Here is a 72,089-nt window from a genome sequence, read left to right as displayed (position 1 = left end):
ACAGAGAAGGCCGTTGCCAATTTTGTTCACTGGCATTTATGTTCATCCACTGGCTTCATTACTTTCGCAGTTACTGATCCAGAACAAATATGCAGATCAGGAACATTACACAAGTGAAACAGTTTTCGATACTTATATTTGCAAACTTAGATTATATATGTTTTTGTAATTTTGCATGGCTAAAAATTCCTACAGCATCACCTAAACCTGGATGCAGGTTTATACACACATCATTTTGACACATCACATCAAAGTAGTGTCTTGTGAAGTAATAGTAATGTGCATTGTTTTATAGTATTCAGTGTTGCATACTGCTGTACACTTTTTTGGTATGTTTGTGTCTACACAAGTGATATAAACAGGACATCATCACTCACCATGGCTTTAATTCCTTCAGGAAAGAGGAATCGGTTGTAAAGAGAATCCACCGTATCATTGGGCTCCACATCACATACTCTCTGGAGTAAAATTGGACCAGTGTCTAATCCTTCATCAGCCCAGAATACAGAAAACCCAGCCTTTTTATCTCCATCTATCAAAGTCCTGCAAATAGAACAACATAGTGCACATAAGACACAGCTACTATTGTTGTTCTGAAAAAGCTCTACTTAAAGTAGAACTCCAGGCAAAAATTTGTAATAACCCTTGTAGTGGGTTAACGGCTTATTTTTGTCTAGGTGCTAGAGAGCCGTGACAGGGGAGGGACTGGATTCCCCCCTCCCCGCTCCGATCCTCCAGCGCTAAATGGCGGAACGGACGGGGGAGGGGGCGGGTACAGCAGGCTCTTCCTCTAGATAGGCAGAGCCAGCTGTCACTCACGCAGCGGGGCGGATCCAGACATAATTGTCGGGATCCGTTTCAGTTGTGGCGTCTCAGTAGACCGCGAGCTGTAGCTCGCGTATACTGAGCTTAGGGTGACGGGAGGACGCTAGTTTGTGTCCTCCCGTTACCCTTAGGAGAACTATGGGGAAAAGCCCTAACCTCATAGTTCTCCTTTAAGGATATACAATTGTATCCTCTCTCACTCCCAGCCTTCTCACTAGACAGTCAGGCCTTGTTCACACCAAATGCAGAGCAGATCTGCATGAGTTTCTGCACACGCAGTGCAGTGGGTTGTGCCGCGTTTTTTAAGCGTTCCGGGCCGTTTTTGGTTAAAAAATAAATAAAAATGTTTAGCTTAAAATGGGCTTTCAGTGCGTTCCAGGGTGTTTGCATGCATTTTTGATGCATTTGCATGCGTTCCAGAGCAGATAAAATAGGGCCTGCTGCAGTTTTTTTACCTGCTCTGGAACGGAGTGCTGCGATGTGAACTGGAGCTAAAAATACCATTGGAATACATTGGACGCAGTTTTGCTCCGGTCTGTAACTGCTCTGCTCCTGGAACGCGCTTGGTGTTAACAAGGCTTGAAGAGCAGCTGCAACCTAATAAGGTTATCTGTCTGCCCACACTGCTTATTCTTCCTAGTGTTATGTGAACGATATTGCCTGGGACAAAAAAGAGGTTCTCATTTCACGTCATACTGTATATTGCAGTCAAAATATTCCTGCAATATAAGCACCAGTGACTCAATTCATGTTGTCTATCAAACTCCCATTTACTGTTGTCAAATCACTAAACTAGGTTTCTGATTGGTTGTATGGATTCCTACATAAACAGAGATATATTGCTCTTTGCACTGTTTTTCCAAATATATATGGTTTACACCTCTTGAAACAAATAATATTTTGTTTTTCTTTTCTGGACCTTTGCATTGTAATCTTAGGCCTTGCAGAGTATTAAGTTCTCACAAAGATGGTCTCACCAATTTATAGCAGAGGCTCCTCTGTGACGGGGAAGAATAGAAGGGTGATAGATAATAGATCCATGTTTAGGATGATCAATTACATCCATGGGAATAAACTGTGAGCAAAAAGGAAGAACATTGAGCTCAGCGCCAACAGATTTGTAGGCATCTACTACCTCCGAAAGAGACTTTCCTTTCAGCCGCCATCGAGGAAATTTAAACACTGGGGTACCATCTTTCTCTGCCACCACCGCTGAAAGAGGGAAAAAGAGACTGATGTCAATCAACTGCAAGTGTGGCAAAACAAACAGAAACTCATAGGACTATTACAGGGTCCATGGGCAAAAGCAACTGGTCTGGACCCCCCAGAACCCTCAACTTTTTGAGGTACTGGACTGCAAGGACAGGTAGTACAGAAGTGATTGTATTTCCAGTTCCTAATACATCTGAGTCAGCTGCACAGATCCATATGCCAGAATTTATATTCCAACCTTGCCTGTTCTGGAATAGGTACACAGTTTTTCTAAAACAATACAGACTAATGATTTTAGGACAGTGGTGGAGTGCCAAGGCCCGGTCACAGCTGCAACTTCTGCAATCCTTGTAGTTCTGCCACTGACTCCAAGCTGTAGAGGGACTACAAATCTCAGCAATAGATTATACAGCAATGCAGAATATCACAAGCGATAGAGGAGTACACATCTCAGCAATACATTATACAGCAATGCAGAACAACAACATCAGCTATAGAAGACTACAAATTAAAGGCAATACATTATACAGCAATGCAGAATAATAGTTTATGAATTTGCTACATACTCCGTGCTGCCGCTCTGCTCCAGGGTGCCAGCCTGATGTCTTGGGTGGAGGGTCACAGGAGAGGTGCAGAAGGTCTCAGGAGGAGTGTGGAGGGTCTCAGCAGGGGGAATTGTGCGGGCAGCAGAAGCGCTGTAAGCAGACACCGTGTGGTTCCAAAGAAGTCTGCCCCGAGGTGCCCAGCCAGCATAGGACCTTAGGCAGCTGCTTCAATTTGAAAATTTAAAGCGCTGGTATCGGTTTTAGGTACTGTGGCATTTTCATGAGAATGACTGCTCGTTAAAATGCCCAGTATCAGCACCAATACCAATACTGATATCAGTGCATCCCTACAAGAAATGCATGAACAAAATGGGTACGAAAATGTGAAGACCTCTAACCAGTAAAACAAATATAACACGTATAACATAGTAATTCTTTGGAGTCTGCTTTGTGCACGCCTTACAAACTTACCAAGAGGATCTGCCTTTCCATCCTTGTCTGGTACTGTGAAGACACCCACTATTTTATGTCCCTCTTTTCGCAGGTTGTTATACACTTCTTGACCAAATACGCTCTGACCAATGAGAGCTAGCCTTAGTTTATTCTGATAGTAGACCTGTAAAGAAAGCAACACTATTACCATCACTCCATAAACAGCAAGTTCAGGCAACAAAAAGAGGGCTTTACACATTATGCTCTTAGGCTACATGCACATGGGGCTTTTATGTGCATCTGGGGATTCCTGCAGCAGGAATCCCAGGTGTGCCCACACAGATGCTGTACAGATGCCAGTCTGTCATTCACTTGAATAGACACAGCGGCCACACACTGTATGTTCGTGGCTATCTGCATGTAATCATATCATACATTGAACGATTACCTGGGGATTAGGATAGATGATTGTCTCTGGACACATGCAGATTGCTGCTAGAGACAAGCATGTATCCCAATCCACAGGTAATCGCAGAGCCGAAGCTAGCTCCTTTTGCGGCCGGGGCAAGAACAAAAAAAAAGCCACACCCCAACAGGCATGTGACGTCACCCAGCGCCACACACGCGCGGCGTCATGTGATGTCATGGGCCCTGCCTTCCGGATGTGTTTTTTAATTTTTTAATCTTAATTTTTTTTTTTACTGTTGGGGGGGTTTCGGGGAGATATTAGGGGTCTAAACAGCCCCCTGATTTTTCCCTTCTATAATAGAAAAAGAAATTGAGGACCCAATGTCCTCAATCTCTTTTCCTGCAGCCTCTGTACTAAATGAATGGAAAGTACCGAGGCTTCCCATTCATTCAGAAAATATTTACTATCAATCAGTTTCTGAATGTGGAGAAGCCACTGTACTGAGTGCTACTACCCATTCAGAATCTCATGAACAAACAGGAAGTGATGTAAAGCACTTCCTGCTCATTCATTATTGGGGACACCTATCTTTCCATCTGTGATATTTTAAGAGACCTAGTTGGACTTATACCATGCCTGGATTGATATACACTCTAAATAACGAGGACTCCATATTATTTGGGTGGGACCGCCCCTTATCTTATTTTTGCACATGTTGGACATTTGGTCCAAGAACTTTCACGATACAATATTCACATGTCAACATTGTTTGGTGGCGTGCAACAGGGAGTGTGATATACTCCCCTCCCAGGGTGCACTGCATAGATAAATCTTATCTCACTATATGACACACATCTGTGCCAGTCTTGATATATGTTGGATGAACGTCTGACTATCCATCAACAATTGAATTCCAACAAATCCTGATCCTAGAGGTCTTGGAACTGACTTTTATGTTATTATATCCACATGTGAAGAGTGTTTGGTGACGTGTAACAGGGAGTGTGGTATGTCCCACGCCCTAAGACGCATTACCTGAATCAATATCAACTCATTTTCAATGCTAGTCCTGCTGTTAGGCTGGATGAACCTATGATCAATTATTATCCATTGAGTCCAAACTTATATATATAAATAATTGTAAATGTGTGTGAATTTTCTTTTGAATACAATAAAATACATTTTTATTTTACATAGCCATGAGTTATTCTGAGAAATTAGTGGGCATTGGCATTACCCTTATTTGAGGGGTCTTTACCTACTTTACTGTTTTGTTAAGGGTACCTTCCGCCATGAATTTTCCCAGAATTCTCTTCAAATACTACTTATATAATTTATAGTAAACCTATATCTTTTAGACAGTGTCTTCTGACCACTCGTTGCACCTAGGTGCTCATCTATTAAATTTATATTGAAGCTTACCAATCCGTAGATGTGTGGCTGCTTTCTTTTTCCTCAGGCTAAGTATATTTTTTTGCAAGTACAGAAAAATACCCATTGATCCTGCCAGAAATCCAGTGGTTTTGTATCCAGTGCTAGGACAAGATCCTTTAACTAAAGGGGATTTGGTATCTTCCCCTTGGTAGTGAAGAAGAAGAACTCTGGGAAAGATTTGTATAAACCCTTGCAGTGCGGCTACCCCCACACTGCTAGGATAAACTGCTAATTTTGGTCTAGTGAGGATAATAAACAAGTTATACTCACCTGATCCTTTAAGACAGCCAGCTTTTAGACCGGTCTCTGGAGCCTCTATTTCCTTCCGTTTCAGCAGTCTAAGGTCCCTGAGTCATCATGTTCTATACACGGTGTATAGGAAGTGAGGACGCCAAGGGAAATACCATTGCTGGAGCGTAGGAGGAGAGAGGCAGGAGGTCTTAGGTCCCTGGGTCATCATGTTCTATACACAGTGTATAGTATGTGAAGAAGCAACCACACATCTAAGGGCTGGTAAGCTGCAATATATTAGGATTTTCCAAAGGAGTTGTGAGAATATTCAATTACCAAATCATGTGAAAAGCAAATTCCTAGTTACTTATTTTATCCACATGATTGGAATGAAGTGTGAAATTTACATAATTTATCCTGTGAACATTCTCAACTCCTTTAGTAAATCAGCCCAGAAATAGTTAAGTAAAATCGAGTGGAAAGAGGATGCGGTAGATGGGTGAGGTGAGGAACATGTTACAACTCTTCTCTCTTTTGTCTTCACAAAATATATAAATCAGCTGGACATGTTACTAGATTTTAGCATGACAATTTATACCCAGAGAACTGTAAACCACTTTTACTGGACCCGTCTCTTCATTTTGGAACATCTGGTATTATCCACAGACCTTGAGATAATCAAAAGTTTCCAGAGAAACAGTCAGGTGCCCCATGGATCACAAAAGCAGTTACGTTTATTTGTAATCTATTAAAGATTGGAAAATACAATTATCACAATAGTCTGACAAAATAAGAACACCTGACAGGTTTCATGAGAATTCTTCCTTAGGACTGCAAAACATCATACTTAGGCTCCATTCACACCTGAGCGGCTGTCCGCGCGTATCCGTACAGCCGAATATGCGCAAATACAATGTACTCCAATGTGCATTGTTCAGACCATTGAGCTGGGGGGGCGCTTTACAAAACCGAGCAGCACCCAAAATAGTCCAAGCGCGATAATCCTGCGGATTCCGCACGTTCGTGGCTATTTACAAACGAGTGGCATCCATGCAGATCAAAAATGCTATATGTGAATGCTGCCTAAGGCCTCATGCACAGTACGTAGAAAAACATGGAGTTTAGGTGCATTTGGAGCTCATTTTCACATGCACATGGACTCAACTAATGCTTTTCCAGCAGCGTCTAGGTGCATTCAGTCAAGAAGCGTTTACCAAAAGCAGAAATTCTGAGTTCCAGGTCCAATTAGCCCCCTTTTTGTGCATGTAAACCTGACTAAAGTAGGATATACATGGGTCGAAATATTCTCAGTGTGTCCCCTTGTTGGCAACCTTCCGCTGGCTTCCCTTGTTCAGCTGATCGAAGGAGCTGGTTAGAACATTTTCAGACGAACGAAACTATCAGCCAATCAGCTTGAAGCTTTGTGTGGCCGGCAGCCGCTGTCAGAATGCAATGCAAACAGTGGTGGATTCCTCTATTACCATTCGTAAGTGTTGATGGAGGAATCTGTTCTATTTTTTTCGTCATGCGGGTTGAACAAAAAAAAAATAGAAACGTGTATACCTGGCTTAAGCCCAGCAACACCTAAACACAGGAAAAAGTGATCTTGGAAGCATAAAGTTATTTATACGTACCAGATAAGCAGTTTAAACACAGCTGGCTAGCGTGCATGAGGCCTAATAATGTAGTCATATGAGCTGATCCTCTAGTCTCCAGTAGGGTTGCCACCTGCCCAGGATTCACCCGAACAGTCCGGGTTTTAAATGCTGTGTCCGAGTTTCATGGCAGCTGAAACCCGGACACAAGAGGTCAGGCAGACAGGGGCAACCAAAATTAAGACACGGGCTACTGGCTGAAAATAGTCTCGACTGATATTTACATATACTGTAAATAGGTGGCACTATTTACATATGAATAAGCCGCGACTCAGTCTCCCCAAACAATTTACGTGTGTCGCTAGAGTGTTTGGGTTTCACTGGAAGAAAAGGTGGCAACCCCAGTCTCCAGTGAATTCTGATATTCTGCATATCACACTAGAACAAAATGAGTGAATGCCAAAAATTGATAGTGATATATATCATCCATGTTTAGGGCAAAAACAGACCAAGTCTTCATACACTATGCGCAAAGCTCATTTGTCGGCACACCTTTATTAAATGATAAAAACTCCTCAAGCCTAATGCACCTGCAATTGAAAGTGATGACATCACAGGTCCTTAGACCACCAGAGCCAGAGGGTCAACATAACTTGCCTATAACATTTAGGATCTGTGACAGCAAATTAGGCAAACTGACAGGTTCTCTTGATGAAGCTCACTGATATTTCTGGCATGGTCACCCACAGCTCTGTCTCTACACTGATCAATAAATGGGTATCGTTAAATTCCTTAGTTGGTTTACTATACTGAATGTTACCGAACTGGTTCCTCTTGCTCAGTGCAAGATTCTTATCATGGAACAGGGACAGTGTTCACTTTAATTAAACTGAAAAGTATGTAATGGCTTGTTTGTGTCTCAAAACGTCTAGAAGTATTATATAATACTGTAAGGCGGGTAACATGCTGCTGTGCGATGAGTCTCTTGAATATTTAGGTGCCATATGCCTAATTCATGTATAGATTTAAAGGGTATCCATGGTCAAAAGCTAAAAATAAATATGTATTTCTATATTGAATTCCCACTCCTAATAGCCATATCAATCTAGATGTTTCTAAAACGTACTTATTGAAGATGCCCATAGGATGTACTTCCTCAATGCACTGACACAGTTTTACTCAGCCCTGTGAACACATGCTTTCCTGTGTCACAACTCTCCCAACGCCTGCTGTCTGAACTACAACTCAGTGTCTGAACAATGTAACATTATCATTGCTTGCTGAAAGCAATGCATGATGGAGTATGTAGTCTTAAGAAATCGGGATTACGTCACATCAAGCAACACGGAAAGAGATGCAAAGCACACTGGGAATCCAGGAAGTTGATGAAAGTCAAGGCAGCACTCACTACATAAAAAGGGATTTTTTCAAGTAAGCTTTGATTAAACACCTCTAGTATGTATTCCTATTACAATACTGTTGTTATAACAGGATAGTATATGCTGGGACTTTACAACTCATTTAATATTGTATGCATATAAATTACAATATTGCTGGTACAGAGAAAGGTAGTTATAGCTTTGTTATTTTGTAACTGCATAAATATTTTTGTATGGTTACTGCTTTTTTTTAGTCTGAAAGTATTTTTCATAACTTAAAGTCACTACAATGAAACATAAAACTCAGCCTCCATACACCTCTTTATCTTTTGGTGCAATTAGGGATTCCTGCATGAGGAACCTGCATTTGCCTGCAGCAGGATTCCCTAATCTGGCGTTTAGAAGCGGCAGGTGTCACCCATTCAAGGTAATGATCGGGTGACAGTCGCTGCATTTCAACGTCGACACACTGCATGTAATCGTATGAGATACAATTAAATGCGGTTAGGAATCAATCGCTATCGCTGGACACACGAACGACCGGTGTTCAAATGCAGTGGCTGTCACCCGATCATTAACTTTAATGGGTGACAGTTGCTGCTTGTAAATGACAGAGTTTAAATTCCTGCTGCAGGAAATTGCAAGTTCCTGACGCAGGAATCCCTAAAATATAGGTCTGAATTTTGTCTTGTTCTTCTCAATCTGTAATGAAAACGTCTTTGTTTTTCAGTCTGTATGTGCCTACTGTATGGATACACTATGTTTTTATGAAGTATGAAGGGCTCTTTCACATGTGAGTTGAGAATTTAATGACAGATCAACGCTGCTTAACATGCCTATAGTGTTGACAAGGCATTCAGTAGGCATTTTCAAGGCATTAGGGAGGCGTTACAAATGCTTGTAAAATGCCCTGCAAGTAGGGGAGGGTAAAGTGATGTAGTAAAGGGAAGTGACCAGCAGGAGTCGCAGTAGCTGGGCAAACATGGGTTGTGGCATCTGCAGCTGCTCTGTCCTCTCACTCTCTGATTTCCCAGTGTTTTCTGGGCTTGCAAAACCGCATATACCTCTTGTGAACACCTATGCAACGTTTGACAAATGCCTGAAAACCGCTCTAGGGTGCGTTGACCAAGCGGCTCAATAAATTTCAATGGAGGCGTTATTCCAGCGGACTCTAAAACGCAACATGCAATCTATTTTTTTATGCAACGCTAACACCCAAGTGTGAACTGTACAGGGCGATTCCCATTGTTTTATCCCACACTTGCGTTAATATGAGGCAGAGAGGTGTTAAAAACGCCTGATTAATGCCTGGTTTTGCCGGATGTGGGAGAGTCCTAAAGGTCTCATCTCCTACAATAACAAATGGCTAAATTTGGTCTGGCAGTGCCAGACATGGGCCATTTGGGAGGTATTTCAGAACTGCCATTCGAGATTTTCCTCCCCATGTGGTACGAAACAAGCTTCCAAAAGCGCCAAAATCTTGTCATCTGCCAAGGTTAACATCAAAATAGAAAAATACTTATATTTAAAGTGTGATTCAAAATGCAGAGGAATCTTGACCCTCATATGCATTCCATCAAGAGCCCCTATGCAGTTTAGGGACTGTGTCAGGCCAGGAAGCAACGTGATTTTTCCAAAGTATATGATTTGTCTAACATTGTAAGGTTCAAGGCTTTGCATCCTGTTCTGTGAAAATAGTAAGCCTTATGAGCAGTTTCACCTATAGCAGGAAAACCTCCTCCTCAATCCGATTCCCCTCCTCAGCAGCAGCATAAACTCCTCTAAGTCCAGTATGCCTCTGGTATCCATATTCTCCAACCTTGAGAATCACAAAGACTCCTCACCACACTACAAAAAGGAAGTACCGTAAGCTCAAAAGGTGAACAAGGTTCCATTCTGGATGTTACAATGCATTATGGGATGTTTAGGATGCTCAGGGGTTTCTAAACGCAAAAGCTTCTGAACTGATCTTCTTCTGGCAAAAGACACTGCCAGAAGACATGTGTCTAAATACATACAAATGTGACGCCAGTGTGCTTGAAGCCTAATTCATGAAGCAATATATGCTAACTGCATGCTAAAATCACGTATAACTCTACATTTCCTGTTACCAATAACAGACTGATGTGGAAGTTAGGTTTTATTTAAGCCTAGGGTATCCATACAAGAGATAAAAGAATGCTGTCCCCACACGCCCGGAGCCTGGCTATTATATTTCCAACTTCGTGCGTACTATACCGCGTTGGGGGACCGGGCCACCCTACAACGCTCTCTTTCCTGGTTCAAGTCCCTCTGTTGTCTGGATGACCCGCCTACCCATGTTATCTCTCTCCTCTACTGTCAGCTGCTTCCGATGCGATTCCAGGGACGTTTACCGTTCATATCCAGTTGGTAGAGGGACTTGGGGGTTACCCTTACAGATGAGGAGATTCGAACCACCTGCGTTATTACTCATAAGCTTTCAGTGGCCTGCTCGGCTCAAGAAAAAGGCTATAAAATTTTAACTTGGTGGTACCGTAGCCCAACCCTCCTACATAAAATATTTCCTGATAGGCCCTCACTATGCCTGGCCTCGGAGGGGACCCTCCTGCATATATGGTGGGACTGTTCGCTACTGCTGCCATTCTGGAACAGGGTCTTTCACGTTTATAACCAGGTCATGGGAACAGATCTAGCAGCCTCACCTAAGATAACTCTCCTCTCTATTCTACCTGTCTCCATAGCCTCACTTAAGAGGGATCTACTCCGCTTCTTCTTGGCTGCGGCCTGGAACGTGATACCACGCCACTGGAACACAGTGGTCACCCCGACCTTGCAGGAGTGGATTGCCGAAGTGGGTTTGATCATGTGCTTTGAAGAGCTGATGTCCTCTTAAATTTCCATGCAAAAAATCGTACCGCTTTTGGTACAAAATTCCTGACATAATCATACCGCCAGGGAGGTTAATGTTGTCTGGATAGGTGTGAGAAAATGCGATCATACCACCCAGTCTTAAAAGTCTCCTGACTGAGACACACACAGCTGTTATTGAAATAAGATGCCTACCATACACTGCATGATTCGATCTGTGTATTTCCCGTGGTATTTGAGCTGAATGTACCCATATGCATGCATATATGCCTATGTCTCACGATGGAGTGTATTTACATGATTCTGTACTGCATTGATCTCCATGTTTGCATGTCTTTCATGTTAATTGTCTTATAACCCTTAATAAACATTTATTATTTAAAAAAAAAAAAAAAGAGATAACAGTATGTATGAACACACTTACCGTGAATTCAACATTTATCAGTATCCTTCTAGACACTTATGCAAAATTTCTTAAGACTTGGAAACCCCGTTGACCTATACGCTTCCCTCCCTGAACTCGACTAGTCTTAGTTGTTTTCAATTCGGTGGTCCACTGGGGGTATCAGACACATGGAGGCACAGCCTCATCCCTCTAACCCTGTGATTCTCTTCCCTCTTTCCATCCTACCCCTCCTTGACCATGGTGTTCTGATTTCTCCTTCGCCATCTTCCTTTCTATCTTTCCTTTTCTCTGTTCCACTTGGAGTAGTCTTATCAATGAGGAGACCTGAGCAGTACATGGTTTGACACATAAGTTGTCTATTGTCCAGGCCTTGTACATCTCTTTGATCATACATAAACCTGCAGTGATGTACTCCCCTTTAATTGTTTATTTTGATTATTATCTCATTTAATTTTCATATATGGTGTCCCTGTGAGGATTATTTCTATTGTTATGCCTGTGTTTCTGCACATGCAAATAAAAATATTGCACAGGAAGTTAGGCTTTATTTACTGCTACAGGAATAACACTCATTGGCACATTAAATCTTTTTTCGCATTGTACATCAAATACAGAAGAAGATGCGTAAATCGTGTTATTCTGCATGACCTAGTTACCTGCACCTGATACAATACAGAGATTTTGTAACAGCTAGGAAAAACTTTCCCATAAGGAAATGAACAAGATCACAAGGTAACTTTAAATAGTTATTGACAAAAATACTGATCTGGGAGGGGCTGGCTTTCTGGTTCTGCACCAAAAGCGCCAAGGAGTACATGCATAATACATACAAAACCACTTCAAGTTCATGTTCTGCTTAGATTACTTTAGTTTTTTGGTTCTGCCACACATGTGGCAGTTCAAGTTCAACTTCAAGTTCAACATCAAGTTCTACTTAGATTACTGAAACACACATTTAAAGCGTTTCCCTGGGATACTGAACTACTAGAGTTAGCAGTCGGAAATAGATACCAAACATGTCACGCTTCAAAACTGCGTGCGTTTATGAAATGGCAAAAAAACGACGGTACCCAAAAATTGTCTACAGGCGACAGTTTAAAAGCTTTTACAGGTAATCAGTTTAAGAAAACCATGAATAATGGTCCTGAAATCATTGCTCTCACTCCAAGATACACAGCAATATCCAACATGTGTGGCAGAATCGTAATTTTCGTACTTAGGCGAACCCAAAGCATGTTTGTGTTAGTATGTGCTTGTACGTGTGGGAGGGGAACTTTAGTTTTTTGGTTCTGCCAACCATGTGGCAGTTCAAGTTCTACTTGGATTACTGACATACACATTTAAAGTGTGTCTCTGGGATACTGAACTGCTACAGTTAGCTGTCAGAAATAGCACACACTTCAAGCTTCAAAACTGCATGGGCTTATGAAATGGCAAAAAAAACAATGGTTCCCAAAATTGTCTACAGGCGACACATGAAAAGCTTTTATAGGTAATCAGTTTAAAGAAAAATATGAATAATGACCCTGGAATCATTGCTCTCACTCCAAGTATGTGCGTGTACGTGTGGGAGGGGAACTTTAGTTTCTTGGTTCTGCCACACATGTGGCAGTTCAAGTTCTACTTAGATTACTGAAACACACATTTAAAGTGTTTCTCTGGGATACTGAACTGCTACAGTTAGATGTCGGAAATAGATACCAAACATATCACGCTTCAAAATTGCGTGCGCTTATGAAATGGCAAAAAAACAACGGTACCCATATATATCATAGATGAGAAAACATATAGAAAACTAACATAGACTAGCATTGCACTACTGCGCCATCTACAGCTCAAAAGACATAATTACACAAGTAATACAATCATATACTGTATATCAGCATATGCTGGTGTATTTCCAACAAAAATGACATGTTACAACAACTAATGGATATCTGTTATGACAAATACATGGCTGCATCGCTGTTAACCATTCTTCTGAAAATGCTAATTGCCTGGCTGCCATGCAACTCCAACACCTTTATTAGTTTCTCGGTCACTAACCCACAACAGATAACTGACTTCACTCCATTGACCCAGAGCAAAAGATGCAAACCAGGATTTTTGCCTGAGCTTGCTACCTGTCCTTTGAAGGTCAGTGACTCACAGGGAACTAAACCCAGAAACAGTCGTACAACTAGCATTCTTAGAAGACGTTTTGCAATGGTGGCCACCATACTTTTACTTTCAGTTCAGGTTATCGTAATAAATCCAGAAATATAGGCAGCTAAAGCTATGTTCATACTTCAGCTTTTTTAGGTAAAAGTTAAGCTAGGCACCGCTGATCTAGTTAAACATCCCCAGTTGCTGTGAGGTTGCCATCACATAAGGAGTTAAAGAGAAAAGTGTTGTCCTGGTTTGTAACAGCTTTAGTCTGTTCTAGAAATTGCTATGCATAGGTATGATTGTGTTTTATTCAGTATACCTATCCTACTGCAGTTTACACATAATGCTGCAAGTGCTAAGAAACTAAAATAAATATTGATCATAATATTTTACAAACACAAAAGAGATTGCAAGCACAAAACCCAACACACTCCTTAGATTTGAACTCTATGTAATATAAACCTGCCATTATACTTTGCAGTATAACAAGTTCCTCTTACCTGGGACTGTTCTATGGTGAAGGTTACTTTCTAATATGATGATCAAGGCTCCCCATCATATGGAAGATCATACTTAATTACTGTTTGATCAGAATCATGGAGCTCTCTAGAACAGTCCGTCAGTATTTGACCTTCTGGAGCCTACTGAACATTTCCATTAAGGTCATATTGGAACATACTTCTAACACCTTCTACCCATAAGTGTATCACCTACTTTCTTATTATAATATGAACCTGTTATTATGTATGATTTCTTATGCTGTTGAAAATATAAGCATGCAAGCTGTATAGTTGAAGTATAGGATGTATCTATGAAACAGGAGTGTGATCATTGCCTGTGAGTGTCAGAAAAGGCTGTGTGCATTGGGGGCTTATTACAAGAAAGGGTTTTCAGGTACATCAGTGTACAGTAATAAAGATCTATTGTTCCCTCCAGCAAACACCCTAGAGAAGAGCAGGCAATTAGCTTTCCGCCGATGCAATGTAGATAGCCCTAGAAGGTGACTAGGCAAGACCCAGGCAGCAATGCCATGGTTATCATCTGTGCTCTATTGTATAGCCATCTTGCCACGTTGGATCATAATGAGCCATTCTAATGAGCCTGTGTAGATGGTCTCAGGAGCAGATCAGAACGTCACACACACCCACCTAATACCGATGTATACATGTCAGTACGCAAAATGTACTTCTTCTCACCCAGCTGTCAATTCTACTGCACCATTTGATGATCCGTCTGACAACACCGTGCAGTAATCATTATAGTTGATTTGAAATATTGATGCAATTGAACATTGCATGCGATCCAAGAGGTGATTCAGGCGAGCAGCTGGCTATAATGCAGCCACATGGCAAGAACAGAGGGCATAGAGGATTACTATTAGCCTAGTGACTGAGTGCCAGCCAGTGATCATGCCAGTTCAGTGCCAGGTTACTCACTGTTGCGGTGGAGAACTTCCTGATGAACTGATTGGCAGCCCACAGCATTGTTTTAGTGAGTGGTCAGCAGAACGTCACACAATGACAGGTAAATAGGAGAGAAGGAGCAAACAGCTGCACCAGGGGCTCACTGCGGCGCTTAGCAAACAAGGAGTACTTCCAACTAAGCCACGCCTACAATTTATGCGGCATGCCCACCTGCGATCTATCTATGCGATTGACATGACAAGGACCGGCCCTCCATTTCCCAGATCGGTAGTTTTTTTCCGTTAACCACGCCCCCTCATCTTGTTTTCTAGTGTAGGTTCGGTGGCCACGCCCATGTGCTTTCGAAGGTTCCTATGAGGGAACGGCGGCTGCTTGGATGGGCCCAGCTAAAGGCTGACTGATGCAACCGCTAAGGAGGCGTGTAGAACTATGATTATGGGCATGCTCCATGAGCAAGCCACATACTCTTTCTTCTCTGCTGCTTGTAGTGCACTTCTACTCTTATATACAGGAATGGGAGTCATATATGAAAAAAAATCACTTCTAAACGCTGGCTGAAAGCAGTGGTGGGCAGCTCTGGCCCTCCAGCTGTTGTGCTACTACAAGTCCCATGAGGCATTGAAAGACTGACATACACAGGCGTGACTCCCAGAGGCACAGGCATGCTGGGATTTGTAGTCAAAGCACAGCTGGAGGGACAGAGTTGCCCACCACAGACTCTGCAGCAGACAGAATCTTCAAAGCTTGTTCACACCAATTACAGTGCATTCCCAGAGCAGTTAGCTGATGGAACACAATTTATCGCATACTATACTCCCCTCTGGGGTGGGAGGGGGCGTGACGGTCCATTAAAGTCAATGGCACCGTAGCCACTCCCCCACCCGCAGTGCGATTGCCTGTTCCAGAACGCAAGTGGGAGTTTAGTATGCGATACAGCTAACCGCTCTGGAATGCACTGTAATTGGTGTGAACAAACAGCTGTGCATAGCAACAAATCGGCTTCTTTCTTTCCTTTTTAAAGCTTAACTGAACAAAATGAAGAGAGATGCTGATTGGTTTCCATGGGCAACTGCTCCAGATTCTGTCTGCTCCCATTTTGATAAAGTCCTGTCATTATTTTTTCTATTTTGGATAGAGCAGGGAAGGTTTAGAGCCGGTTCACAGCATAAAAAGTGCGTTCCAGAGCGTTCAGCCTCTAGAACACAACATGGCTGGCTCCCTGCGTTCAGGGGCAGGAGGGGGTGTGGCCGCGCAATGAAGTCAATTGCACCGCAGCCATGCCCCCCGCCCGCAGTGCGATCGCTGGCACTGGAACGCCCACCATGAGGAAAAAATCCAAAAGGAAAGAGGATGCTCTGTGTCACTTGACCAGTCTCATGACATCTGGGAAAAGTAAATAAGGGGGTGATTGGGAACTATTTTTTTAAAATATTTGTGCTTGTACTTTCTCCCTGTCAGACTGAAAGACCCATCTCCTTCATGAGCTCAGTGCTGATAACACACTCTAAATCCATCATATAATAAGGGTGCTGTCAGGATTATATTAAGGGAATCTAAAAGCTTTCATAAAGTAGTATCAAACTCTCATTCTATTTTCAATAATAAATCCAAATCAAACAAATATACTAGAGGTGCGCCGAAATGAAAATTTCAAACCCGAAACGAAACCGAAATAAAAAAAAGTCAGGCCGAAACCGACATTTTTTTTATTTGAACTTTTTCACATTTTTAAAAATATTTTATTTTTATTTATTTTTTATAAACTTTTTAATTTCTTTATATTTATTTGTATTTATTAATTAATTTTTTATTAAATATTTTTATTTTTTACTTCACTTTTAGGGGCTTTGGGGAAATATTAGGGATCTAAACCGACCCCTGCTATTTCCCTTTTAAAATAGAAAAAGAGATTGAGGACACAGAGTCCTCAATCCCTTTTTCTGCAGCCCCCGTTATCAATGAACAGGAAGCATAGTATTGTGAGTGTTCCTGTTCTTTCATAACATGAGGATATAGTGTGATTACTATAACCACAATTATGAATGAACAGGGAGTGATGTAGATCACTTCCCATTCATTCACAATTGAGGATATAGTAAACATACCATATCCTCAATTTATGTACAAACACTCAGCAATCACTGATCTCTGAGTGTGTGTACTCGCTCTCCTTCCTGACATGCTGTCACAGGAGGCTGAACGAGCGGAGCTCAGCCTCCTATGAAAGCGCTGGCTGTCTCCGCCCACACCACCGTTCTCCTGATTTGTGACAGGAGGCTCAGCGGTGTGGGAGGAGAGATGGGGGTAGCCCTAGAGGAAGGAAACATGAGGAGTTTGGACTTAGAGAGGTTCAGTTTGAGGAAAGCGGGTAGTCATCCATTTTGAAATAGAGGATAGGCACTCAGTTACGTGAGCCAACAGATTGGGGGAAAGATCCGGTGAGGAGAGGTAGATCTGAGTATCATCAGCATAGAGGTGGTAATGAAAGCCATATGATAAGGTTACCAAGAGAGGCAATAGAAGAGGACCCAGTAGAGAATTTTGTGGGACTCCAACAGAGAGAGGTACAGAAGAGGAAGTGGAGCCAGAGAAGGAAACGCTGAAGGAACGGCCAGATAGATAGGAAGAGAACCAGTAGAGAGCAGTGTCTTTGATGCCAAGGTTGCGGAGGGTGAGTAGGAGCAGCGGGTGATCAACAGTGTCAAAAGCAGCCAATAGTCAAGAAGAATAAGAAGTGAATAATGTCCTTCAGATTTGGCTGTCACTAGGTCATAAGTCACTTTGGTCAAGGCAGTCTCTGTGGAGTGTTGGGGGCGAAAACCACATTACAGAGGGTCAAGTAGGGAGTTGGATTTCAGGTAGTCTGTGAGTCGGCTATATACCAGTCTTATAAGGAGTTTGGAGGCAAATAGAAGAAGAGTGATGGGGGGATAGTTAGGTAAAGCTTCAGGGTCAAGAGTTTTTTTTAGTACGGGTGTGATGAGGGCGTGTTTGAAGCAAGAGGGAAAGATGCCGGATGTAAGAGAAAAATGTAAGATTTTGGTGACAGAAGGGACAATCATAGAGGAGAAAGGACGGATAAGGTGTGATGGAATGGGATAGAAGAGGAAAGAAAAGAGGTAGGGGAGGAGGAGAAGAGAAGAGCAGAAAACTCTACTTCGGAAACTTGGGAGTAGGCACTGAGTGAAGAGGATGAGGCTGAACAGAGGGTAGGTTGGGTTAGTGAGGGAGTAAGGGAGGCGATTTCATGTCATGGTCCTCCTGCTATTGCTATACCACTCCTGTATTCTGCGGTAATATGGTGGCCAGAAGAAGGAAGCACAGCACTTAGTGGGGGACATTCTGTGTGACATACCTGGAAGTGTTGGACTGAAGTGGGGCTCCAAATTCTTCAGAAAGAAAAGAATAAAACATATTGGGGGGAATTCATATAAACTGGAGCAGAGGGAATCTGGAGCAGTTGCTTATGGCAACCAATCAGCTTCTCTGTTTCATTTTCAAAGCTTAACTGAACAAACTGAAGAGAGAAGCTGTTTGGTTGCCATAAGAAAACGTTATATGTAACAAGTGTAAATAACTGAATATTCCTTGATTTCAGCCTCTTGTAATCCAGGCTGGAAGGGACATGACTCAGGGCTTGTTCACACCAATTACTGTGCGTTCCAGAGCAGTAGCTGCTTGAACGCTCTGCAATCGCACACTAAACTCCCCCATGTGTTCTGGGGCCGGGAGGGGGCATGGTAGTGCCATTCTACCATGCCCCCAGCTCGCAGTGCGATCACCCGCAACAGAACGCGAGGTACAGGAATGCCTTCCATTCTGGTGCAGTGCGATCTGAAAAAATAGTGCATGCGGCACTTTTTTAGATCGCGCTGCACCGGAATGGAGGGCATTCCTGTACCTTGTGCTCCGCTGCGGGCTAACGCACTGCGGGCGGGGGCCGTGCCTGAGGTGCCATTGACATGAATGGCACTGCCACGCCCTCAACCGCCTCAGAACGCAGAGGGGAGTTTAGTGTGCGATTACAGTGCATTCCAGCAGCTACTCCTCTGGAACGCACTGTAATTTGTGTGATCAAGCCGTCAGGGCCAATACATACAAATCTGTGAAGAGAGAGAGCAGAAACGACCTCATCAGTTGGTTGCTGTTCATCCACTGTCCCAATAACTAGCTGAGGGGCAGGGACCAAGCTTTGTTGCTTAACTGCAGCAGAGGAAAGTCAGGTCACCAAGCTGAGAAAATAATAGGTTAAATAGCTTCTATATGTGCATTTGAACTGTATATTTGATGTTGCATTACAATCATTACTTAATATCACGATGACACACACATGCAAACGAGCATCTTGCTCCATCGCTTCCAGATGTGCCCACAGTTACAATGGCCGCTGGGGCTCTGTCCCCACCTCCTCTGGTTAGGGGCGTACTCCAGCAGGAAGTCACGTGGTCCCGGGTGTCACGGGGAAAGGAGGCGGGCGGGGTTGGTGGTCATCCCTGGACAGGACGGTGATGGCGGCGACTACCGAGACCCTGTCTCCGGACTGGGAGTTTGATCGCTTTGATGACGGTTCGCAGAGTAAGCCGGGGTTTGTTCTAGAGGGAGGGGGCTACTGCCATTCCTTGTATACACACAGGACTGGACCTCATCTGGAGGGCAGCTGATTCTTAATGGGTACTAATCATGGTGCCAGCTTCATGTTACTGGCTGATGCCCATCTCATGGCAGTGGACAGAGGAGAGCTTTTTGCACTTGGTGATAACTATCCCATGTCAGAGGTCACAGATTGCTGCTGGTCTCATGACAGCAAATGACAGCAGCTATTACCTCCTACTTCCCGCTAGTCACTAATACTGCACACATGACAGGGGCCACTGCATGTCACCGTCTAATGCATGCTTCTTGTCTTTGGTCAGTGTTACATGCATGCCACTATGTTTGTATTGTGTACAATGGGTATTGCCAATCTAATGCTTGTCTGTTGTCACTGGCCCATGTAAGCCACTGCTTTAATAATTATGTGTTGTCATTGACTAATGCCAACTGCATTCATCATATCACTGCCTGCAAGGATCTAATGATATGCCTAACTGTTTGACACTATGCCATTCTTATCTTATGTACAACTGCCACTGTCCACTGCATGCCAATATCTAACTCTTGTCTAATGTCAATGGCGTATGTCCACTGCACGCCCCATGTCAATGGCGTATGCCCACTGCACGCCCCATGTCAATGGCGTATGCCCACTGCACGCCCCATGTCAATGGCGTATGCCCACTGCACGCCAATATCATATGCTTGCCCCATGTCAATGGCGTATGTCCACTGCAAGTCACTGTTTAATTACTCTTACCATTGACTTGTGCTGCAACAACTAATCGATTTAACCGATGATGAGAGATAAAACATTTTTTTTAATATAACCAATCGATTAATTTAAAAAATGATCAGGCAACTAATCTATTATGAAAATAATCATTAGCTGCAGCCCTACCATTGACTAAAGCCACTTGTACTCATCCGATAGGAATCTAGTTACTAGGAGGAGAAGACACAAACCGCACAATATAAATATGCATTATGAATATTGTTCAGATGCCCCCCATTGAAGTCCATGGGGCCAAAAATGTATGATGTTGCCCAAACAAAAAGCTGATGTACTTTTTTAGCTTTAAAACTTCAACACCAGGGAGATCAAAAGTTTTCCCTTTTTTAGTGCTGCCTCTGCACTGCAAGGGTTAACTGCTTGTTTATTCCTAAAGGACAGCCATCAGCCACTTGCACTGCATGCCTCTGCCCTAGGGCTTGTTCACATCACGTGTGTGCACTATTCACATGGTTCTGTGCAACTTACCTAGCATGCATTAACAGTGTGGGAGGTGCGTTGCCATTCATTTGAATGGCACCCCAAGTGCACCTCCTGCACACAATGCATTTGATCATTCTGCACCACAATACCGTGCTTTGTGTTGTGGCGGCGTTGAAAAAAAAAGGTGCATGCATGATTTGTGAATGGCAACGCAATGCACCTCTCACTCGATTGTGTTGCATGGTAGCATGCGTTAATTGAACAGAACCAGGCGACTAAGGCATGCATGTGCTGTACGCTAGCAATTACTCTTAATTCTTGCCCTACATATTTAGGGTATTGTGCTAATGACGGAGGAGTCACTTTAGTTATATGCATCTTCAAGCTGGTCGTGTCCTCTGCATGTCATGACGTTTTGTTATCATTATGAAAAGTGACCATCCAAATCAAGAAGGTTATTTTTGTCTTTGTTACTATTAATGTATCACCTGCCTCTTATTGTATGTGTACAAAGCATATTTTCTATATATTTACATATTGATGTGCAATGATGGCTAGATTGTATATCATTTGTTTTACAGTTGGCATTCTTCTGTGATAATTCCTCTCCCTCATTTGTGTTTTATATTCCTGTTGAAGTAAACAACATACATTTCGATAATACAGCCAAAAAACAACTTTTTTGTTGTTGTGCTGTTTAATTTTAACCGAGTTTCCTGAAAAACATCAACAAGAACAGGGACAAATGTGATTGTGGAAGAGGCTTTGTGCTTTCCCATACTTCCATTCGGGCAGCTGTTCTCTCCTATGAATAGAAGTCACACTGAATAAATTTAGATGCTCGATGCCTCTTAGACGAACTTGAGTTGAATTAATGAATGGGCACGGCAGCAATCTGTACGCCTTTCAAAGAAACTTCTGTGTGCCATTCTGGTCCCTATTAAGGATAGTCTTCTTCATCCCTCATTCCTTTATGTTTTATATTCTTTATAACCCCAGCGGAAGAATACAGAAACATGAAGGCATTATTACTGAAGCTGAGGGTCACGAAGAGGCATGAACATGGATGACTTGGCTCACGGGAATAAGTCTTTCTTGCTGGTTAAAACAGACGTTACATTTAAAGTAACTGCTTTCTGTCAGGTTGCAGTTTTTTATTTTGACCACGTTATTTGCATTTTTGTCATTGTTTGTGCTTTGTATAATACTTCAAAAAACCTGTATAACAGAAGCAGTGTTTAGTAGTGATGAGTAGTGATGGGCTCGAGCGTATTCGCAGCTCCACGTGCCGAGCCCGCCAGGAAGCTGACAGCGCCGCAGCGCCAATCACAGGCACAGAGACATTTCCTGATCTCTGCAGCTGCGGACCAGGATAATGTCTCAGTACCTGAGCCCAGGCTCATCACTAGTGTTCAGCAGTTTAACATGTTTCCATTTGTCTAAGATTACAATCCCACATATGTGTTTAGGTTACTGGATTTGTTTTTATAAATGGTTTAAAGTCTTGGTTCTCAACTGGTGGGTCGTGACCCCACGTTCAGTGGGTCACCGCATGCCTTCCACTTTTCTAGGTGAGAGGCTCCTCAGCCTCCCCCTACGCAGCACTGTCAGTTCTCACGCCAAACAGCCATTCAAAATATGCTGTCCAGTGCCAAGTGTTAGCTTGAGGTGGGATGGGACTATGGCCACGGGGGAGCTCCATCCATACAGCTTACAGCTCCCTCATGTGTCCTGTAGGGATGCCTGGACCGGAGTGACATCACATTCTGCTTCCTGCCACCTCCTACAGGTAAGCTGTACAAGCAATTCACATATGGATGGAGGTCTGTCACAGCACAGCAGCCCACACTGGACCCAGGCTGAGGATCCACTCCTTTGAGAGCAAGTTCACACTAGTACAGTGCGATAATCGCACAGTCCCTGTACCACGCAAAATCGCACCTACCACAAATTCTGGTGAGGGAGGTGTGTTGCATTGCCATTTGTTTGAATAGCACCCCAAATGCACCTCTCACTCACAGTTCGATCGCCTGCACTGGAACGCGCTGTACCGCAATGTCGCGTGACTTGGGTCATGACTTAATGGCCAAGGACAAATGTGGATCCTGAGGTTACACAGGTTGAGAACCACTGGTTTAAAGGATAATTTTATTTAAACTAGTTATTTCTCTTACATCCCAGAAATATGTGGCAGCTTATCATAAAATCTCATATGTCTGCATTTTCTTCCTCATGCCCAGGCTTGTGTAAACATTGCTTTATTTACATTTAGCTTGTCTGTATCTGCATTATAACCTCTGACAAAGAGACAGCATCTTCTTCACGCGTCTGATTTTAAATATCATTAATAGCAGGGTCTATAGTTGACTATGTCTGTGCGGCAATGCATTTATGCAGTCGTTGGAGATCAAAATCTGCTAGAAACAGGCAACATTTAAAGTGTTTAGTTTAAAGTAAAAGTTTGGACAATTTTCACAATATGTAGTGGTTGGCTGGCTGTTTATACTGTTTGACGAATGACTGATTTAAAAAAAAAAAAAAAAACCCTTAAAATGTAGTCCAAGTAAAAAGCATATTGTTTTCTATGTAACGTTTTGATGGAGCTCTATCTCTCCCTCCCTATAAATAAATGTAGAGAATTTCTAGGTGATTAGAGAACCAGTAAAGCAAAGATCACTCTGTAGTTAGCACAGCTTGTACATATAGTAAGCAATTGTGGCTGCCCTTTGAACACATAACTGTAAACCACTTATTCTTTGTGTTTCTGTGAATGAAGCAAACCAGTTAATACGAAAACGGTTGTGCTTTTAGAATGCTGGGGGTCTTTTGTATGAATGCTGTATGTTTTCACTGAAGTGCTACTGTATTCAGTGAAGTCATCTACTCAAATGTCTTGGATTTGATCTAGGATGTTACCAAGGTGCTTTCAAGGCTATGCAGCTCTTTGAAAGTGGGGAGCGCAGCCAAATCCCCCAGAATAGAGTCTGGCTGAATGTTTGTTTGTGAAAACAGCTTTTTGCTTAATTACTTAGGCTGGTCAACTTTTTTTAGTTTGCATAGTAGCTGGTTTATGGTATTTGTTCATCGTATTACTTTCTGCAATACCTATGATATATTTGCATGCATTGTTGATAGAAAACACACTGCTATTTACCGAGTCTCCGTTATGGAGGCCGTTGTTTAAGGGCCCCTTCATACCATGTCCGGATCAGATCCAGACCAGAATGTTTTCTGCCTGGTCCAAAAATGCATCCCCATGTACTCCTATGGTATTTCTGAGCTTAGTTAAAGGTGAACTATGGGGTTAGGGCTTTTCCCCATAGTTCTCCTAAGGGTAACGGGTGGACACAAACTAGCGTCCTCCCGTCACCCAAAGCTCCGTATACGGCGAGCTACAGCTCGCGGTATACTGAGACCCCCGCAGCCGGTACAGATCCCGACAATTATGTCTGAATCCGCCCAGCTGGATGAGTGACAGCTGGCTCTGCCTATCTAGAGGCAGAGCCAGCTGTACCCGCCCCGTCCGTTCCGCCAGTCAGCGCTGGAGGATGGGAGCGGGGAGGGGGGAATCCCGCCCCTCCCCCGTCACGGCTCTCTGCAGTGACAGGATCGAGAGGTGAGGGAACCCGGTATGTGTTCGCTCACTTCCCGATCTACTGAGCCGACCTGTGACAGTTTCATTGTCACAGGTCGGCTAGAACTATGAGGATGAGTGAAAATCACTCACCTCATAGTTCTCCTTTAACACCATTGCGGTCCATAGAAATACTGCAGGTCACATTTGTTTGGTCTGGAACTTCCAAAAACATGTAAACGCACTGGAATGCACCTGAAAGCCCATTGACATAAAAACGTACCGGAACACATCCAAAATGCTGCAAGAAAGACATGGAGTGAAGGGGCACTTTCAGCAAACCTTTTGCTTTATCCATTCAGGGCAAAATAACAAGCTTGCTTTACCCCGCATTCACACCTGCATGTTCCGTAAACGCGAATCACGTTGCGCACGCTCGTGTGTGTTTGTGTGCATTTAGTTACCATGCATCCCCATTGAGTTCAAAGGGACCTGCAAACGCGGCGAAAAAGCACATGCAGGTTTTGAGGTTTTTCTTGCCTACAAACGCGGAAAAATGCACATCTTCCTGACCACTTGAACGTATGAAACCGTGCTTGGCCCGCATTCATGGAACGCACAGGTTTCACTGCAGGCTTAATGCCCCCCACCAACAGCACATACTTGGCTTTCCTATACCCCTCCAAGACTAAGAAACTGGAACCATGTAAAAGATCTCAGCTTACACAAGCCTGAGGACTTTCTCCCTGCCCATATGTCATGGCACAGGGCCATTCACGAAGACCCAGCACTGTCACGTGATAGGAAGGTGAATTTGTCACATGCTCCTCTGTAGCAGAACATGGAGCACCAAGTATTTTCTTTGCTGCCCGTGGCTGAACAGACTGGAGGGGAATCAGTATTCATAGTACACACTTACTTTTCTTCTAACAGCTTTTTAGAATTAACATTAAGCATTTGCATTAGGATCTTTGTTTTATCATCCCCAAACTGGAGGTAAAGGATGCTTTGAAAGCTTCAAGAAATCCGCTTAAAGCTTGCTGAATGCTTACCAAATGCTTTGTAAAAGCCTGCTGTGCACACTGCTGTTATACATTCTGAAGTCTGTGTGTACCATGGCCTTGAAGTCATGCTGCAGGTGTCGAGTGATGAACAGTGGAAACTTTCCTCTTTGTGCAGCTGCTCCCCCAAAGCCTCTTGACTTTGCTGCCCAACCGGTTGCAGTTCTCTGATGTCATCCTGTACAACCTGCAGTCCTGCATTGTAAGGGAGGATGCCAAGGGCCCGTTCACATTCCAGTGGAGGAGAGCACCCAATACCGCCATAGAGTAAGCAGTTAAAGGGGGACACTTGAAGGCACTCACTCAACGTGTACTTGTATTAATCTCTGACAATCAGCCTAACAGCCAGGCAAAAAGCATTTTTACAAGGAGGCCAACAGTGACACCCCCACCTCTTATTTCTTTAGGAGAAAACTGGTGTGCCATGGTCCTAATTGTTTGTCCTGAAGAGCTTTGAAGAAAAAGCTTTCCACTCCTCTTTCTGCCAGTGATCTAGAAAGGCAGCATAGGACTCGATCTGAAATAAGATATCATGTCTGCTGCTGGAGCTGGGATTTTGGAGTCATTTTTATCTGTTATTGGTAATGAGTGATGCTCATTGACTATGCAGTAATAATTAGGAAACTAAATCAAGCTTTAAAAACCGCTTCATGCTGAGTTTACTGTGGAGCTGACTGATAAACTGGAAATGCTGATTCATTTTCAGGAAAAGGCAGTTGAAATCAAGTGCTTTCAGTTTTGTAAATGAATCCGCTTCTCTCTTTTTTCTGTAGAAATCTAAGTTTCCAAATAAAGCAAGGCTCTTTTTTTTTTTTTAAATCAGGCTTGCTAAGTAATGTATAACACCAACAGGCATTTCTTCTCCTGACAATGCCTCTTTGCTTCCTTTTATTTTTCCAGAAGGTTCCTTGTCCCATCTTTTAGCCATCATACTGGCTTTTGCGATAATAATGCTGGTCCCAGGATGACACAGACATGGAAATCTTGGTGTCTGCACAGTAGCCTTTATTTTCCTGGCTGTTTGTAGAAAGCTTGTCTTTCATATCCTACACTCCTGCTGCCTCTCACCCTGTGGCATCCTGTGTAAACATGGCAGTGTAAATATCCATCACACTCCCAAAGCTCAGTCCCTCAGTTACCTCTTACCCTGTGACATGGCAGTGTAAAAATCCATCACACCCCTAAAGCTCAGTCCCTCAGTTACCTCTTACCCTGTGACACGGCAGTGTAAATATCCATCACACTCCCAAAGCTCAGACCCTCAGTTACCTCTTACCCTGTGACACGGCAGTGTAAATATCCATCACACTCCCAAAGCTCAGACCCTCAGTTACCTCTTACCCTGTGACACGGCAGTGTAAATATCCATCACACTCCCAAAGCTCAGTCCCTCAGTTACCTCTTACCCTGTGACATGGCAGTGTAAAAATTCATCACGGCTTATCACAGCCCATCTTTCTTACTGCTTCCTACCTGTGACGTGCAGAACAGAGTGGTAAGTGGGGGAGGAAGGGAAGACTGAAGATAGGCAACTTTCTGCCTGTAAGAGACTTGTATTGTTCCCCCTGTGCTCCCTTCAGGCAGACTTTGAGAGACTTTGCCTAGGCCCATCTATTTGAGTGGTGCTCAGTGATTGACACCATAATGTTTTGTTTTAATTGGGGTACACCAGGAGGAAAGTATTGGTGGGATGGGGGCGAGACACAGTAAAATGAAAATCGTCTGTTTTGCCTGTCTGTATAAACGGACACCCCTCATATTCGCAAAGTAAGCATCCAATTCAATGCTGTATTGTGTTTGCATTAGTTGCTCTTATAAACAAGTATGAAAAATCACGGTATCATTTTCCTTTCTAAACAACACACATTTTGACTTCTCGTGCATGAAGCTCCTTTTTTATAACACAGATGGATATTTTAATGCCACTCAATGTGTTTTTCTTTGCAGAAATCCATGCTGAGGTCCAGTTAAAAAACTATGGGAAATTTCTGGAGGAGTATACATCTCAGCTTCGCAGGATTGAAAATGCCCTGGATGACTCCATTGGAGATGTGTGGGACTTCAGTCTGGATCCAGTAACCCTGAAGGTAAATGTCTTCTTGTAGAGAGACACATTCCATCTGCAACCTTATGATGTACGGAAACTGGGTCAGCGCACCAATCTGACAAATAATAGAATGAGAGGTCAGCTTAAGGAATGCTTGCCCTTAGATCTAAATGGATGCAGTTGTAGTTTTCACCGAAAAATAGCTTTATCTTTGCTTCCATTTTTGCTTCCATTTCCTGAATAGATTGCTTTCCTTGTTCAGGACAATGTGTTATTTGTTATGCACTGAATGCTTGAATCATTCCATTTCCTTTTTCTGCCTCATGATATCAGGAAGGCACTCTTTGCACTCATGGAGAGAATTTAAATGATTTTGCAATTACATTCATTTAGATGGTGTATGTATGGATGTGTTAGCAGCCTCGGCAGACTTAGCTGTCACTAAAGTGTCATGCTATAGTATTCCCCTTCTCTCCTTTCCCAGCAGCTACATAAAAGGTTATTTAGGGAGGTGAAAGGAGGGGTGGAGGAGCTGGGCCAGCATGAAGATTAATTAGACCAGGGGTAGGCAACCCTGGCACCACAGCTATGGGGAAACTACAAATCCCACCATGCTTCTGCCTGTCATACCTGTGGCTGTCAGTCTTTCAGTGCCTCATGGGATTTGTAGTTCGACAACAGCTGAAGTGCCAAAGTTGTCTACGCCTGAATTGGACACTACCAGAATAGGAGAGGGCTATGGCAAACAAGAAGGGATGGGGCTGTGCTAGGGAATTGACCCTTTGTGAAATAGCCACATTTCAAAGGCACGTTGTAAGTGAATAAAAATAATTTATGTAATGAAAAACGCTGCAAGCAAGCATTTAAAGTTCTTCCTTTATCTGTGCTTTTACCTGCATTTTTTTTTTTATAGGATGGTAACCGGGTCTCTTTTAAATCAGGTTTACAGCAGAAATAGTGACTGGTTTGTCTTTTATTTTAGCTTGTGCCGTATGAGCAGTCTTCTCTCCTGGAACTCATCAGAACAGAAAACAAGGTATAGTGGCTTTTTCATGAGTCCCATTACAGGAAACATGTACTATAGAAGTATGGAAGTTTATTGTTCAAGTATCCAGTGGCAGTCAGGCAACCAGCATTTTTAAAGGAAGGCCAGCAATGGCAGTCTCCATATTACTTTCAGTACAAGTTTTCTTTAGAAATGATGCTTCTATAAATAATATAAAGAGACGTGCTTCTGGTTTACCTATGGCAATGTATGTTTTGGTCCTTCCCATGGCTGTATCACTATACTTGTAATTAAAGGGAGCCTGTGAGCTTAGACATAGTGAGCTCCTATTGACATATTTTTAAAGCTGTGGGTTGCAGGGTTGTTCTAATACTGGCTTTGTTACCAAGAGAGTCTCTGACCTGGAACAAGCATGCAGTTAGGGAAGTCTGAAAAGTCTTAAAGGAGAATTATGAGCAATGATGTGGAGCTGTGTATGTGGTTTGAAAAGGCTGGAGGAGCTTGGCAGCACTGAGATGGGGGAAAAAAAAGAAAAGCCATAACAATTGTTCATGATACACAGAGCTTTTAGTAAAATAAAGGTCATCCAGTTCAGGTTCAAATCTACTTTAATGTCTGTAAAAATATTTAGATAACTACTTTTTTTTGGTAGCTTTTGTCTTCTTTTGCTTAACATAATATCTCTTGTGTTATGCTTGTTCCCTTTTCTAGGTTTTAAATAAAGTTATAACCGTATATGCTTCTTTGTGCTGCGAGATTAAGAAATTAAAGTACGAGGTAAGTTCTTTTCACAGGAGTTTGAGCTTGTTTGTAAGTTGGCAGTTTGTTGCAAGAAAGCTGATTGACCAGCTAGGTCATCTACAACCACATCATTCATGATTGTAGAGGACCTACAAGCAGCGCTGGGTGTACTGTGTTTTTAGACAGCGGGACCATTGTTACTTTAAAATAACATGTAAAAATGTCAAAACTCTTATTGACTTATCAGAACTGGAAAACAGGAAAATTAGAACGATAGTGGTACTGTTGCCAATAGCAATCAGCCAGACGTTGGCTTTCATTTTTTCAAACCATTAAAAAATAATTATGATTGGTTACTAAGGGCGATAAATGTACGTTCGTTCTCTTTCCAAATTGATGAAAACATATTTGTCTTGCAGTAGTGGGTCAGCCATATGTGTTAATGGCAATACAAATGGCAATGATTTTGTGACCCAAGACAACACAAAGAGGTCTCTCTATAACTAATTCACAGAGCCATTTGTCCTACAAATCTACCTGAGCATTTGTTTTCTGTGTGATTTAGATGCAAAAACAAACTTTTTTAGATATAGTTTCTTTTCAGGATGATTGTAATGTAATACTTAATTTTGGCCACCAGATGGAGCATAGGAAATAAGTATTTTCATTGCTCCTCATTTAGTGGCCATAATGCAGTATTGCATTACATACATTTGACCTGGAAAGAAAAGATATAAATGTTCATTTTTGCATCTATTCGCACAAAATGAACAATCAGAAGGATTCATGGGACAAATGACTCTGCAAATTAGTTTTAAATAGACCCCAAAATAATGTGGACTTGCTCTCTAGCCTTTTTTTTTTTCTTTTCTTTTTTTTTCTCTTAAGGACCTATATACCTAGCTAATCTGTTTTTGCGGCCTGACATCCAAATTGTCAGATCTGTACCATCTGGCACTTCATGGGCTTCCTAATTTGACACAGATGTGATCTTGGGGAAAAGCCAGGTTTTAATGTGTCTCATCAGCTTTACTGTAAATGTCATGCAGCAGAGTTATTAATATAGTATAGTTGGTTAGTTTATCCTGCCTCCTGGATGTGGCAACTGCTTCTCTTCTTCCATAAATGATATATTTTCTACTGGGAAACAAGAACTGTTGAATTCTTGCTCCTGTTGTATACCCAAACTGCATATGTTATGGCGGTTTGTGTTCTAACTTGCTGTTGTCTTTTGCTATACAGGCAGAAGCAAAGTTCTATAATGGTCTATTATTCTATGGAGAAGGAGGTAAGTCTAGTTACTCTCGGTGTATTCCTAGATCCAACTGCTAAAATAAATGTTCCCCAGAACACCTGACTATTTTTGTAGCACAGTCTTGTCTGGCATGCCAACAGCGAGAAACGTTTTAGAGTGAAAGTTAAATTTAAAAGAGAACTATGGGGTAAGTGTTTTTCCCCATAGTTCTCCTGAGGGTCACGGGAGGACATAAACTAGCGTCTTCCCGTGACCCAAAGCTCAGTATCTACAGCTCGCGATATACTGAGACCGCCACAGCCGGGACGGATCCCACCATTACTGTTGAGATCCACCCAGCTGCGTAAGTGACAGCTGGCTCTGCCTTTCTAGAGGCAGAGCCAGCTGTGCCGGGCCCCCTCCCTCGTCCGTTCCTCCAGTCAGCGTTGGAGGATCGGAGCGGGGTAATCCCTGCAGTGCGCCGTATGGGACAGTCACGGCTCTCTGCAGTGAGATGATCGAGAAGTGAGCGAACGACGGTATGCGTTCGCTCAATTCCCGATCTATTGAGCCAAGGTGTGACAGTTTCATTGTCGCACGTCGGCTCAAAATTTTCACTCACCTCATAGTTCCCCTTTAAGAAGGATGACTTGCGTTATTTTATTTTACCTTTTGATTAAATTTTTCAGATCAGCTGTATGTATATAAAGGTTTCATTTAAAATGTGCATAGAACAAAAAGGAGGTGGGGTGATTTAAAAAAAAAAACCTTTTCTACAAAGAACAGTATATTATGGCCACTAGATGGAGCTGAGAAGCATATGACATCCCTATTCTCCTCTGCTTCATATGGTGGCCATATTGCGCTGTGAATCCATCCACAGAGCTGTTCCCTGTGAGTACAGTTTATAAAGCAACCCCAAAATGTACAGACCCTTGTCCTGGAGTTTAGGACAAAACAATAAAACTGTATTTGGGACCTCTTTATGAAAGGTGGAGCAGAGGAATGCCAATAAGTGGTGCCTTGTTTAATTTAACCCAGTGCTGACAAAGGTACCTGAAAACATGAGATTTAATGCACAATCCAGACAATTTTCACCCAAGTTGGCTGATGATCCTCGCGTTTCTTTTGGAGAACAAAGACAAACTGTGTATTTATCCTGGTGACTATTGTTGCTGGGACAGAATGATGCAAGGGTGTGGAAATTAAAGAAAGAAAAAAAAACGACTTGTCCATGGATAAGCGAGGGCACAATTTCCTTCCCCTCATGACAATGCACGTGTGATACAATTGTTTCTCATTGCGAGTGCTTGCAACATGTGAGCGAAATTCAAAATCCATAGCGCAAGGCTAGTATCGATAGTACACCCATACCAGCAGAGGGAAAGAAGGACTGGTAATTCCATTTTCCCAAATTATTTGGGAAAGTGAACTTACCCTCTAATGCGCATTATCCGTGTTAGAGAGTGCTGCTGCTCGGCTACCATACTATGGCACGCAGTGGAATGGGGGGCAGCACTTGTGCACAATGCCCTTTTTATTTATTAGATTTTTTACAATTTAATTTTTTTTTCTTTTTACCTTTTTTATAACTATATTTTTTGTGTTTTTTTTTTTGTTTTCACTTAACGTTATTGCTATCACACAGGGGCTAGCAGGCTGCTACAAGTGAAAACGAGTGCCCCCACTCTACATTTTAGCTGCATGTTCTGGGTGTCGAGCAGTAGGAATCCTGCACCCTTGTGCTGGGAAATCCAACATTTCAAAATTCATGAGGTGAAAACAAATTTCCTCAGGGGTACAAAGACAGGGAAAGAAGACCTGACAAGGGTATTAACCATTTCCTACACTATCCAAAGCAAAAAAAACAAACCTTTTAGATATACTTTTATACAGAAATGAAAAAATATAACAGGATTTATTGACACGAATGATGTTTATGTTGAGTTTGATTTTATTTTTAGCTCTAGAATCCAGTATTGTGGAGGGAGATTCCCAGATTCAGATGGGAAGGTTTGTTTCATTCTTGCAGGTAAATTTTCCTCTTAGAAGGAAATTTCTCTTCTTACGATATTTTAACTTCTTTTATTTGTCGTTATCATGATGATGTTTTGTGACATCCTAGGGCAATATTTTTTTACCAACTGGAGCAAAATAAGCTTAGGTTAATTTTTGTGGCTTTAATTAGTCAAATGCTTGTAGTCATTTACTCTCTCTTAGGTTTTTTCACAATTGTTATATACTCTTAGGTTTTTTCACAATTGTTACTTTTAAATAGATGCTAATATTGTGCATTTTTGTGATGAAGGTTAGTTAGGTTTGGGTTTAGAGCTTGGAGGTTGTATTCAATTGTTTTAGAGGTAGGTTCATGGAGTATGTTAAAGGTTAGGCTTAGATTAAACCTCTTTCCTTTGGCTTTAAATGAAAGCCTGTTTTCATCCTTTCAATGTGTTGACATGCTTTGCATGAAGTGGATGGAGTTCAGGCCACAAGGGAAAGGGGGTACTTGGCAATGAATGACTGGGAGGATTTAGAAGAGGAAGGGCACACCATGTATGCATGATGTATTACAAGAAATGTACAGGTATGTAAATCATCTATGTACTCTGTTCCTGTGGTCCAGAATTTTCAGAAATATTGGCCTTATTTCTGTTAGACACTTTTTCCTGTGTAATCACCCCTGCCTTTCTTCTTATGATCAGCGTGACGGCTACCCTCACTGCCATTTGTTATGCTTTCAGACTAGCCTAAAATTATCATGTGAATGCTGCCTGTGGAAGGCAGATACCAGGAGTAGGTGGTGGCTAAGTCTACACAGCATCTCCACACCTAGCCCCACTGCACACTACATTTTTGTTTATTGTCATGTGACAGTTTATCTAAAACAATACCGACTAATGATTTCAGGACAGTGGTGGAGCACCAGATCTAGGTCCCAGCTGCAACCACTGCAACCCCGGTAGATTCTCATGAAAATGCCAAGTATCGGCACTGGTACTCGAAAAGTATCATTGCATCCCTTCTTTTTACAATCATGTATGAGTGTCACATATTTAGTATGCAACAGATGATATGATTGCTTAAAACTGGTTGAAGCTTTCAGTAGCAAGGAGTAATTTTCTGTGCAGCTCAAGGCAAAAGATAGTCGTATTGCTTTAATGTTGTTCTTTCTGTTATATAATATTTTACTGTTTTTTTTTTTTCAGGAGCTTTCATGCTTTGTTACAAGATGTTACGAGGTAGTAATAAATGTTGTCCATCAGTTAGCAGCCTTGTATACAAGCAGCAGGTAATTTTTGTGATAAAAGTAGAGTATGTGATATCTGTGTCATATCTGCTACCCAGTTCCTAAAATAGTGGAACAGATTTAGAAATAAGCAAAAACTTTAGCATGTGGTTTTTGATAATAAAGTTATTTGAAGTGTTTGGTTGCCGATGCCAGGGGTACTGTAATAACTGCAAAGTAACCAGCCACATAACTATTTCTGGTTCAGGGTATGTTCACATCATGTCTGGAGCAGGTCTGCAAACGCAATGCGTTTTTGCCACATTATGGTGGTTTTTTTTTCTTTTTCAGCTTAAAATTGGCTTTCAAGTGCGTTTGTATGCATTTTTGATGCATTTCCATGCGTTCCAGTGCATTCCAGACCAGAGAAAATGAGACCAGCAGTATTTTTTTTTTTGGTCTGGATCGGAACGGACTGTGCTGGTATGAACAGAGCCCAGAAATACCATAGGGATACACTGGGATGCTTTTTTTTTTGGTCTGGGAACAAACTGTTGTGGTCTGGACATGGTCCAGACATAGTGTGAACAAGCCCTAAGTGAGATTACTGCATTCTACTCCAAACCTGTAACTTTGGGTTCCGCATTTGGGCTCCAGCAGGAGATCAGGACCATGCTGTCAATGTCCTTCTATAAAAAATTCAGTATAAATAAAAAAATTATTTATTTATACTGAAGTTCTGCTCTGACTACTTTTTCTGTCCTCTTTGCCACAGCCAAAGTCATTACTGGGTGTGTATGTGGCATTTGTAATAAAATACTAACTTTTGCTGTGTAGCTTAAATAATCAAGCTCTACAGGCGAGGACATTGCTGGGTATGGGTACTTTTGGTAGGCTTTGCATTTTTAGGTTATCGGGTTATCATGAAAATTTTAGTCAAAACGTTTAATGAAATGTAACTTGCTTTTTGCAGGAATGAATCAAAGATAATTGAAACTTCAGGAGTGCATTTTCTGGTAAGGATTTTCAATGACGTTAATACTTTTAGTGGAAAAATATAAATATATATTTTAAATTTTAACAGAATAAATGGTCATGGTTATAATTTAGGCTGGGAGTTTTAGAACACAACACATACATTTACCTAATGAGTCCATATACATATTTTGGGTAAAATTGGCATTAAGTATTCTGTATTGCCTCTTGCCATGATGTATGCATCATTTAATTTTTTTGTAGACTATGTATGAACACTTAGGAGAACTGCTGACTGTTCTGCTTACTCTTGATGAAATAATTGAAAACCATGCCACATTGAAGGATCACTGGACAATGTATAAAAGGTATGACAGCCATTTTATTCTAACCCTTGTTCATCAATTAATCTGCTCTTCAATACAGTTGTATTCTGCTTGGGTTTTTTTCATGAAGATAAGTCACACAGGGTTAGTCACAAAAAGGTGAAGAGTTTGGAGAAGGCAGGAGAAGTGAACAATCTAGGACAAAATAGCTGATTTAGAAAAAATTTCCAGTTCAGCTATGTTGTCCCAGATTGTTCTCTTCTCCTGCCTTCTCCAAACTCTTCACCCTTTTGTAAATACCGTATTTTGCGGTCCATAAGACGCACCGGACCATGGGAAGCAGGGAGGTCCGGCGCGCCTTATGGAGCACTCGACAGACTGTAGCTTCTGTCACAGCTTCTATGACAGAAGCTGTGACAGAAGCTGCAGTTAGTGACCGCTGAGACAGGTGGCGCTGTGATTACAGCGCCACGGTCTCGGTGATCATACAGAGCAGACGAAGAACGTCCGTTCTTCGTCTGCTCTATGGTGATCTCGATCGTCGCCGCTGCTCGTTTTTAATACGAGTGATCTCATTAGATCACTCGTATTGAAAGAGCAGTGGCTCCTACTGCTGAACTCGATCGCAGCTGCCGCTGCTCGGCTTTAATATGAGTGATCTCGTTAGATCACTCGTATTAAACGAGCAGTGGCTCCTACTACTCGCCCGGCGCCCGAAACTGCATGTCTCGGGCGTCGTAATTCGCTCAATAAGACGCAGGCACATTTTCCCCCTCCTTTTGGGGGGAAAAAAGTGCGTCTTATGGAGCGAAAAATACGGTAACCGTATTTACAGTATTAATGAGCATTACATTAGATGTTCACAAAAGCAGAAAATTTCAGAGTTAAAATAGTAACTTTTCTTACACTAAATTTCTTCATCTAGCATGATGCTGTGATATCTGGTGATTACAGTGTGAGCATTTTAACGGTTTTGAGTTTCTGTTCCATGTAGTTTGGTATTAGTGTATAGGATTTCAATGTCCATTAAATAATTTTTTAAAATCTGCAAGTACAACCCTTCTTTGCCCATTATACATTATAATGCTCTAGAACAGGGGTGCCCACAATTTCTGTGTTAAGATCTACTTTTCAAATGACGAGCTACATGAGATCTACCAACGAAAAAAAAAACCCTCTGTTCCTGGCTGTCTCTCCTTGCCCTCCTGGCTGTCTCTCCTTGCCCTCCTGGCTGTCTCTCCTTGTTCATCATCCTGGCTGTCTTTCCTCGCTCTCTCTCTCCTGGCTGTCATTCGTCGTTTTCTCTCCTGGCTGTCATTCGTCGTTTTCTCTCCTGGCTGTCATTCGTCGTTTTCTCTCTTGGCTGTCTCTCCTCTCTCTCTTTCCTGGCTGTCTCTCCTCTCTCTCTCTCTCTCCTGGCTCACCATGCTGTTTTTTTGCAAACAGTGTAGTGAAACAGGCTGTGTAAACTAATATTCTTTGATGTAATGCATAGCACTTCAACCACCAGAATCCACCAGAAAGGTGTCAGGGAGCTTGGCTCAGCTGACTCAGGCTAATAGGTAATCATGTGTGCACAGCTAAATAAATATACCGAAATAGAATAAAGGGGCCACCATTCACACTCTTCATGATCTACCAGCATCAGCTTTGAGAGCTACTGGTAGATCACAATCTACCTAATGGGCACCCCTGCTCTATAAGATGTATGTTGTGAGTTGAATAAAAAAACTACAGAAAAGCTAGTCACAGACATTACATTCTGATTGTACAGTTTATTTACGATCCACTTTAGAATTGCCAAAAACTGTACTGTTTTTTTATTCAGCCAGGTAGGCTCTCTCACTGCACAGTTGTTGGTACATCTAAAAGGAGATTGCACAATCAGAGTGTAAGACAGTGCCCATAATAAATGGTATGGTAATAAAGGGCATTTTTTGAAGCGTAGCTACAACTGCACCTTATTGTTCCTAGACCTCCTCTGCTCTGTCCTTTTGTCTCTACTACATGTATGATTGCATACATTCAGGCGCCTGATTGCCCAAATTTATACAGAGCCCATAACCAAGCTTTATATAGTGATATATAGACTATCTGTGCATATGAAGTTCCTGGGTACCTAAAGTGTGAGTATAGGCTCTTTTCAGTCCTACTAGCAAGCAGTAGATACTGTATATGCAAAAACATAAGAAAAAGAAACACTCGAGATGGGACAGGCGCATGCACAGTAGAGATCTTCGGCGGGTAGAAGAGGAGAGAAACAGTGTAAGTGAATGCACACAGCCGGGAGCTTGAATGTCGGACAGACCCTGTGGGACAGGAAGACATAGCAGTCAGCGCTGGAGCAGAGACTGGCACTAGTGCTGGAGGGATTGCAAAATACAAGTGGAAGGAAGATGATGATCAGATCAAGAAGCCTAATTTAAGGTAAGTCCTCAAAGCAGCCTGGGGAGGGGGGACTTCTGACTTTAATGTCACTTTAATACATGGCTGCAGAATTCAGGTTTCTGTAAATTGGGCTTCTTTGAGAGCCTCCCTGTAGACTTACAACTACATTCTGTCTTTGCCTGCCTAATGCTATGTTTGTTCTTGGCTTACAGGTTATTAAAATCGGTACATCATAACCCAACAAAATTTGGAATTCAGGAGGATAAACTGAAGCCTTTTGAGAAGCTACTATTAAAACTAGAAAGTCAGTTGCTCGATGGCACGCTGTTGCAGGTAATAAGACATATCAGGACACAGATTAGAAATTTTGTACTGGAGACTTTTGTTTTCATAATGCTGGTAGTGAAATTGTGTTAAAAGTAAGCTACAGGCATCACAAAATCACTCAATACATTTGCTGTTATAAAAAGTTGCTTCACTGTGTATGCATTGTTTGGGAAGAAAGTCAACTTGTTATCTATAATCCCAAATGTTTGCTTGTGATGCAAGAATGTCTTGTGCATAGGACACCAGCCATTGCAGATTGTGTGATCTAAGCCAAAAGTAGACTCGTCTAAACTCAGCAGAGATGCTCAAAGCTAGTGCTGTAAGCTGGAGGTGCTGCAGTTTTTAACCTCAAAACAGGGACTTATAGACATTAAATTACAAACAAATACAAAGTAGACATAACTCTGTATACTATATAATATACAGTATGTTGACTCGTGATTGTTTTGTTTTCCTCTTGTCTTCACTGCATGTATACCCATAAGCACAGTGGAAGTTTCTTGGGGCATTTTTTTAATGGTATACTGTACTGTTTGCATTTCTCAAAAATTTTGAGTAAGGCTTAGTTGAGTTGCTACTCCCAATTTTGCCAGGCACTGGGTATATTTTGCTTGTGGGGCATCTGATCAAACTATTTCTACTTAGTGGGCATTGTAGCAAAGCAATCTCAATCTGCTGAAAAACGTAATATTTTAAATCTAAGGTGTTTTTGTAGAGCTTGCCCAGGGTGAACCTGAAACAGTCACCTGAAACACCCTAAATTCTGCATTATGGGAAGAGTAGGCACGCAACCTCCTCCTTCCCACAATGCCAGCATGGACATGGAGGGGTGCCTAAGCCTGTGGAAATACTGACTTTTAGAGAGCTTGCATTTGCATGGGATAGATGGGGGAAGAGGGAGGGGGTACTGGGTTTTAAAGAGTTTTGCAGAAATGCTGGAGGTAAGCTTTTGCCCCATCTGCTTAGCATAAAAATGTGTATTAGATACAGCTGTACTTTAAAGATGAGTATCTAATATGGTACTCATTTATGTCTCACAGGGATGCGTCGAGCAACAGTTTGACTCCTCCAACGGGGGAGTTTCTGTCTCAAAGAATGGAACCTTTGCTGAAGAGTTTGCACATAACATTCGTACAATATTTTCTAATGTGGAAGTTAAACTAGGTAAGTCCTGTTCAGCTTGGAGATCTACATGTTTTTGTAGTGTGACCTGTGATGTCAGCTAGTTTTCTTTTCTAATACTGTGCAGGAGAAGCCTCTGAAATTGATCAGCGGGAACGATACGTGGGACTCTGTGGCCTGTTTGTACTTCACTTCTATATTTTTCGCAGCGTAGACAAAAAACTTTACAAGTCTCTCCTGGATGTGTGTAAGAAGGTACAGTATGTTGCATTTAATAATCCTCAACCAGTTGCTCACATTAGGTAGTAGCTTGTACACATCTTTCTGCCACTTCCCACCTCCAACTTGCTGGGTTTCGTTGTGTAAATACAGCATCTGTAGAAACTACTGCTGTCAATGGACCTTCTGACACCGTGTGTATAAAAGCTGTTGAGAAGTGAAATAGAGAGATACAAAGTAACATTGTTAGTTTGTATTTACTCTGTTTCATTTATCTGCAGTTCAAAGGGTGGGATATGTATTGTATTATATGTCAGTTAAAGCAACCTGACAAGTAAATGGCTTTTTTTTTTTTTATAAATTAAAATGTGTTCATATTGAACTCCTTATTAACCCTTATTTTACCCTAATCACCCCTAATTAAATGTTCCCCTTCTCCCAAATAACTAATATTTTCCTGGGTAATTTTTATTTTATTTTCTAACCTTTACTATCACTATGTAGTCCTATGTAGTCCTGAGGAAGGCTCAGAAATGTCGCCTTCTTGACTCACTTTAAGTTGAGTGATGGTGGCTTTTCTTCAGTTGAGGATATTGTGTAATGCTGTTTCGCAATATTTTCTGACTCTTCTACTTCGAAAACAGTGGCATATCTGTAAAGACAATACAATGAGCATACCACGTGTAAAAATGGAGCAGGCTCATACCATAGTGCATAAGAATATTTATAACAAATGCTGCAAAACTGAATGTATACTTGTTTCAGAGAACCATTACTTCTGTCTTGTGAATAGTTTGATTTAACATGGATTCCCGGAAGTGGAAAAATATGTGCATCTAATTTGCACATTTTCTTTAAATTATGTAACTATAAACATCTCAGGTTTTGCTATCTACATTTTTCAGTACAAAATTGAACTTTTTATCTGTATTGTAGGTCCCATCAATCACTCTAACAGCCAACGTTATTTGGTATGCTGATAGCTTCCTAATCCAGAAGGTACCAGCTGCAGCCAAACTGATGGATCGGAAGAGCCTGCTTGCCATTAAGTCTCAGAGGGAAACTTACCTACAATCTAAGGCCCAGTCTCTTACCAAGTAGGTCCTTTAAAACGATTTTTTAAAAAATCCAAATGTATGTGTGATCATTATAATTGCAAAGGTTAGTTGGTAACTTTTGGGGCAACTATATTTTGTTTATTATGCAAGTGTTAGGAAAAGCCACACCATTTTCTTTTAATTAGGCACACTTTAATTGCAAGGTTACATTGCTGCAGTTAAAACTGGGTGAGATAGTTTGCTAAGAAGATTTAAAAAAAACCACAGGGGTTTTAGTCTGCATCACTTTTGTGCTCAAAAAATCTACCTTGCGGGGAGTTACTGTACATCATTTTCCATTACTTGACCTATACTAAAGTAATTTCTCAACTGGTCGTAAACATTTTAAAAGATTGAATGTATTGTCTATGCATGTCTGTTAATTTTGTCACAATCTGAAAATTTTTATATTGTTGGGTGTGTGGTCAAATATTGTTTCAAATGATGAGTTGTTAAAATGACAAAATATGAACCTTTGACTTGCTGTGAATCAGCAACTCATTCATAGTACATGGTACAAGGAAGAATTATGTCTGTGCCCACCCCTCTACTGTATCATGCTAATTGAGGCTTGCTCTGCTGTGATATGCCGCGGATAAGAGTGGCCCTCTCTCAGACACTATTGACCCTATTTTTTTAAATCTTCTACACGTTGCCTTAAAACATTTGGGTATGATGGGCTGTCTGAGTTGTACCTGTGATTACTTCAAAGTAACTAAACCTTAGGAACCTATTTGTGTTTTTGGAGCCCTGAAGCCTAGGGAGCTCCAATATGCTCACAGCAATGTTATTCACTTAAAGGAGAACTATGGGGTTAAGGCTTTTCCCCATAGTTCTCCTTAGGGTAACGGGAGGATACAAACTAGCGTCCTCCCGTCACCCTAAGCTCAGTATACCGCGAGCTACAGCTCACGTTATACTGAGACGCCACAGTATACCGCGAGCTACTGCGACGCAGCTGAAGTGGATCCCGACAATTATGTCTGGATCTGCCCAGCTGCGTGAGTGACAGCTGGCTCTGCCTATCTAGAGGCAGAGCCAGCTGTACCCACCCCCTCCACCGTCCGATCCGCCAGTCAGCGCTGGTGGATCGGAGGGGGGAATCCAGCCCCTACCCTGTTACGGCAGAGAGCTTTTACACGATCGAGAGGTGAGCGAACGACGGTATGTGTTTGCTCACTTCCCGATCTACTGAGCCGACCTGTGACAGTCTCATTGTCACAGGTCGGCTAGAGCTATGAGGTGAGTGAAAAGCACTCACCTCATAGTTCTCCTTTAAGTAGTGTATGGCCCTTGTTCATCTCGCTGTTGGTCCCTTGCTAAGACAGAAAGCTTCAGTAACCAGTACTTTGGGATGGGGCCAAGTGCAGCTGCAGGAATGGAGGCTTCTATTTGCATATTGGGACTAAAAGTGTTTCAGAGCTTTTGGGGAGCTCGGCAACGTATATGAATATCCATGCAGGCCTCTTTGCTTTGTGTCTGTGTAAGATTTTTAGAAACTAAAGTGAACAGAGGTTACATTTAGATGTATGAGTTACAGCTGAGTTCTTTTTTTTCTTTTATTTCCAGTCAGCATATAGTCATGTAATTTTCTGCACTAGAAACACATTTTTATATGTCAGCACCGTTATTCTGTCCTATACCTTTATGCTGATTTCCTTGTTCTCTAGAGATGTCCAGTCCTACTATGTGTTTGTAACCTCTTGGATGATGAAAATGGAATCCATTTTGTCAAAAGAACAGAGAGCAGAAAAATTTGCAGAAGACCTTACTAGCAGATGTAATATATTTGTACAGGTATGCTTTTCAAAGTCAGAATTTGTACCTTGTAGTTAATTTGACTGATGAAAATGTCTATTTAGATTTTCTTTCCTGCAAATTTTGTGATCAAAAGACTCCTTTTTAATGTTAATACTGAATGAAATAGGCACTGTTTTTTAAGGGTATTTCCAGGCATTTTTTAAATTTACCCCCAAACCTCCCTCTCTCCTTCAAGATCATATTCCACCATTATTTTATTTTTTATTTTACATTCTTACTGTTCTTCAAAAGTGTTTTATTACTCCCTTTTACATCATCACCAGGTTTCTAAATTCTTGCAGTGGCAACTTCTAGGAACCCCCCCACTCCCCAGAGCTACATCTCCCAAGAGCCGTTCCCCTACGAAGGGTGTGTGAGAAAGGCTGCTGGGAGTCAAGGCAGCAGTTTTGTTCTGCTGGGATCAAAATCAGTGTGTGCATGTAGAGGGGGTTTGTTGGAAGGCGCAGGGCTGATATTGCCGGTTGGGCTTTTAGTGCAGCAGGGGCACTGTTTCATTAGCACAAACAGAATCACTTGTTCAATATGATAGATTGATGCAAATCTGGACACTGGTTCATACAAATAGAGCATAGGCATATGTGGTAAGATTGGGGTGCCTGAACTTAAATCTAAGACGTGTTTGGCTAAACATGAGAGCGCTGGTTGTTTAGTACTGGAGCTGTTTCTTCTAGCCTGGGGATGAATAGAAGAGATTACACAATGATTTGATATATGGGGTGATGCAGTCATCCTTTGACCACATCTACATTCTTGGCTGTTTACCCTAAACAGTGTATATTTGCGTCGCTATATATATAAAATCGGAATATTGGCAAAACTTTATGTAGCATGGCCAATAATTGGCTCATCTATGGGCCCTTTTGAATATTTTCTTATTTCCTGCTTGTGGAGCTTCTCAAGGTACTGTTTTCATTGGTGTGGAATAAAACATACCTGGACATCAATAGGTAGCTTGAAAGGGGAGTTAATTCCAAGTAGAGAGGAGTGTATTGCTATAACATCCAGTCCTCTTGAATATGTGTGTATGCTTACTGGGGTCTGGATACATTATTTGCTTATTTCTACAGATCAGGCAAAAATGTACTTGAGTAATCTGGAGAATTGTAACTTGCTGGGATCAGATTCTCTAATTTTTCCTTCTCACTAATCCTAAGATCACAACTAAATATCAATACATATTCTGTCTATCTTTACTAATTGCTTGTAGCTTGATAAATACAGTCATAACTATAGCTGCATGAGTCACATGTTTTGGTCATTTTTAAATGAAGCCAAAATCAAAGGAATGCCATACTGCCTGCTTTTGCATGTGAACTCTGGTATGACTTATTCCTATCCTATATAAAAGTGAAAAGTATCAACATTTTGGTGCAGATCGTCTTCGTGTTCTCTCTCTCTCTCTCTCTCTCTCTCTCTCTCTCTCTCTCTCTCTCATATTTTTATATATATATATATACTTGGATTTATAAAATAGAAAACAAAAGGGCCATACAGTGGCAAAAAATCTATATTGTATATACATGTTTTATTCTAATGTACCTATATTTTTCCTACCCCCCCCAGGCAATTGAGCACACCTTCCACAGAAGGAGCATGGTTGTGGCAGATTCCGTATCGCATATCACTCAGTATCTGCAATATCAAGCACTAAATGCCATTGCAGTTGCAAAGGTAACATTCTTCTATAGATATTGTGATGTTTGGTATCTGGAGATTGTTTGATAGTGCAGGGGACATAGTAACAGGATGACTATAGCCTTACTGTCCTTATCATTTGTGTTTGCCTGTTTCAGACAGCTTCAGTAGACTGTAATGGCAAATAGCACATCCATTATAACTTGGTGCATTGAGTCATAAAACTGTACTGTTTTTGTTTTGAATTTAGAAGCGGGTTATTTCAGACAAGAAGTACAGCGAGCAGCGGTTGGATGTCCTTTCTGCTCTGGTACTGGCAGAGAATACACTAAATGGACCAAGCACAAGACAGCGAAGGCTTGTGATATCATTGGCATTGAGCGTGGGGACACAGATGGTAAGTGCTGATTGTGTGTGTCCTTACACACTTATATTTAAACAGACTTTTTACTTTATCACTTATCACACATTTTTAGTCTTTGTATGTGTGTGCAAACTCAGCCTGTAGTTACAGTTCTGTTCATTGGTAATCGGGAACACAGTTTGTAATTTGGTACAAGCCTAGTCTAGTTTATATATACTCGTAGTTATTCAATGTAGTTATTTATTACTGAAATATGCTCATCTTGCCTTGACATTTGAGGGTGTAAAAGCAATGGCAAAGCTGTGTTATTATCACTCAAATATTAAATTAAACCTTGCGTGAAAGAAACATGGAGGCTACTATTGCTGATTTCTTCTTCTGGTATTGCTAGTTCCCTGGCTGCCATTCTAATTTTCCCATTTCAGCACCCAGCACATATTTATGCAAATAAGGACTTCAAACTTTTTAATTTGCATACTTATTCTGGATTATTGTCTCAGAAATGATTGTCAGTGAGTCAGCATGGATTATGGTAAAGGAGGAGGAGGTGTGCTGGACCATTATGTTTGCTTGCGTTAGTGGTAAATATTTGATAATCTGTGTGGATCTGTAGGCAGCAATCTAGTCCTAAGGAGCCCTCAAGTCTCTTTTGATAAAGCTAAACTGGTGTTGGGGATGATTAGGTTCATAAAAACAGCCAATGAGTTTGGTTGCTGAACTTGAGCTAGAACAGACATTATACCAGTTGGTTCAAATGTTTTCATATATTACACAGGCCTATCATTTCAGTCCAAACTTCATCCATTCCACTTTATTTTAGGACTAATGAAGCCCCCAAAGCGCGTTGGATGTTATACGGAACTTAAATAAAAATGTTTTCTAGATACATATAAGTGAAGAGGTGCTTTCACCCCCCTCCCTTCTTTCTTCTGAGTAAGTCAGCATGACAGCCTGGGAACTGGCATTTTCAGGAGGAAAGGTCAGCAATAGCAGCCCCCATATTTCTATCATCACAAGTTTTATTTTAACTGCTGCCAGACATAACATAACTAATCCATTTTATCCTGCTTAATGGGGAAACCTACTTTTGGAAATAAGGTTATACAGTCAAATGTTTTCTGCAGTTTTTTAATTTGCAAAGTAGCCTTCCCCTTTAAATTTCTTTGCAGTTAAAACATTAAGACTTTTAATCATGGCAGACAATTGAACTAGCTTTTGTAATATTTTGCAGAAAACCTTTAAGGACGAGGAGCTTTTGCCTCTGCAGCTTGTTATGAAGAAACTGGACCTTATAAGTGAATTACGGGAAAGGTAAAGAGTACGGACTATTATTCTTGGTAGAGGTGGAAACCTAAATACAGTCTTTAGGCTAAATTCACAAAGCTGTAACACAAGGATTAGGGACTTTATTCTAGCCATGTGACTGGTAATATTCAAATCTCATTGGACTCAGCTGAAAATAACTGTCACATTTTTATCATTAGTATCCTCCGGTCCTGTGTCGATCTTTGTTTGTTCGCTTCAGAACTGCATCTCTCCCTTTTACAAGTAGTAGACAAATGCAAAACAAGTTGAAGGTGATAAAATGCAGGTTTACAACACCTGCAGTGAATTCTGAATGATCTTAGAAGCATCTCAAACTTAGCTGTATTTGCATATCGAAGCCTGTCAACACCAGCTCTTATTTTGGTGTGTTAGCTGTTAGAATTGAGCCTAATTTTTGTTAGACTAGTATGGTTGATAAGCAAAGCTGCATTTTCCTGACATGATTAGGTCATGTTTTCTGGTTGTAATAAACCTTGTTGATTTAGTGCTACAGACCAATTTTTTGTAAACATTTTTTACCATGTTTGGCCATATTGTTTTAATCAACAGAGTGCGGGCTCAGTGTGACTGCTGTTTCCTGTACTGGCATCGGGCAGTTTTTCCCATCTACCTGGATGACGTGTACGAAAATGCAGTTGATGCCTCTAGATTACATGTGAGTTAAGTCTTATTAACTGAAGTAAAATCCTAGTTTTCATGTGAGTTTCCACTGAAAGAGATGAATGCAGTACATTTGATGCAATTTCAGCAATATTATATTATTGGGCTGTTATTGTCCAGCTTCCCATGTAGAGTTTCTTGAACAGCTCTAGTCCTAACAAAGACTTCCATGGAGTTTCTAATAGGGATGCACCGATATATCGGCCGCTGAAACATACCGGCTGAAAATGGCACTTTTGGCTAAATGCCGAAAGTGCAATTTTTCTGCCGATACAGCGGCACATCCCTGCTTTTTTTCCCTTCCCGCTGGTCGCTGCTTTGTGTCCCATCGGGGAGGAGAGAAACTGTGACAGCCTGCCGAGCGCTGCAGGAGGAGAGAGCGCTGTGAGCGGCCGTTGTCTCTCCTCCCACACTGCTCAGCCTCCTGTCACACAGCAGTATGTGGGAGGGGACAGCCCGTGCTGTCACAGGAGGCTGAGCTCTCCTCCCGCTCTACTCACTCAGCCTCCTGTGACAGCTGTCAGAAAGGAGAGTGAGGTACAAACACTCGGTGATCAGTGATCACTGAGTGTTTGTACATAATTGAGGACAGAGTATGGTTACTATAGCCTCAATTATGAATGAATCGGAAGTGATGTACATCACCTCCTGTACATTCATGATTGTGGATATGGTAAACATACTATCTCCAAGTTATGGATGAACAGGAACACTCAGTATAGAGGATTCCTGTTCATTTATAACTGGGGCTGCAGAAAAAGAAATTGAGGACTCTGTCCTCAATCTCTTCTATTTTAAAAGGGAAATATCAGTGGTTTAGACCCCTAATATTTCCCCATAGCCCCTAAAAGTAAAGTAAAATATACAAATATTTAATAGAAAATGATAAATAAAAATAAATGTAAAAAATTAAAAAGTTTATAAAAAATAAAATATTAAAAAAGGAAAATGACAATTAAAAAAACATTTTTGGTTTCAGCCTGACCTTTTTTTTTAATTTCGGTTTTGAAATTTCCATTTGGGTGCACCTCTAGTTTTCTAATTATAGCCTATTATCAATAATATTTGTGTAATTGCCTGATCTCCTATAACAGACACCCAGAATTATGTGCTGTCTTTGTCCATCCTGCTTAGAGATAATTTGAGGGTCAGGGTGACATACCCTATATGCACCTGCTGCCTCCATAAACTGAAGTTGCATGACAAGGATGAGTTGCCATGCTTAGTTCCTGATTTTTTAAATATATTTTACTGTTAAAGACATGGAAATCCATTAACCTCCTTGGCGGTAATTCCGAGTGTGGCTCGGATTTAATTTTCAGTACCATAAGCGGTAACCACCAGTTACACTCTGGATTACAGCGTAGCGTTACTTACCTTGTCCCTTGAGCTGTGCTGTGTCCTCCGGCCGATGCCGGCATCTGTCTTCCGGGTTCCGTCCCTTGCGAGCGTCCGCGTCGCAGGGGGGGCGGAACCGGCAAAAAATGTAAAAGTAAACATGACGAAAAAAAAAAAATAGAACAAGAAAAGGAAAAAATCAGACCGCCAGGGAGGTTAAGCAGTAAGTGCATGATGTATGAAAACGGTGCCAAAAATAGTGTTTTGTTGCCCATCGCAACCTCTTGACATAATACCTAGACGGGAAAAAGTCTGGTAGAAGCTATTTAGCAATGACAGGCAATAAGAAATTTACCTTGGATCATAGTTCTCTAGGCCTGCACACCTGCCATTGCTGTGGTTAGTGGGTTCCACCAATGCTATTGATATATTTTATATTACGAAGAATGTTAACTGCTAGAAAGATGCCAAACTGACCAGGGACTCCAAAAAGTGATCAGTAGCAGAGCTATTAAGTACCACAGCAATGTTTGCCTTTGGTGTGCACAAAATACATCAGGAACCAGTAGGACATTCAGCCTGTTCAAACGGTGCCTTCGGATGGAGATGCCCTTTATATCTTATTCTTTAATTTATTTATTTTTATTCCATTTAGTATATGTTCAGTGCATTGTGGAGCTGTGTCCCTGCAATGATGCATGCCAGACACTTGGAATCCCATGAGGTGTTGCTGAAGAGCTATGAGAAGGAAATAATGGATGTTCTAACTGAGGTAAGGGGAACATATCTCAGAAGGGTTGTCCTACTTTGGCTAGACCTTTTATTTTTAAAGAGGAATTAATGTCAGAAATTGACTTTAGGTCTGCTGTTCTCCCTTCGTTGCTGCCAACTATCTGTTTATTATGTCTGTATATTTTGGCATGTGTTGTATTTTTTTTTTTTTTTTTTTTTTTTTTTATACATTTGAAGTGGTAATTTTGATGAGCGTTAAATCTGTTAATTGTCTGGTCGTAAGACCTGCACCAGTATATTACTATCACTACTTTTCATCTCATCACTTCTAATACATGAAGTCTATTACTCATCTTCACTTGGGATAGAATTGTTTTTGATTTTTTTAAAATTGTATTTGTATGATTAACACCGGCCTTACTTTTTCTCCTTTTGCACACTTTAGCATTTATTAGACAAACTGTGTAAAGAAATAGAAAAGGATCTACGTTTGTCAGTCCACACTCACCTCCAGCTAGATGAAAGGAATCCATTTAAAACTGGGATGAAGGACTTGGCCCATTTCTTCTCCTTGAATCCAGTTCGTTTCTTTGACAGGTTCATTGACATCAAAGGTAAAGCTGTGAGAAACACAACACTAGGCATTAATCACTTGAAGCAATTGCATGATCTTGTCGTTTGTATACTCTTTTAGCAGTAATTAGAGTTTTTTTAAGAAACATTTTTGTCAAGATGTACTATTCTCATTAAGGAACAAACAACACTAACGTAGAAGTCCAGTAGAGGGCCACTTCATTTTGTTGTATGCATAACAGGTGTTCCTAGAACATTGAAAGCTGACTTCAAAGACCCAGCATATACAGTATGCTGACATCTTGCCAATGCTACATTTTTGGCACTGTGCTGTCAACATGATGAACATGTGTAAATCCTACAGGTCACATAAATGTCCCTAACACTAAAGCACCTAATCCCTAATCAGATCTGTAAAGTAAGCAGTAACACATAAATCTCCACTAAACACTTATTGCTTGACCTTATAACCTAACCACCACCATTAATCAGGCCATAACCCTCCTGCCTGCAACATTTAACCTTCCACTTAACACATACATTCCCCACTAAAGCATGACCCTTGCCTTAATTGTAAACACAAACTAAACCCCCTTGTCCCTTAAAATAACCTAACATTACCACTAAAATGAGCCCTGATGTTAAACTAACACCTTACTATTATTCATAGTACTCATCCTGTGCTGGGGCAGTCTGTAGAATCTTCATAGAGCTGTTGTAGAAGATACCAGTGCCATGCTGTGAGCATTAACTACTGATATGCACTATATCTTCTAGCGACTGGCTAATATTTGATTCTAGTATATGCAGTGAAAGCTCCTCTGTTCATGTTGAGAATGTACAATGTTATTATTTATTTATTTTCAAACAAACTTTATTCAGTTTTTCGGCCACCCCCACATGGGGTATAACCTTTTTAACAAATGAAATGGAATAAAATAAAGTACAGTAAAATACAGGTTTTACATCTTGGGGTCGCTCATCGCAACCCCCATAAGTGCATCTTAACTTCTTCTCACAATGTTATTTTAGGTGCACAGGGCAAATTCACCACATCTTAGAAGGAGCTCCTAAAAAAAAAACTTACAAAAAAGAAAGTATACAATATGTGATAGGGTGACAAGGAAGAGAAAATGTTGTCATAAGTTATAAAAGGTCAGATCTTCTGAAAGTGTTTGATAAAGTTTCAGTACATTTATTTTGCCTGAGTAAACTTTTTTCATTTCTTTTGTTTTTTAGCTTATGTTACACATTATTTGGATAAAACCTTCTATAACCTGACAACTGTAGCACTGCACGACTGGGCCACTTATAGTGAGATGAGAAACTTGGCGACACAGCGCTATGGTTTAACGATGACTGAGCCTCATTTGCCAAGCCAGACATTAGAGCAGGTATTCTTTATGAAAACCTTGGTTACCTGTTGAGCTGTTAGTATTGACCCTGTTATACATACAGTGTGTTCAGTGGAGGAAGGCTCTGGTGCCACACTTGGCACAGAAATAATTTTGGCCTGGGCCGCAGGCTCAAATTAGGGGCTTTTTAGGTACAACCCGTAGCCTTCTATTTGTAATAAAAACAATAACTTTATTAACATAGAGAGAGCCTGCGGCTCAGGTATCTTGTTTTATTATTGACTGTTTTGTCACTGCAGTGTGTTTTATACTTATGTGTGCACACCCACTCTCCTTAGGAGCAATGAAAGCTATGTGATTTATTTTGGAGGTGTACTGTCAGAAGAAGACAAACGCCAAATTATACATTTTGGTTTAGTAGAAAAAAGAATAATACAAGTTGGGAAGATGGTCACACTGTGAAAGCTCTTGGGTGACTTTGCAAATCAATTTATTTCACAGTAGCAGCACCCATTGTCATTATTATTACATGCAATTCAGTTTCTGATGGGTGATCCTGATACAGTATATAGCCAGAAGTTTGTGGACACCTGCCCATCATACCTTTTTGAGCTTTTTGGACATCAAATTCCGAATCCATGAGCATTACTATGGACTTATAGTCCCTCCTTTGCAGCTAACAACCTCCACTTTCCACAAGCTTTTGTAGTGTATCTGTGGGAATCTTGCCCATTCCATTCCAGTTTATTGTTCAGTAGTTCTGTGCAAGTCACTTGAGTTGTTCTACACCAGGGTGGGCAAACTCTGGCCTTCCAGCTGTGGTGAAACTACAAATCTGCCTCTGGGAGTCATGCCTGCGGCTGTGAGAATCCTGCAATGCCTAATGGGATTTGTTGTTCCACCACAGTTGGAGGTCCAGAGTTTGCCCATCCATGTTCTACACCAAACTCATCAAACCATGTCTTTATGGACCTTGGTTTGTGCACAGGGACACTAGAAACACCTGAAATTTTAAAGTGTACTGTATGTATAGCCATTTGTTTTTGTTTTGGATAGAGAACCCCTGACAGGTTTTACTTATTTTGGGGCGTATAGGTAGGTGTGATGGCCAGGTGTCTACAAACGTTTGACCATAACAGTGTGTCCGCGAGTGTCCTGTTTTCATGTTTAGGAATTCCATCATAGAATTTTGTGCAATTTCTTTTAGGTTTACCTACAGTTGTGTAGTGGGAGGCCAACCTAAACAATTCATTCAGTCTGTATCCATTCAGGTAGAACTTTCCACTGCATAGTTGTTGGCAAATTGAAAAGTTATTCTGCTATCATAATGTGTGTGGTCACCAACACACACTTCCTGCTCTTTCCTTCCATTTATAAAACGGTATGACCTTTATAACTGTTATGCAAATATCATTAAAATTAAAAAAAAAAATGTACCAAAAAAGGCTACCGGCAATGTTTTTTTTTCTAGAAGTGTTAAAAATTAATACATCTCTAACTTGCAGCTATGGCAAGAGTACTCTATACTACTGTTAAGTGACACTGAAACTTCTTTGTTGGAACAGACTAAGTACTGATCCGCTGAGTGTAGTGTAGGCAGACACTCCCACTCATCATTCCGTTTTATAAAGAGCAACTGCATGGTATAACTGCTCTGCAATAGTCAGAATAGCTGTTACGTTTTATTCACAGCAGCTTCCCTGACTGCCAGACAGTTTTCTAAAATCTTTATCTATGCAGATACAGCAGCGGGTACTATTACTGACGAGTTCTGCTTTTCATTTTAGGGCCTAGACGTTCTGGAAATCATGAGGAACATTCATGTCTTTGTATCTCGCTATTTGTACAACCTCAACAACCAGGTGTGTATTGATTTATAATATGTTTTTATTGTGAGAAATTTCAGGTAATATTTACATGAATGTTTTTTTTCTCTCTCATCCATTGAGAGACATAGACCGTCACCATGCTGCTGTTTTTTCTTTTCTTTTGGAACAAGTGTCATTGCCGCAGTACCTGTTACAGAATGGTTGCAGGGTTCTACTACAATCTGTTCACAAGCCTAAAAGGGGCATCTGCCCCATCTCAGATCTCAAATTCCCAAGTGTTTTCATTCAGCCCAAAAATCCACAAGGTCTGTCATAGCCTATCTTCATCAGGGAGGCTTTCGTGCCTCTGTGGACATCAAAGACACATAACACATCTTTTCAGGGCTTTTCACTTTGGTTCTTTACTTTCATTTTTAGGTTGTGTTATTTTGCCTCTCCTGTCATCAGTTCAGTCCTTGGACAGACCGATTTGTCTGTCACTGAATACCAGGTTGTCCCTGAATTTATGGCTCAGGAATCCAGCTTTGGAGTCAGGCAAATCCTTTCTTCCTCTATTCTGGAAGATCCTTAAAGAATGGCAGCCTATCGGCCTGTGGAGGAGTGCTGGACACCTTGTCATCCAGGGGATTATTATGTCAGATTAGTCTTGTCTCCCAAACATTCAGGCAATTTGGTGGTCCCTGTAATGCTGGAAGTTCCAGGTCATCCAATGTGAATCCATTGAGACGATGCCACGGCAAGAGAGGTAGAGCAGATCCGGTCCTGGGCAGAGCCTTGTCCCCCATTAAAAATTGGAAGGCAGGCAGACTTCCCTAGTAGCAATGCCTGGACCCAAGGTGTGGTCCCTACACTCTGAGATGTTCTGTGTAACAGGTCCCTACACTCTCAGATGTTCTGTGTCACAGGTCAGGGGCACAGGATGTGGACCTGCAGGTTCCTGACCTGCAGGTTCAACAACAAACTGAACAGGTTTGTCTCTAGGTACAAAGGATGCACTGGTGGCTCTATGAAATTGCAACACACTGATCTATGCCTTTCTTCCCCTCAAAACTCCATTCTCATTTGCTTCACTGAATCGAGATGGAGGTCTTTTTGGTTATCCTGATGGCTCCCAATTGGCCCTAGCAGATGTGCAACTCCAACCTTGTTAGACAGGTTCTGGCAGATGCTCTGTAGGCTTTTCCAGATTGTCCAGATCTTCTGTCCCAAAGATCAATTTACAATTATGCTTCATGGTCAATTGCTTTAATGGTATACCTGTCGGCTATCAGGTATATTCCACGTTGCACTCACAAGGTTGCATTTCTGTCAAAAGGCAAGTGTTTTAACTGGCGGACTTATCCTGTAAAGAACACTTTCTGATGTTGGACAAGGTGGTGTTGAAGCCCAGAAATTCCTCCCTATTTAAAATGGATTTGGCCTTTCATCTCAAGCAGGACATCATTCCTCCCTCTTTGAGGCCCCAGTTCATCAGATTCTTCCACCATTTTTTAGTGGGACCATCATTCAAGCCTCTTGGGGTCTTCAGCATCAGGCTACTGTTTCTCAGATTTCAAGGCTGCCACACATTCTCCATGTTTTTCCAAGTGCATGTGCAGGCCTCATCTGATGCCAGCCTCTGGTGTATGGACCTTCAGTCCATGAACTGCAGTTAGTCCATATTTTTGTTTTTTAACGGGCCTGTTAGTGTTTGTTTGCTGTTGCCCACCCCTCTGTTGAACTGCTTTTGGATATCTCAGTTTATGACTTCCTTTTGTCCCTCAGTGGACAGCAAAGGAAATAGGATTTTTGTACTCACTGTAAAATCCTTTTCTTGGAGCCCATTAAGGGACAAAGTAGGTAAGTAGGAGAGGTTCCCCTGGGTTGGCTTAAAATTTTGTTTGCCAGTGTCCAAACCTCTAGGCAGCAGCATGGCTTGATAGTATATGACTTCCTTTGTCCCTCAATGGACTTCGGGAAAGGGATTTTATGGCGAGTACAAAAATCATATTTGTGTTTGTACATTATTTCTACATAATTTAATTGTATAATAGAGGTAACTTCTGCCATAAATAGGATTCCTTTCTTAATAAACTAGTGTGAAAAGATAGCAGTGTTGTGCTTCTGGAAGGTCCTTCTTTTTTTCTGTTCATTATAAATTTTAATAGGTGTCTTGTATGTGAGGAGAAAAATATCTGTACTAGATCTTAGCTGTAGGGTTTGCTTCAGAATAAAGCTTATCTAATAATAAAAATATATTGTAGCTTTTTTTAGGCTCCTTTTTCCTTTTATTTTAACCGGATAATACTGTGAATAACAGTTTCTGTCCTGGGGTAGCCACATTCATTCCTCCATTGCATCTATGGAGAAAGTCATTGTTTCTGTCTTTGTTTGACTCCTTTACAGTAAGGCTGATGAGGTGTGTAGTTTAGAAAGAAATAGGTTGTTTGTACATTTTGTTAATCTCACATGAATTGACAAGGGCATTCCATTCCTGACAAGATCAACAGGTATTTCTATACTTGCTGAACATGTTCTTACCCTGAAAAATGAAACCTAATGTAACAAACACATCTAAGAACTGGTAAGCTGCAATATATTATGTTTTTTCGATTTTGGGTTTAGTTCACCTTCAAATCTACTATTGTATCCCCAATTACCAGAAGTGAAATATATGGAAATAGCCCCACTCCAAGGTGCTACAGTGAATCACCTTCCCATTAAATTGGAAAACTTGATAAATATAATGACCTAATGTTCTTCTTCTCCCTCTGCAGATCTTTGTTGAGAGGACCAGCAACAACAAACACCTGAACACCATCAATATCCGGCACATTGCAAACTCGATTCGAACACATGGCACGGGAATCATGAGTACAACGGTAGGTATTAGCTATTCAGTAGTAACAGATATTGCTGGGCAGATTCAATAAAATTATCCTAATCATTTTCATTTGTCCTTTAGTTGCCTACAGTACTTAGTCAATGAGTACTGATAATTACAGTGTTGTTTAAGCAGACATAACACTGCTCCAAGTACTATTATTTGACTGTCTTTATTTTAATTAAGCCTTGCTTGCCTTCTACCTTAACGTAATGCAGTGTAGCAATCAGACTATTACATATGTCTGGTGTACAAGAAATTGGATGGGCGTTTATAAATGGTCTTTCCCGCTCCGGCGCTCCTACCCTTATGTGTGCAAAGTTTGACAAATTACAGCCTTTAAAATATAAGCCTTCCTACGTGTGGGCCCGGGACCGGCACGGCAGGTCTTTCTGGATCAGAGGGGAGAACAGCACATTCCACCGGCTAATCTCCCCTCCGATATCTGAATGCGGAAGTGATGTGAATTACTTCACCTCCGCTTTCAGCCCGTCATCTCTCCAACTGTTGTAGCTGGAGAAAAAGCTAATAAAGCAGACCTCTGCTTCATCAGCTTCTTTGGGGTCCCTAAGTGACATTAGGGGTCTAATAGACCCCTGGTGTCTCCATAAAGAGGATCTGTCACTGTGTCTGCTATTACATAGGGGGCTTATTAGCGTTGTATGACTGAATAAATGTCTGTCAAAGTACCGCAGCTCTGAATACTGAAAAATGGCCTGGACAGGAAGGGGGTTTAACAACGCGGTCCTCAAGTGGTTAAACATATCTTTGTGTTATTTTGTTCCTCATATAAGGCACCCCTGTCCCTGTGCACAATAATAAACTTGAATTAAATGGAAAAACATTGAAGTAGTAATCATAGGTTTATTGAAGGAACACTTAATGTGAAACACGTCAATGCATTGATTGATACTTGTTGCATTTTGCACCTTCACCTTCAACAAACCCTTTGATTACTGCAGAGGGCTTCACAAAACCATTGCTGGATTCAACAGAAGATGGTGGCTTTTAACAAAGTCTAAATACCAGAGGGTGATCCTTAGACCTGTACTTCCCAGACATATTCTTAATTGTGCTAAATTAAAACTTATTAAGGGGAAAATTGAATCATGAAATTGTTACCTTGACTTGAGATCCCAGTGCCCCTGCTGGCAGCTGAATGCATGACTAGGTATTTAGCACCTGGTCTATACTAAAGGAGAGTATCAATTTTCAAGCAGAACTGCTGAATTTTTGGCTGTATTGAAATGGCAAACCTTTTCTACAGCAATCATGTGAACGGATGTGAGATGTAGCTTGGGCCACTGATTTCTTTAGGAAAGGTGTTTTACCATTTGCTTTCCATTTTATAAGTTGCAGCACAATTATGAGGGACATTGATAGTTAATGCTTCACAAACACAAAACAGGCTTACCTGTGATTTTATTCATATTTATTTTTACAGCATTTGATAAAATGAAGTGGAAAATTTTAGTTTTTTTTTTTTTGTAAGCTGAATTAATAATGTACACTTTGTAGTAAGGCCATTTGTTTTTTATTTCATGCCTTCACTTTTATTCAGGCTTACTAATGCTTTAACTGACACATTATCTTCTTAGGTGAATTTTACATACCAGTTTCTGAGGAAGAAGTTTTATATATTTAGCCAGTTCATGTATGATGAGCACATCAAATCCAGGCTGATCAAGGATATTCGATATTTCAGAGAAGTGAAGGACCAAAATGATCAAAAGGTACTTTTAAAATGTCTATTTATGGATTCTACTAATTCATTTATAAAGATGCTACCGACATATTTTACTGGTCTGCATCTTGTGACATCGTAATGCAGAGGTTCCTGAACTGTGACTCCTGGCTATGTTGGGTATTGCTCATGGCAGCCTCTCGGTAGATTCCTGGTGCCTATATGTGGAATTGATCAATACTGGAGCAGTTGCCCATAGTATCAGCCTCCCTTTTTGGTGTATCTTAGAAAATGAAATATAGAAGCTGATTGGTTGCCATGAACAGCTGCTTCAGATTTTCTCTTCTCTAATTTTGATAAATTCCCCTGTGTGTGTGCTGTACTGTACACTTCTCATAAGTTTGAAGTTAGTCCTAGTCAGACTGCTAATTAGGGATGCACCGATACAGAATATTTGGGTGAGTACTGGTACTAGCCCAAATGCTCCCCATGCTGGAACTTCCAGTATCAGGAAGCCAGGTGGCAAGTCATTACACACCGCCCGACTTCCTGATTGGCCTTGTGACCAGGGAGCGTGGAGCTGGCTTCTCAGCCAAACAGGAAGCCGGGGGGCTGTGTAATGACTCACCGCGTTGGGTGCGCCTACGTGCGAAAACGATTGTGCCGCACATGTTACATATAAACGCGAACGACTGAGTGTGAGCAATAATTTTAGGGCCATTAATTACTGATGACACTAAACTGATGACCAGTAAAACCGTTTTAAGCGTCGCCCATGGCCAATTTTCAGTGTGATAGTTTTTTGCAATTTTGCAGGAGCACGCAATTTTAAGGCTTGACATGTTTGGTGTCTATTTACCCGACGTGACCCCGACTTTTATGGTTTACCAAAAATATGGTTATGAATAGATGTTTTATAACATAACGTAAGGAGAAAAAAAAAATTTCTTCGAAATTTACTGTACTTTTTTCTTTATATAGTAAAAAATTACCCCCCCCCCAGTGGTGATTATATACCTCCAAAAGACCAAAAGAAAGCTATCTGTCCCCAAAAAAATGTTAACATAAATTGCAAGGCTATGGTCCGGTCATGCTGACTGGTGACATTTTTGACTGACTGGTGAGACACACTAAAATGTTTCAAGCCCTGTATATATGTATAAATAAAATATGCACTGCTTTCACTATCCATTTTATCCTGACATATGGTTGTCCAGTAAATATAGCCGGTTTTGAGGCTGAGGTTTCATATTCACACAGAATGCTCTACGTTTAATTCCATTGGATTAAACTAAGTGCTGCATTGTCTGAAGAGATAAAAGAAAAATGCTGACATCCATGATTGTGATCTGTACCCAGCTGTTTTCTTTACTAGTTATATGCATATTTCTCTCCCGTTCATTGAAGGACACAGGGAACAGATCGGAGATCATGTACTGTAGGGTAATATCGCCACCTGCAGGAGAAGGACGCTAGGCACAAAAAACTAAAGACCAATTACAGCCTAGGGGCGGCCCCTGCTGGTGGCCAAACCCCCCACCTGCTGACAAGTCTCCAGTTTTTTGCCTAGCGTCAGGAGTAAGGAGTTAAGAATTTGGTACTGCTCTGTGACGTCCCTACAGTACATGATCTCCGATCTGTTCCCTGTGTCCTTCAATGAACGGGAGAGAAAATAGGATTTTGGTACTCACCGTAAAATCCTTTTCTCTCCGTTCATTGAAGGACACAGGGCCCGCCCCTCTATGCGGGTGTGTACTCCTTTACTGCTTGTTGCTAAACTGGAGACTTGTCAGCAGGTGGGGGGTTTGGCCACCAGCAGGGGCCGCCCCTAGGCTGTAATTGGTCTTTAGTTTTTTGTGCCTAGCGTCCTTCTCCTGCAGGTGGCGATATTACCCTACAGTACATGATCTCCGATCTGTTCCCTGTGTCCTTCAATGAACGGAGAGAAAAGGATTTTACGGTGAGTACCAAAATCCTATTTTTTGGGCTGTTTTGTTTGCTTAGCTGGAACAAGTAACACTGGAAGATGTTACATTGTGACGCTAATGTGTTCCTTTATTTTCTGATAGTATCCTTTTGAACGAGCAGAAAAATTCAACCGTGGAATTCGGAAGCTTGGGCTCACCCCAGAAGGACAGAGCTATCTTGATCAGTTCAGACAGCTTATTAGTCAGATAGGTAAGCGACAATTTAATAAATGCTTTGTCACAAAGTTCTACTAGCAACTGAAGATATCTTGGTATATTAGAATACAGTGGTACTTATTTTAAAGGCAGCTGAACACCAAGCCCTGTGTACTGCTGCTTTCTTTGTAGACCATGTTTTTAAGTATGACGGAGAAATTCTGATCACTTCAGCACATGCTAGATGTTTTTTTGTCTCCTCTGGAGTTTTTCTGTCTGCAGACTGTGCATACACCAAGCTACTTTATTGAGAAAGTACAGTTTACAGATCCAATCCAAGATTGAAAAATAACCCTTTGCAGTTAGAAACATTGCTATGGATTGATGACGTTTCTCAAGTCTTTTACTGCAATAAAGTTAATAAAGGACTGTTTTCACACAAGGTCTAACAAAGAAGCTCTCATCCCCAGCTTCTTTGTAAGACCTTGTATTTATTCATGGTTAAATTGTATTTAATAATGATCAGTGTAGCAAGCTGTTCCTCAAAGGAAGAGCTGCTCTCAGTGGTTCTTTACACAGATTGGGATCTCAGCTGTCAGACTGACAGTGCAGGAGCATGTACAGTGGGGAAAGGAGGGATATATGTTAATCTTCGGAGGTTTTACTAAGGTACTTAAAGGTGAACTATGGGGTTAAGGCTTTTCCCCATAGTTCTCCTTTGGGTAACGGGAGGACACAAACTAGTGTCCTTCCGTCACCCTAGGCTACAGCTCACGGTATACTGAGACGCCGCTGCTGCTGAGGCTGCTGCTCGCGGTATACTGAGACGCTGAAGCGGATCCCGACAATTGTGCCGGGATCCGCCCAGCTGCGTGAGTGACAGCTGGCTCTGCCTATCTAGATGCAGAGCCAGCTGTACCCGCCCCCTCCCCCGTCCGTTCCGCCAGTCAGCGCTGGCGGATCGGAGGGGGGAATCCAGCCCCTCCCCTGTCACGGCAGAGAGCCGTGACAGGATCAATAGGTGAGCGAACGCCGATATGTGTTCGCTCACCTCCCGATCTACTGAGCCGACCTGAGACAGTCTCATTGTCACAGGTCGGCTAGACTCTCCTCAAGCACTCACCTCATAGTTCTCCTTTTAAAGGAGAGTTATGGGGTTAGTGAAAAACTCTCATCCCCAGCTTCTTTGTCACAGGTTGATTGATTGGGAAGTCACACCGCCAATCGTTGACTTCCCGATACTCTCCCTGCAGAGAACAGTGACTGCCAGTCACTGCTCCCTGCAGGGATTTCCCCTGTGTCCTCTCCGTTTCTACAGCGCTGACTGGAGGAACGGACGGAATAGGGGGCTGGCACAGCTGGCTCTGCCTTTAGAGAGGCAGGGCCAGTAGTCAATTAGCCAGCCAGGTGGATCTCGACAGTATCCATCCCTGCTGTGGCGCGCAGTATATGTCCTCCCATGTCCCTGAGGAGAACTATAAGCAAAAAGGTTGACCCATAGTTCTCCATTAAGCAGGAGATTTATCCCTTTAGAGCTAATTTTGGTGTTCTTTAACACAGATTCCAGTTACATTTTTTCTCTTTTTAAACAAGTGCATAAAAAAATATATATATTTAGTACATGCATGTGACATTTAGTTTTTATTTGCCATTGCAGGAAATGCCATGGGCTATGTGAGGATGATTCGGTCTGGTGGACTCCACTGCTGCAGCAATGCAATAAGGTATTGAGTGAGAATTTAATAAATTGATTTGCATCATTATTTAAGCAGTAAATCTTTATATAGCTCTGATAACTATATGGCATTCCGTTTTATTCACCTTGCATAATAGTGATCTGCAATTTTTGTACAAATTTGAGCATTGATGTAGGCACATAGGTCATGTTGTTTTAAGGGCCCATTCACACTATTCGGGTGCGTTCATTTGAATGGCCTGCAGAATGAAACAAACAAGTGCTTGTAGCATTTCTGGCAGGGCACCTTTGTTGGGGAACGTGCACTAATGTGCCATGAATGAAAAAAAACACATTGCACCAATGCATGTAACATGCATTGCAATAATGTTTGAATGGGATCTTAGGGTTTTAGTATACAGAAGTAGAGGGTTCAGTACCCCAGTCTAGCTTTTAGGGTAAATGCTAAATAGATCATTGCCTTCTTGTGATGCAGGAAATATGCCTGTGTACATGACATCTTTTTCCTTTAGCTGGTCAGACCTCTCATCTCTCTGACATTGATGCCTTGGTAAATTCTAAGGTAACATCAGACTATGTTGTTGGCACCTCCACCTTCGAACGATTTGCAAATTTTTAAGCAAATGACAATAAGGTTTTTATTGAAGTGGGTGGTACACTTCATTATGGGTGCCAAAGCCTTATTTGATATTCTGTATAAACATAATGTTCTTGTGTCAGAATGTACCGTTTACTGTACTGTATACAGATATAGTTTACAGGAAGTGCCATATGCTCTTCACAGTGGGAGTATACGATAGCCATGTTGCAGTATTATCAAACAGTTACCCTGCTAAAAGATACTGGGATCTTTATAGAGCTCACCATCAACCTTTTGACTTATCAGGTTTGTTCCAGACTTAGAAGACATAGTCAATTTTGAGGAGCTCGTAAAAGAGGAAGGCCTGTCAGAGGAAACACAGAAGGCTGCAAGGTAAGATTGTTCTCTGTTGAATGTCATCCATATATCAATGATTGTCAAATATTATTTAAAACTCGCAATCAATGTTTCAACCGAGTAAAATGCAAATGTACTATGTATATTATTATTGTTTTTTTAGGCAACTGGACTCTGTTCTGAGTGATCTCACGCGTAATTCAGCAGAAGGTACAGAATATTTCAAAATGCTTGTGGACGTGTTTGCTCCTGAATTTCGCAGTGCAAAGAATATCCATCTCCGAAACTTCTACAGCATTGTTCCCCCTATGGTTTGTATTTGCTATTCCTTCTGCTTTTCATTTATATTGTTAGGGGGAAGAGAGAGAGAGTAGTGTGAGGGCGATTTCTAGCTTGCGATTTCATTGAATTTAGCATTAGGTTTTGTCTAAACAGTAAGTGATGGTCAGTACATCTCCCTGTAAATTCGATTATTAAATGCAGCTTGTGTATTGTACTCCTAGAAACCTAAAACTGTTTTCACCTTTGTTAGTGTCCCATGGATTTCTGTCTTGGATGTCAAATGTCATGGTTGTTCCCATGTAACTAGTGTCCCAATTAGATTAATCAGCCAGTAACATATTAAAAACAGGATGCTGGACTGATTTCGGTTTCCAAGGGAATACAGTATGTGCTATGTATTATGTCTATGCCTTCAAGTGCTTCCAAACTCTTCTCTATTAATGTGCTTGTAAATATGCATTATGTCACCTTCCATTCTTTTGTCATGGGAAGGTGGTATTCAGTACTTGGACCTGGTAGATTACAGCAATGTCACCTCAAGGCTACCCCACACACTTCTATTTTCTTCCAACCCCTAAACCCCAACTTTATCACAATTCCTAATCTAACCCCTTCAAGTCCATACATATTTTACATGGCACCTTAAAATTAACTGACCACTTGGACACAGGGAGAGGAAACTGTTGGTACCAACCCCAGTAGTGTCATGATGCCAGTGCCAAAAGCAAATCATTTGCGTTTTTAATGTTTTTTCTGACAGGGTAATTTATATGCCTTTTTCCCTTTTTTTTTTATTTCATTTTTTTTTTCTTAATTTACTTTTTCAGACCCTCAACTTTGTTGAACATTCTATAAACTGCAAGGAGAAACTCAACAAGAAGAACAAAGTTGGTGCTGCCTTTACTGATGATGGATTTGCAATGGGTAAGTCACACTCCTTTGCCAGAGTGGATCTGCTAGACCAGAGATGTCCAAACTGCGGCCCTCCAGCTGTGGTGGAACTATGAATCCCATGAGGCTTTGCAGGATTCTCACAGCCACAGACATGACTCCTGGAGAGGGATGCTTCTTGGGATTCGTAGTTCCACCACAGCTGGAGGGCTGCAGTTTGGACATCCCTGTGCTAGACTATACCTAAACAGATTTTTGGTAAGGACATGCTATTAGATGTATACTTGGTAGGTTCTGGGTCCTTATCTCAGTACGCTGATATTCCATGCTTATATGTGTGTTGCATGCAGGTGTTGCATACATCCTAAAGCTACTGGATCAGTACCAGGAGTTTGACTCATTGCACTGGTTCCAGTCTGTGCGAGAAAAGTACACGAAGGAGAAAAGAGCTGTTTCCAAACAGCAGAATGTACAGTCTAATAATCAGGATGAAAAACTGCTCCAGACAATGAACTTAACACAGAAGAGGCTGGACATCTATCTCCAGGTATATAATTTGTTTATATAGTCTTCATTCAAATGACATAATTATTAAAATGCAAGGGCCCATTCTATTAGCTGTTTATTGCACCCATTCGGGGAGATAAATGCAACAGTGGTTGTGAACAACTGATGCTTCCTGGTGCCTCTGATCCCCTTTAGAGCTCCCTGGGACTTGATATCTAAGGTGACACAAAATACAAATAGTTATCACAAATATCAATTAGCCCACCTGGTCAGAAGATCTTGGCCTGCCAATGCACTTTGCTACTGGGTAGTCACTGTGATAGGCAGCCTTGCTAACCAATAGTAAGGACATAAGGTAACAGGCTAGAGCAGACCATGAAAGCTGGTTGCTATTTTTTGCCAATGTCCTGAGTTTCAGGGGTAATGCAGCTATTGATATTACTGGTATCAGTGGCGGCAGGCAGGCGTCTGGAGGTGTAGTCACACTAAGTGGCAGTGTGCAAACTTTTCCCCTCAGGTTTGCTTTAACACATGTGGATTTTAATATGTTCATAATTGTAGAGCTAATTCTGTGTTTGTTTATTTTCTTAGGAGTTTGAACTACTTTACTTCTCACTGAGTAGTGCAAGAATTTTCTTTAGAGCTGATAAAACAGCAGCTGAAGAGAACCTGGAGAAGAAAGAGAAGGAAGGTGAGTGAAAAATGTGCTGCTCTAAAGTTTTTTCCCGCATGTTGTGTAAGTTCACCGAGCAGGCCTTCTGGAATGACTAGCTCACAGTGCACTGCTTCTGAGTGTATTTCTTTTCCAGGGCTTGTAGGAGGTTTTGTGTGATTGATTGGACATTTAATGTTTTATAGTCATAAGCAGGATATAATGCTTGTTTTGTCTAGGGAGGGTCTAATAGAGAGAAATACATGCCTTAATCCACGGTCCCTCAGGTTTCCTCCTCACTGGTTCCAGTAGTTAGTTGGTCCACCAAAGCTGCTCTTCTCCGGTTATGTCTCCTCTCGCTGATGTTATTAGGTACAGTGCAAGACTACCGACCAACACTTGTCCTGCTTTGTATGTGATGGTGCAAGCGTCTGACCTTATTCTGGGACAGGAATGAAGGAGACTGGAGCACAAGCTGCTGCAGAACTAGGGTAATATTCTGGAAACTTCACTCTTAGAGCCAAACTGGCCACAGGAATCATTATCATCCAACACTTCCTGGTGTGTTTGATGCCTCCCACTAGCACTTTGGTTTCACCTGCCTGCTGTTGTGTCACTGGTGCGTTCCTTCAGAGCTGCAGGAACATACTAGTAACATAGCGACAGCATGCAACCATCAGAGCTGGTGTAGCTCTGCAAGAGCGTTAAGATTCCATTCTCATGGAGTCAAGACTGGTATTATTATTGTTCTTTTACAGGCTAGCTTTTTTTTTTCGGTCGGGTGATTTGGGGACGCCTGATTTTGAAGACTTTCATTGGGTTTGGCTGCAATCATTGATTAATACACTCCTATGGCCTTTGGAAGGTGCACTGTGATTTTAGCTCCCACTAAATTTTAGCTCTGTAAACCGAATGACTCTGACTCTAGAGTAGGGGTTACTCATGGCAACCAGTAAAATGTGAAAATGGAAGGTCTAGCCAGAAAGTAACAGCAAAGGCATAAACAAGGGAGAAAAATATTATTGAGAATAGGAAGAAAGAATGTCACATAGGTCACAGGTAGAGTGTTTCATGAAGGTGAACAGTGGATTTAAACCAACTGCCTGAGTAACACAACCTGACCATCTTTTGTTTGTTTTGTAGAGTCTTCTAAAGCAAATGACAACATTCCAAATAATTCCTCTGCCTCAGACTCCGTTATGAAGTGAGGGTGCTTCAAAGCTTACCTCAGATCTGCAGAATATCTCATCTCAGTTTGGATGTGTTTATATATGCAAGAGACTGGAAACAGACATTGCACTTCACTGAGCTCTGATCACTGTGACTCCCAGGAACGTAACAAAGTGTGTGCATGGTTATCCAACGCATACTGTGAAAGCTGTTAGGCAGTGCTAACAATTGGACTCCAGATGTTTTGTGTACTTACAAATTTTAAAGTAAACATCTCAGAATGCAGGGATCCTAAGACTGGAACAGCCACAGACCGATGCAAGAGTGTTTCTCCATATTGTAAATTCACTTGAATGAAGTTGCAGACATATATCTGAGAGAAGGCTACCAATTTGTATATGTGTACATGTGCACTTTTTGTACATCAATTAAGTATTGTAAATGTCGTATCTTCATATGTACAAATGTATAAAATATATACATTATTTCAACCTGTTTAAAAGTGTGCTCTTCTCAATGTGTCTCCTAGGGTTGAAGCTCCAACTGGAGCAACTTTGACCTTTCACAGAGCTGATTGCCTTCACTGTGACTGAGCTGCAGAGGGGTGAAGGAAAGGCCTTTGGTCAGTGTGAATGAGGGGAAGCATTAAAGAAACAACCTGAAATACCTTAGGATCTTACATATACTGAACTTTGTTTGCTCTACTAAACTATACACTTGAAAAAAGAAAACCTTTTCCAGTCTGGACTCTAAGGGATACCTGACCATGAGAGAAGCATAGGCTGCCATTGCTGACTCCTGCATCTGTTTGTTGCCGTGCTTATCCTCTTTCTTCAAGAAATTCAATCACTGACCTGGAACTAAAATGCAGACAAGGACTTCTAAAGTTCCTAATTTGCGTACTTGTTCTGGGTCAGTAACTTAGTAAGTATTGAAGTCACAGATTACCAGCAAGGCAAGTAGCATTGTCAGAAGGTAGTTTGTACTAATATAGTTGTACATTTTTAGAACTATATCTGTTGCAACCATCCTCCATTTCCTGGCAACTAGTCACAGGTCCAGCATATGAGACAAGTTGATAGAAGATAACGGGTTCAATATGCGTATTCTAATTATTATTGATTTGACTTGGCATATACCCTCTTCCCACTTGCTGGACACATGAACGTATGTGTATTAATGTAGTATCCCTTCCTATTGTAAACATTCTGCACCTGCAGACAATCCTAAAATTAGGGCTTAAAGTTGCCTGCAGCAAAGCACTTCCTATAATGGAGACCAGTCATCCCAACTGGTTGCTTATCTTCCACCAATGACCTTAATGCCATCTAGTAGTTCTGTGCAGTAGGCATTCCTTACTGCAAAATAGGCAGATTGTTGTCTGAATCTCACTGCCCTACTCCCCTCAGAGTCCTGTAACTTTTAGGTGCCATGAAACTCAAAATGCAACCAGTGGTTTGTGGAGACTGCAGTGAAGCGAGGTAATTGAGCCTTCACTCCCTGCAGATTCATTTGCTGCTGCTATGCTTCGTGGCTTCTTAGGGTGCCGGAGCCTTACGGACAACAGAGGAGTTGTGCATTTCCCTGTCACTGCCCACACTCTGGGCAAGTAAACTTGGACACAGAGAGAGGAGTCTTGGATGATGTAGTGTTATAACTGTGCCTACATGTAAAGAAACTCTCCCCCTAGAAAGGCAGAAAATGACATCTAGGATCTTGCGATATTTACAGAGATTTTGTAAGGTAAAAATCTTGGATTTTACTGCTATTACGTACATAGAGCACCACGATCAGCACATGCAGCGTTCAGCTTTCATGTACACATTTCTTTATTCAGTTCTCTGAAACAATTACTGATATGTGTTTCATAGTATGACAAATAAAAATAGGCAAGACCTTCCACATTTTATTTTATTAGTGCAAAAGGACAGTGGGCTTAGATTTCCACAATGTAATGTTCATCATTCCCTAGATTAGTAACTCTATATATAACGGATAAGTCTTCTGCATTGTTTTCTCATTTCACAATAGACATACCGGAGGCTGTAGAAATAAATGACTGAACAGGACAGATTTAAATGATTAGCAGGTTTATGAAAAACTCCAGTAAGGTATAAAAATAGATTACATTTGACTGTTACTGGTCATTATTTACAAATTTCAATGCATATTATAGTGCAGAGATGGCCACATGTATTCCCAACAGGTCTAGAATACCTACTCCTGATATGCACATGAGACATGCACTTTAAATCTAATGTTAAACCCAATCACAGGCATTCCTTTTTCACTTTGGATAGAGTGGGAATGGTCAGATTTCTATTGTTTTATGTCTTCTCTTGACGGATTTGTCCTTACCGCCTGTCCCAGCAATACACGGCTTCACTGGAACAGGAAGTGAGGAGAGAACTACCCAACAGGGACACCAATAAGAATCTGACAACAGTTCTAACCCTTCCCAATCCCCACTCTATTTCAAGTGCAAGTCTAGCTCAAACTGTTGTCACCAGGATATGAAGTGAGGGTAACCGTAACCAAGCTCTGGCTAGCAGGAAAAACATGACAGGTTCTAATTCTTCCCCATACCTACAAAAGCTTGGCTGGACATGATACACTCACACAAAATCTTACTACTCTAAATACCTACTTTGGAAAGATTTCCCTTAATTTCCTGTCACAAAGTGAGGGAAAATATCCCAGTTGAGGGATACAGACAGCAAAGAGGTTCTAGTCATTCCTCAACCCAACACTTACATATTTGGTCATTTTAATGTTTAAAGTAAACTTGGCACAATCCCAGGCAATTAAAACTGAGCATATTAAGAAAAAGAAGATAAGATGGTTAGCTTAAGTGAAAACTAAGTTATAACAACCAGACCCAGAGATGAGGGCAGCTGAATTTGTATGCAAATCCACTTTACTTGTAAGCACTGAATATGCCCCACCACCTCATGTCTTCACTTTTGGTCCTTTTAATGGGAAAGATGTATTCACGAACAGGCAGGGAAGCTCCTGATAAATTTCCCAGCATAAGCTCAGTTTGAATTGATTAGGTTTGTGACAAATTTACAAATCCATTGATAATATATAGTACAAAAATGGCCACACATTCACAGAAGGTGCAGAATTACTGTTCTTTCACCTGAATTGTATATTTTGTGAAATGTCAAACAAATGTAAAACTATTATGTCTTTCATATTAGGCTGGGGAAAAATCAGATTAGTAAGGGGGTTTAGGAAAGGTCATGCATGGATGGGATTATGCATAGAACAATCAATCAGCTTTGTAAGTAAAGTTGTTTTGACCTAAATAGCAGAGCAATCTTAGCTGTTGGAAACACAATTATACAAGAAAAAAAAATACAATTATGTACTGATCGTAGGTATAAATTAGGGATGCACTAATACTAGCATCAGTGCCGGGATTGAGTATTTGGCTTCCCGGCCAATCAGCAAGCCAGGCTGGCGGGTAATGATTCACCGGCTCCATGCTGATTTAGTTAGGAAGCCAACTTCCCGGCCGATCAGCTTTGAGCCAGTCAGTCAATCAGCAGCAAGCCGGCTTACCAGGCAATCAAGCAGACGTTAACTGGCTGGAATACGTTTTTTGTTTTCATATACCCATCCATGAGGTTTTTCATTTGGGGCTTTTTTGTTTCCTCCAAGCTTTTTATGTAGCTTGAAAAACAGACCGTAATCTGATTGGTGAAGACTTGGGGCAATATAGGAATATTTCCAGCAGTTGTTAAAACGTTAGCCGCACCATGACTCGCATATCTAATGTAGGATACATAATTGCATGCGAATACATATTTGACATCCACTGTCATAGTTATATTTAGTCTTAAAAAAGATTGGATTCAAATCGCAGCATACTTCAGAATCAAGATTGCTTCTTTGTGTGGATTAAGCAGATCAAACCCCTTATTCAATGAAGAATAACAAATCTTTATTCCAGTAGCCCATAGCAATCAATCAGAATTCACCCTACTGAAGATCAATTCAGATTGGCTGCTGTACTTTATTGCACTAATGAATTAGCATTTTTAGTAAATAAGAACAAAAAAAGCTATTTTAAAATAAACCAAAAAGAAAAGCAAAACAACTGCCACGTAAATGCAAGCATAAACTGCCAGTACACCATATAAAAGTGCATGAAGTCTCATGGAAGAGCCCTAGAAACCAACAATCACTGTTTGGAAAAGGCAAATGTTCTGCTTGAGCTATGAATGGCAAAATACATGCTAAATGAATACATATATGTATATACCATTTGCCTTAGGATTGAACGTATGATGACTTCATTGAGGATTGCATCAAAATATAATCTGCTTGCACTCTAGATTTTTTTTAAGTTTAGTGTGATGTCAGAATAATGCTTTGAAAGCAATATCTAAAAATAAAAAGTAATATCCAGTTTTTGATAAGTCATATTTAAACTTGCCCAAGCTACATGGTTGTGATGTACAAGAAGCTGCAGGAAAAGAGGAGACACCTGTTAACTGACTATTCAGCTCTGGCATTGCATGATATAAAGCTATTAAATGTCATTCACCTGAATCATTGATATTATAATATACTTAAATAGATGTTGCTCTGATTAAGTTGCCCTGTCCACTTGCAGGCAGGAAGAATGTAAACACTGGGAAGGATTCAGGTAAGAGTGCTCAGACTGAATAAACTTAAAAATCTGGTATCATGTAAAGGCTTTACCAGATAACATCAACAGGGTGATTTATCATCCACCCCAGCATATGCTGTTTGCACAACCTTCTCACCACTAGATGGAGTCAAGGAGCACTGGAAATTCCTATGCGTCTCCATCTGGTGGTGAGAATGCCATGTGCACGGCCTTTAGCCAACACATCTCGGGCAGATCATGTATAAATCGTCCCCCAAGTGACTCATGAGAGCACTTGATACATCTAACAATTCAGAGAAAATCTATCATTGTATGGTGCTGAAACACAGGCATATATGCAGACTCACATTGGTTTTAGCATCACAGTGTTCATCAGTGTAAAGAAGGTCTATGGTAAGAAGCTGCCTGCAGCACATTTGAGAAGATAACATTTGACACCATGTTACTGGATCCATTTCCTCTCTAAAGTAATTATTATTTAATGGTTATAAAGTATTTAACGTTTCTGATCTCTCAAAACAAACAAAAATACCCATATTACATTATTTAAAAGTAATAAGTACAGATATTATCCTATAGCAAGCATGCAAAGAAAAGCAGGGACAGGTGTTAATCTGTGTGCAGTTTTTAACATCTCCAAAAAAAGTAGAAAAACAAATCTCTGCATTATGCTGCTGGAGAGGTCATTCATAGTCTATATGTAAACATCCATAACCTATTATTGATAAGGTTATAAAGAGCACATCCCAAATTTGAGGGTTTACAGAGCTGTAGGTTGTAGCTGTAGCAGTTCCAGCAAAGTGCCCAAGTATTCATGGTGGACAGTACTTCATATATTGTGTTCTACAGCCTGTCACATGAAGGTCAACTGATACTAGAAGCTCACAAGGCATACAGAGGCCACCCCTCATGAAGACAGATACACAGGAAAGGATGACTTGCAGGATTACCCTATTTATTGTGTGGAAAGCTACATTTCATACTGTAGCCTCTCACACAACAGATGAAATAGTCCCTCATTTCCTGGGATCTTTTCATGCACAGTGAACAGACCACAAAGTAGTCTTCCTCTGAATGAATATATGTGTACAGTGCTGACACCTTTAGATTATGAGAAGACTGGGCAGTACCAGCTGAGCACCTTTTACCATGTGAGATACAATGTTTGGATCAAACCGCAAACATGGTGTCTGACCATAAAATCTCTGTGGTATTAACGGATTGTATATAAAGTATTGATAAGGCTAGTCATGTTGGGATCACTTTGTGTGACTGTGACTTTACCATTACCACTCCAGTTCAATTGTTCTGCCTACCCTGCCAGATTTATAATACAGACTTTGTCATAACTACTATACAATCCCTTGGACTGAATCAAAAATTACCATCAGCAAAAAAAAAAAAAAACCGTTTCATCATTGTGGAATCTAGACATTTTTACCAACAATCAAAGCAGCCTTGGGAATGTATAGGAGGATTTCAGAGGTGCTACTTAAGCTTCAGATTCCAGTCCTTCTTCGCATGGTTGAATTCCATCACTATCTTCTGACTCGACATTCAGAAGAACAAACTTGCCGTCGTTCGAAAGGGGAACTGAGGACATAAGTTGTGCCAAGGCTTCTGGGTCCTACCAAGAAAATATGGGTCAACCACAACTTAAACCAAACCATTCTATAACCACAAATACACAATTAGAGTAAGTTCCTCCATGTCTACAGTTTTGTAAAACGTAATCTTTGCATAAACAGGGCCATAACCATGTGTGAGCTCCATAGTCAAACCATTAAGGCATGTGCTGCATGTACATATTCCATATTCAGACCTATAACATAGACTTTCAATTAGCTTACATCACACCTTCTACACACTAGAAGGACATCTCTAAATGGGTTGTGTTTCTAAGTCTATGATTGTGTAAGCAACACCTGTCAATACTTGGCCATATAAAACCACATAAGAACCATAACTCTTTGGCATCCTGATCTCCAATCCAGTCCAGTCCAGTCTGCTTGTGCAAGGATTTCAGTAAAGCTTTTTGTATGTGCTACACATTCACAAGTAATATAAATCACAACATTACCACACTAACACTGCATACGTGAATGAGAAGTCCTCCCTGGCACATTTGAAATGTTGGAGCAACAGCAAGCCCAGTTATTAAGTTCCACAATGATGCAGTGGGTAGAAAATGCTGGCCCCAAAACAAGCATAAAGGCAGGTTTGAGTTTAAATTTTCTACCACCTGCTGGTAGGAACTCCATTTATACTGTATGCCCCATTATAAGCTGGTAAACTATGTACATATTTTTAGAAAGCCAAAAACAATTTGACCCAACGATAGTCAGTGTATATCCACACTTATTACATATGAGACATACAGAATGGCTCCACCCCAATAGGTCTCTTATCATTCTGCTCCCCATAGGACCCCTGATGCAATTATTTGTGCCTAGGCTCACAAGTCTAATTATGATGTTGTAAATGTCTAATGGTGAATTCAACTCAGTCAGAGCCTTATCTGCATTTTTTTTTATGCAGCAGGAACTAAATGTATGGGATGGCAATTGTGCCCCATACAAAATGTTTTCACAATTACACAATAAATCTTCAGTTCTCAGGTATCCCCTAAAGGGATTATGTTTTTCAGGGTTTCCTTAATTTTGCAAAGGTGTTTCAATCTGTGTAGCTAAGAAAACATCCAGAAGTATTTTCTCCCAATCAAAAACCTGAAGATATGACCTAGCTCACTTCCTAGTTGTCATCCTAACCCTCCCGTGTCCCAGACCAGTATGTAGATCAGGAGATCAGACCTGTTACACATTGGTGACTGAAACTACATGATCAGCATGACAGCCCAGCACCAACCACCCTAATCCATGTAGCTTCAAAATCAAGCTTACCTTTTCTGCAGCAGAAATTTCTTTTCCCAAACTGATTGAGAAACAAATCTAGGAAAACAAATACACA

At 41.2% G+C, this 72,089-nt stretch overlaps 3 protein-coding genes across 3 annotated transcripts in view; 1 reads left to right on the top strand and 2 right to left on the bottom strand.

The window, feature by feature from the left end:
- ALDH1L2 (aldehyde dehydrogenase 1 family member L2) overlaps positions 1-15,052 on the bottom strand; it is a 44,186-nt gene extending 29,134 nt beyond the window's left edge. Inside the window, exons 1-4 of the mRNA XM_018553887.1 lie at positions 14,903-15,052; positions 3,054-3,198; positions 1,803-2,037; positions 378-543 (exon numbers count right to left, since the gene is read on the bottom strand). Coding sequence (XP_018409389.1) covers positions 378-543; positions 1,803-2,037; positions 3,054-3,198; positions 14,903-14,950 — 594 coding nt within the window. The 5' untranslated portion in view covers positions 14,951-15,052. The remainder of the gene's footprint in view (positions 1-377; positions 544-1,802; positions 2,038-3,053; positions 3,199-14,902) is intronic.
- A 4,283-nt stretch (positions 15,053-19,335) lies between these two features.
- KIAA1033 (KIAA1033 ortholog) lies at positions 19,336-64,975 on the top strand. The gene is made up of 33 exons (XM_018553874.1): positions 19,336-19,465; positions 27,282-27,421; positions 28,364-28,417; positions 29,099-29,164; positions 30,371-30,416; positions 32,327-32,394; positions 33,569-33,651; positions 34,562-34,604; positions 34,828-34,931; positions 37,490-37,610; positions 38,645-38,768; positions 38,854-38,981; positions 39,882-40,042; positions 41,713-41,839; positions 42,728-42,763; positions 43,427-43,534; positions 43,749-43,895; positions 45,094-45,173; positions 45,738-45,843; positions 47,842-47,958; positions 48,364-48,532; positions 49,731-49,885; positions 51,634-51,708; positions 54,432-54,536; positions 56,137-56,271; positions 58,292-58,400; positions 60,003-60,069; positions 60,928-61,014; positions 61,142-61,289; positions 62,088-62,184; positions 62,502-62,698; positions 63,250-63,349; positions 64,454-64,975. Exons 1-33 carry the CDS (start codon positions 19,399-19,401, stop codon positions 64,516-64,518), a joined length of 3,435 nt encoding a protein of 1,144 aa, XP_018409376.1. The 5' UTR covers positions 19,336-19,398; the 3' UTR covers positions 64,519-64,975.
- A 5,628-nt stretch (positions 64,976-70,603) lies between these two features.
- Positions 70,604-72,089, bottom strand: part of APPL2 (adaptor protein, phosphotyrosine interacting with PH domain and leucine zipper 2) — a 49,911-nt gene continuing 48,425 nt past the window's right edge. The window contains exons 19-20 of the mRNA XM_018553873.1: positions 72,023-72,070; positions 70,604-70,749 (exon numbers count right to left, since the gene is read on the bottom strand). Of these exons, the coding sequence (XP_018409375.1) occupies positions 70,615-70,749; positions 72,023-72,070 (183 nt within the window). The 3' untranslated portion in view covers positions 70,604-70,614. The remainder of the gene's footprint in view (positions 70,750-72,022; positions 72,071-72,089) is intronic.

This window comes from Nanorana parkeri, unplaced genomic scaffold, assembly GCF_000935625.1.
Source record: "Nanorana parkeri isolate BGI_ZX_2015 unplaced genomic scaffold, ASM93562v1 scaffold132, whole genome shotgun sequence".
In the NCBI taxonomy this organism is placed as follows: domain Eukaryota; kingdom Metazoa; phylum Chordata; class Amphibia; order Anura; family Dicroglossidae; genus Nanorana; species Nanorana parkeri.
The sequence above is the reverse complement of the archived record's forward strand: the minus strand, read 5'-3'. Positions and strand labels throughout refer to the sequence as shown.

Bases quoted from the DNA above. Each gene is read 5' to 3' on its own strand.
- KIAA1033 (XM_018553874.1), top strand. From the start codon at position 19,399: ATGGCGGCGACTACCGAGACCCTGTCTCCGGACTGGGAGTTTGATCGC. The intron at 29,165-30,370 runs GTAAGTTCTTTT...TTTGCTATACAG, and splicing joins TTAAGAAATTAAAGTACGAG to GCAGAAGCAAAGTTCTATAA. The intron at 34,605-34,827 runs GTAAGGATTTTC...ATTTTTTTGTAG, and splicing joins CTTCAGGAGTGCATTTTCTG to ACTATGTATGAACACTTAGG.